General features: G+C 33.9%; 3 protein-coding genes across 3 annotated transcripts in view; 2 read left to right on the top strand and 1 right to left on the bottom strand.

The window, feature by feature from the left end:
- Window positions 1-17954: 17954 nt before the first annotated feature.
- Window positions 17955-20438, top strand: LOC128166838 (uncharacterized). Its single transcript, XM_052832246.1, has 3 exons — window positions 17955-18159; window positions 18992-19063; window positions 19288-20438. Exons 1-3 carry the CDS (start codon window positions 18027-18029, stop codon window positions 19758-19760), a joined length of 678 nt encoding a protein of 225 aa, XP_052688206.1. The 5' UTR covers window positions 17955-18026; the 3' UTR covers window positions 19761-20438.
- Window positions 20439-22256: 1818 nt separating this feature from the next.
- On the bottom strand, window positions 22257-61590 carry LOC128168367 (LLGL scribble cell polarity complex component 2-like). The gene is made up of 38 exons (XM_052834622.1): window positions 61152-61590; window positions 59787-59896; window positions 59222-59364; window positions 58324-58413; window positions 56487-56525; window positions 56263-56347; window positions 54903-55006; window positions 52766-52856; window positions 51924-51970; window positions 51621-51702; window positions 50742-50858; window positions 50023-50175; window positions 47782-47922; window positions 47222-47340; window positions 40877-40990; window positions 35692-35773; window positions 35253-35368; window positions 31228-31374; window positions 30972-31044; window positions 30683-30766; window positions 30344-30470; window positions 30077-30128; window positions 29811-29980; window positions 29288-29505; window positions 29069-29136; window positions 28790-28940; window positions 28141-28469; window positions 27959-28047; window positions 27727-27868; window positions 27466-27635; window positions 26918-27195; window positions 26498-26603; window positions 26284-26404; window positions 25942-26145; window positions 25513-25632; window positions 24905-25077; window positions 24061-24101; window positions 22257-23487 (listed from the first exon to the last, which is right to left on the bottom strand). Exons 1-38 carry the CDS (start codon window positions 61462-61464, stop codon window positions 23365-23367), a joined length of 4932 nt encoding a protein of 1643 aa, XP_052690582.1. The 5' UTR covers window positions 61465-61590; the 3' UTR covers window positions 22257-23364.
- Window positions 61591-70651: 9061 nt separating this feature from the next.
- LOC128166657 (L-sorbose 1-dehydrogenase-like) overlaps window positions 70652-72089 on the top strand; it is a 4610-nt gene continuing 3172 nt past the window's right edge. The window contains exons 1-4 of the mRNA XM_052831951.1: window positions 70652-70795; window positions 71468-71607; window positions 71750-71958; window positions 72076-72089. The exon at window positions 72076-72089 is cut by the window's right edge and continues 176 nt beyond it. Coding sequence (XP_052687911.1) covers window positions 70755-70795; window positions 71468-71607; window positions 71750-71958; window positions 72076-72089 — 404 coding nt within the window. The 5' untranslated portion in view covers window positions 70652-70754. The remainder of the gene's footprint in view (window positions 70796-71467; window positions 71608-71749; window positions 71959-72075) is intronic.

Genomic DNA, 72089 nt, shown 5'->3' with positions numbered 1-72089 from the left:
TGTAAAAGGCAAAGCAAATGTTTCTCAAGTCAGGAAAATAATTGAAAATGATGGCAGATACACGATTCATGATACTGCCAAAGCTGTTGGCATATCGCTATATAGCGGATGTATTTTATTATGAGGCGTATTTTGAAAGTACGAAAAGTGTCTCCTTGATGCAAATATTAATTGACAGATGACCAAAACGGGTACGATTACGAACCGCTGAGCAGCTAACATTCAATCATATGTGAGAAAATGTTAGTCTATAAATAAGAAAAGACTTCGAAGAGGGTTTTTAAAAATTTAATCATCCATATTTTTATCACCATGAGATGTTTGTTTGAAATTACAATGCGAGTAATAAATATTAACTCTATGCTGGCACAAACGAGGACCAGGGAAAAGAAATGGCGGCATTAGTCATAGAGGACATTAATTACGAAGGCGAACAAGACATGTAGTGACGCAAGCGTCAAGTGAACGACTGTAAACCGTTGATTTGAACATAATTATTTCACAGTTTGATGGTGAAAACAAGTAAAAAGCTGTCATTGTGAGAGCAAACCGGGTTTTCTTTTATATGAACAGTATCATCCATTTGTCAACCCTGAATTGATAAACACTACCTATCCAGAGAACTGGATTACCCTAAATGCAATATTCTGCGAGAAAATGACGAAGTTCAAAAGCTGATACTTTTATTTTTACATAAATTATCAAAAATCATAACCTAAGTAATTTGCACATCTCTGCTATAAGTACAATTGATCTGCAAAACAACAATTTACTATTTTAAAAACTGTAGGAAAAGTTATCCATACAATAGGGGTACCCATTTGGCAGCCACCCGCCCGCCATTTTCACCATTCCAATAACCGGATTTTTCCTTTGGAAGCCTGGATAACAAAAGGAATAGACACAAGTTCTGAAACCTTTGAACGCCCTTTCCTACATAAGTAGTGAGAACAGTGATGTTTAATATTTAAAACAAAAGTATCAAAGGTCAATATTCATTCACTGTATATTTCCCGATGTGTTACATAGTTAATTTTTCTGTAAACATACTTCGCCTTGTCACGGTGTGAGCATAAGTATAAACATCTTCACGCGTTTTGAATATATTTATTTTCGTAAGATCAAATGAAATGTTCACACTTACATAATCAATTTTATATGTACTTATGAAAAATAATAGTTAAATCTTATCTATTCGTTAATAAAAAAAAAAAAAGATTGTTCTCGACAAAGTTTCTAACACGATATTTGAGTCGCAAAGGCGAATTAAATAGCATGGAAAAATGGCTGTTCCATGTATGTTTCATATCCCTGACTAAGAGCGTATAAAATGGCTTTAAAGCGACGATAAACTGATATTTCAAACAAATAAACATCCAAATGAATATACATGTAAAATCTGCATTGAATGCTTATTTTTGAATGTCATCGGCAGGCTGTGCAGACAAATCATCATAACGCGCAGTATTCAATTTGTCTGCACAGCCTGGTGTGTTATAGGACCGACGACATCCAAAAATAAGTATTCAATGCTTTTAAAAATAAATACATTTATTTACACATTATAGTGGTTGCAATTACAATGTATGATAGTAATATAAACAGAGAGTGTATACAACTTTAGATAATAAAGACAATAGTTATTAGTGAGTTCAAAAACGACAGGATCTCTTTAACTTAAACATTTTTATTGAGTAATATCACTAAGGGTTAAAAACAGACTCTTTCCTCTCCTCGGGGGAATCTCTTTAACAAAAACTATAGTTTGGAAATAGATTTTTGTATTTGGCAAACCCTTTAGTTTGTTTGTAAGAAAAAAATGTCTATAATATTATACGTAGATTTGAAATGAACAAGATTGAATTTTGGCAGAAGAAATCATGCAGAGCATGTGCTGTTTTAACCAGCAGGTAATCTGTGAAGATTGAATAGTTTTTGTACTTACAATGTTGACCGTTAACAGTATTAAGTCTGCTAATTATAGTTTTACTATCATTGTGCTATTAAGAAAACAATTATTGTTCCGTGGCGTCATTTTTTGCTCTAAATAAATGTCTTTATTAAATTAATAAAATATGTAGTTATCGTATATTTGAAGACAGCCTCAAAGTATCAGGAATGGTAACCTAGACGGTGACTTTTTTTACCTCAGTTCCAATGAATTTAACTCAAATAGTATGTAATTCTTTTCAATTTACATGAATTTAATTTACTCGGCCTAATTTGACGACGACGTTTTACTGAATTTCCCATTATGATGTTAATCAGCATGTGAAAATATGGAAGAAAAATAAATGAACCATTTGATATATCTGACATTCGTCAAATTCGTCTTGGTCATAAACATAAAAGAAATCAGAAAATCGGAATTATTGTCAAGGAAACCGAGGACCATTATTCAATAAAGAAAAGTACAGACTCCATGCAGAAATTAATGGTCAATTTGAGTGCTTTATGCGAGTAATGCAAATTGACTGAGATGTTATCATGTTGCCATTTTTGCCCAAACAATTCTTTCTTTTTGTCTCTTTAGCGATTCTTTGCATGAAGAATAAATATTTCATAACTCATGTTTCACGACAATCTCGAAAATTATGCATCGGGAGGAAGGAGGTGGGGGGGAGGGGGTTAGCGATTTTGGGTTGTGTTCGGTTTTGTTTATTTGTTTTGGGGGATTAGTTTTGTTTTGCTTTTGTCTTACATCAAGGTTTGATGTTGTTTTAAACATCTAAATGATATGCCGTGACACTTTACTTTCACGAACTGTTCCCTCGTTGTCTTAACTTAAAAAAAAATGTAACCAGTTCACGACTGCACAATTGGTCATTGGAGAACGTTTCAAGAACTGATATATAGCCCCCTTGCGACAATACAAAGAATAAGACTATAAACATAATATCTCCAATGACATATATAGATACATTAATGGCCTCTCTTAAACGCTAGATTTTTGGTTTATTTTCATTTTTCACTTTATTGTAGACAACAAACCAGTGAAACGATACTTTTATGATGCCTTTGTGGCTAGCAATTAATCAGATTAAGGATACTTTAAATGGAAAGATACTTGACTTTAGGTAAAAAAAAATTGTGATTCTAAGAGAGGCGACACCAGCCAAAGTTACTTGTTTACCGCCATTTGTATTGCGGAGAATAGCTACAAAATTCATAACAAAATTTTATGATAATACAGGAGCACATTTAAATACAGAATATGGAGATTTAGTTAACCCCCCTCCCACGACCATTCATTTTATATTATCACATTTAACAGTGGCGTCAGAAGCAAATTGAAAGTAAGGGGGGGGGGGGGGCTAGACCTGACATCAGAAATCTTAACAAGCCAAAAAAAAAAACTCAGAAAAAAGGGGGATTCTGACTATAGTCAGACTCATCCTCAAAAATCTTAAAAAAGAAAAAAAAAGAGAAATAAGTCGTTCGTTTAGCAATATGAATATACTATTCCATAGATGTGCTACTGTAACATATGTACATCTTATTTGTAACTTGTAAATCAAATATATTGAACTAAAAAAAGAGAAAGCTGTATGTATAAATGTACAATCTTGAAAAGAAATCTTCGATTTCATTTTGATTAAATCACATTAGTAACAAAAAACGTCCAATGTAGCTGAACACTACAGTAACTCATAAACAGCAGTGTCCACCCATTTCTCTTTCATCGCCGCTCTTCTAGAACTACTATATACGCCGCAGACTTCTTATCAGTTCAAAGTTTTTCGCTGTAAAGGTCTCACGGACGTACATCTAACCTCTGCGAGACAGATTTTTAGAACCATTTTAACAATAGCTTGAACTTTGGGTAGTTATGTAAATAGCAATGTGATGTAGGCCTGTTTATTTCATTGCTGGCCACTCGGCCATGGCTCTTTGAAATCAACTAGATTTGTCTGGCTTTGAGCTAGGAATACGCAACCTATGCATATTTCACTCGAAACCAGCGTCATTTAAACTTGTTTTGATGCAATAGATAGATAGTTACGTCGTACCGAAGTTCAAGGTCTTGTTCAGATGGTTCTAACTGCGGTGTATACTGCAACAAGACATTTCCTAAACAGTGGTACCTTTTCATCATTACCAAATTTTTTTTGATTTTATAACTTTTTAAAAAATAGACAACAAATAATTCCGACTATACCTTTTAGTTCAGTATATGTATAGTAATGTGTACGGTATATACAAGATGTTTTCAAGACTAAACTTAATCTTCTTAATCAAATGCCAATGGTTATTGCAATGGCCGTTGTATAAGATCCTTAAACTTTGTTGTTCCGTTGCGTGCTAGTACTGTCCAATGTCTGTTGTTCGTCTGATGAACGTTTTGTATGATTCTCAGTATTTGATATTTTGTTTTATTATACTTTCATGTTATATACTGAAATCTGATTGGTTTAGACGCAGTTCATAATCCGTTCTATTACCCTCAGCGTTAACAACGCACTTAGCAACGGGTAACATTATATAAATAGTGCCTGTTTGGGAGGGTAACAGTTGAAATTGACACCCCGAGAAAACCATTGTCAACCGACGCGAAGCGGAGGTTGACAATGGTTTTCGAGGGGTGTCAATTTCAACTGTTATCCTCCCAAACAGGCACTATTTATTTTGTTATACTGAATGTCTTTTTTAAAATTTTTAAGAAAATTTTACTGCTTTTATATAGGAATAACGTGAATTCTACAGCGAACCGTACGCGCATAATTTTCGCGCATGTAACATTTTTTAATGTTACCCGTTGCCAAGTGCGTTGCTAACGCTGAGGGTAATAGTAAATATTATTAACTGCGTCTTAACCAATCAGATTTCAGTATTTAACATGAAAGTATAACAATACAAATTGTAACATGCGCGAAAATTATGCGCGTACGGTTCGCCGTAGAATTCACGTTATTTCTATGTAAAAGCAGTAAAGTTTTTTTTTAATTAAGACATTCAGTATAATAAAATAAATAGTGCCTGTTCGGTAGGATAACAGTTGAAATTGACACCCCTTGAAAACCATTGTCAACCTCCGCTGCGCGTCGGTTGACAATGGTTTTCTCGGGGTGTCAATTTCAACTGTTACCCTCCCAAACAGGCACTATTTATATAATATTCTATTATTTGCTGTCGACTAATGACCAATACGAGAAATGACGTCGTTGGATGTAAATGATGATCATTGTCTCTCTAAAGTATATTCTCTGTTGTCCCGTTGGTTGTTCTAGCGGACGGATGCACGGTACGTATTAATTATGCTGTTGCATGAGGGTTGTCTCTATAAATGATTGAAACGTTTGGTAGATTAAATTGGGCTTTAATTCAAATAACCCAAATGTAAGGTTTTACATGCAACAGAAATTTTTTCGATGCCACTTTTTTTTTCTTCTTGGCGTTATAGATTACCAGTCCGCGTAAGTCCTCGTCTACATTGACATATCTTGTTAGGGCAAGTAATTGGCTTCAAACTCTTAGACAGGCTTTTCCTGTCAGTTATTTCTTATTAATTTTTATCAACCGATGACTCTGAGACTTTAATGTACGGTTATTGTCACAATTAGTACCTATGCTGCCATTTAATAAGGTCCGAAAACGCAAAAGTCTTATTTTATCAAGACACTTGGACTCGGACTGGTGACAGCAGTTGTGTTAAATCAACGCTTTACCTCTACAAATGTCAACCGCATAACACTCTGTTCACGTCGGCTTTGTCTTCTATATGTTTCATCGTTGCCGTTGCATTTACAAATCCCCGTTTATGAGCGTATTGATTGGTAGCGAATAATACAAGTACTTTGATTGAGATCACTGTGTTGGTATTCTTTTGAAGCAAGCAAGCAGTGAGAAAGCAGTAAGGGAGAGAGCGAGTAAATGACACTTTAAAAGTCAATAAGAGAATGTTTTAACGTTCTATTTGAAGCTACGAAACAAATATCCAGACATTTCGTTAAACCGTTAAACTAAAATCCTTAAATTGCTTTAGATTTATAGGCTAAAACCCCGAATTCTAAATCAGGGGACTTTGAAATTCAAACCTGTTTGCATGCTCAAAAGTTTTTTTTTTCTATGTTCTCGATTTAACTCCAAACTTTATCGAGAATCGAACTTTTTGAATATTGGATGGCAGTAATTTCCACGTCATTATTTTGGGGTTGTGTAATTCGTTTTGTTTCAAATCATTTAATCACCATCAAGGCTTGGAAGAATTGGCAACTCCAACTTATTTAATATATCAAAGAGAAAGAGAGATATGAATATGCCTCTATTAAAATATTTTGGTAGATGTATTTTTCATTGGCTAAGCAGTTAACTGATCCTGAGTTTATATCAAAAATTCCCATAGATTGCTAGGTTGTATCAATACATACTGTTTAGTTTAGTTATGGAGGACTTGAATGAAAGTAAGATTTAACATTATCACCCTGTTCTTTCATGTCGTATGCAACGCAAGGTCCCCGTAGACTTCATTTTTAGTCATGTAGTAATATATTATCTGGTATCGTTTGAACTGCGTTCGGAGCTGGGGCCTATAATAAAGATTCCTTAAGAAAGGATGTCTGCATCCAGTCACAAGAAACACTTGAAAAGACTTAAGTTTGAAGTTATGTAAAGAAATAATTTATTCAACCAGGTCAAAGAGTCATACATTGTCCCTAAAACGTAAGAAAATGAGAAGTGAATAGCAGAAAGTTTTGTATAAGTTTGCACAGTATTTACCAATGGAGCAAAGTGATTTGTGATTTCTTCCCGGCATGGAACAAACAACGATATTAACAAGAGAACTTATGCTTGCATGTTATCAGAGGAAATTGGACACATTTCTCAATTCTCAGGATATTAATTCAAAGGATTTTGTCAGCGTTGATATGATTATTGTATCTCAAGGCTGAAGATTTCTTTTTCTTTGTCGTGATCAACAAATCGCTGGGCTTTTCGCCATTTTATTTCGATAACATTTTATAGTCTTTTGATTACAAAATATTCTGGACCCTCTCATACAAAGCCAGTCCTGCTCATATGATATACCCTAGCTTTGAGATGTTTTTCTTAACGAAAAACTAATATCAACTTGTACATGTAATGTTCCTTCTGAAAGGTCTGGAGAAAAATAAATGAGCATACCCAGGATATTTTTTAGTATAATCTCGATAACTTTTGAAATTTATTTTATAAAAAATTGACTTGGAAGTGTACGCGCCACTACTGCTTTTTATGCCGGTATATGTGTATTATTCTTTCAGTCCTTTGCTCTTTCAGCTTTTCCAGTACATTAACTCGTCAAGATTCAGAGAGTCTGTAATTTGATTTCAAGATATTGACTGTATAGAAAAATAAATGTACATAGAAAAGAATTGCTGTTGGAGTCTGACAACTAATAAATGTCTCTATCTGATTATGATTAAAAGTCGCCTTAATGATGACGGTACAAAAAAGGACACTCCTATTTCCTCGGTCAACTTTACAGCGTGCGCTGCTTCAGACAAACATACATGCAGTTTTTCTTAGGTAACATATTTAGATATTATCGGGTTTGATCTAACTTAATTAAGTGCTACCATATCCTCAACTTCTGACAACTGGTTTATTTTTCGTATTCCAGTACCACTGTGTACCAGGAATGAAGTAACAACTTCTACATACATGTGTACATCTACATCTCAAAATCGGGTAATTGTCCCGTAATTCTGCGGAAATCCGCATGCCGACAATCGCGTCCAGAGAAAAATCATTACAACTTGTCAGATAAGCGGAAAAATCAACCGAGAATACATTACGTATGCGTCTATGACATCCTTTTTTGCATGAATATTCGAATACAATGTAAAAGAACAATTTTCTTTAATTCGTTTTGAATTTGGGCTTTACTTTATTTATATATGTTACAGAATTACACAATATTTACACTTTAACTCGGTTAATATTTGAAACTGATGGGAAGCGACTTTGTGTCGCATTATTGTTAAACATTTGATGAATGTTGATAGATTCGATGTGTTTTCTGAGCTCTGGTGGATATGCACGAGAGGATACGGTTAGTCCTAATATTAGTATATATCTACCCCCTGCTAACTTAATTGTAAGTTATTCATTAGCTAACAGCAGTCATATGGAGGCCATGTATTTTCCATGCATAGTCAGTAACACTGTGCCGGATAATTATGCCAGTGCCAAGGTGGCATTTTTGCACCCGCTTAAGCTGCATATATCGAAAAATTCAAATATGCCATATGATAGACCATTGCTTAAATAGTTAACAACCACCTTTGTTATCATTGTATCTCACCTGTCAGGTGAGATATTTACCTTTCAAAAATAAATTCCTATAGGAAAATAATTTTTCCTGTAGGAAAAACAACATTCCTATAGGTAATTTGAAATTTCCTATCGGAATACAAGAGCTTCCTATAGGAATTTTAATTCCGATAGGATTTGATAAAATCCGATAGGAAAACTTAATATCCTATAGGAAAACTACATGTCTGAATGAAATTCCTACAGGAAAGACCATTCTCCTATAGGAAATATAATTCCTATAGGACTTTTAAAAAATCCTATAGGATTGTCAATATTTCCTGTATGAGGATCAATTCTCCTATGGGAATTATCATTTTCCGATGGGATATTAATTTTTAAAGGTAAATATCTCACCTGTCAGGTGAAACACACTAAAAACAAAAGTGGTTATATACTCTCTAGACAATGGTGTATCATTTGGTATATATGGATTTTTCCGAAACTGCATCTTAAGCGGGTGCAAAAATGCCACCTTGGCACTGGCATAATTATCCGGCACAGTGTTCAGTATGAATTATTAACCCCTTTGACGCCAGCTTTTATATCCCAATTAAAACTTGTAAATTTGTTATAAAACGTTAATTTTTTTTACTGTTATATTCATTTTTTACCGTTAATACAAAGTTAGTCGGTAAGATAAAATCGTTTGTAGTTGATCTGTAATATGGTCTATAATACGTGGTCGGTAAATTCTCGCCCCATATGGAATTTTCTGACCACGTATATTTTTATTAAACCATATTTGGTCAACTACAAACCATGTAGCTAATAATCTTATTAAGAATATTAATAAATTATACGCACAAGGCATTTTTTTTCAAATTGTTCATGTGATGAAATCTAACTTGATGATGCTCTCAGATTTACATTTCAGATAGTGGGTGGGTGAGTACACATGTATTTCTGGACCAGTTCGATGGAAAATCCTTCTGTAGATCAATTTTAATTGACAGACAGAATTAACAGACTCATTTTAATTCACATCAAATCATTAGCTTTATAATTACCACCCACAATTTCCTCAATACCTTTGACGTAGTACAGAATTAGCACCGAAAACAAAAAAATTAACGAATTCAAAACAACCTCATCAATCAGAAAACAGACATGGAATAGTACATTTGTAAAAAACAAATCGAAACAAAACGAAGAGAAAACTTGCATGTATTTTACTCGTCGTTGCAGTTCAAAAGGATGTCTAGGGAATTCGTCAATCTTGTTTTGTTTCTTAATTGAAAACAAAGTTGGTTTTCATACCTATAAACATGTTTTCTCAAGAGATATCGAAGCGTCTCATACTCAAATAATTGTCTATATAGTTACATTACAACGTGTTTCCTTTTTCTAAACCCAGACAGGATTTGTTTTTAAATAGAATGTCAAGCTTGTAAAATAGGATGGGGGTTCCAATTTTATAAGAAATCTTAAAGGATAATACCGAGCGCAGCGAGAGGCGGGCGAAGCCCGCCTCGCAAAGCGAGGATTAATGGTAACACATATATATAAGAAAATCAGTGAAAAATGAAAGTTGAATCAGGGGTACTAAGGCCAAAAAAAAATTTCTTCCAGCCCTTGGCGCCGCCATATTGGCAGCCATTTTGTTTTTAAAAAGTTAGTTCGGTCATTGATTGACTGGTACTTATCGATGTTTATTGCCCTTAAACTCGATTAAAATTTTCTAGTGTTTCAATAAAAGGTAATTTGAATTAAAAGAAATAAAAGAGGACACCAGATAAGTTTCAATAGTGCTTTAATCAAGAAGCACGACTAATTCTATGTATATCTTATCAAATTATCAGATGTTAAATAAAAACATTAACATCAAGGAACTGATCTTTTAGATACTGAATAAAGTATTCAATTTTATTACCGCGGCATTTATATGAATTAAATTGATAAACAATGAAAGAAGAAATAAAAAAAGTTCGGAATAACGTAACTCTCTTCGGCTATTTCCGAAGACAAAACATGTACGTTTTACGTCTGAAACATGACGTCATAATTTAGACTGAGCACGCCACGTTTAGTTAAACTTTGGCTAATGATTTGAGTACGCAACCAGGCGGATCCTACTGTGTGCGTTTCAAATAAATTTGTTCTACAAAAATCAAACTGCACTGTGTTAAATCTGCGCTCGGTCCAACGGTCACACTGGCCCCCCTCACTTTTTCTCACAGCATGAAATTTTCTAAAATTTACATATAAAAAATTGAATCATCTTGGAGTTGCCCCCCCCCCCCCCCACAATTTCTTGGGAGTATGTAAAAAATGGATATAAAAATAAGGAAATGAGTAGTGAAATTGAAGTTATATACTACGCCAGCCCCCCCCCCCCCCATACTAGCAAGGGCCATACTTTACTGTCATATCGATCCATTTTTAAGCTAATTGTGCATGCATGTACAGTAGGCAGGTAAGTATATGAGTAGGGAGGAAATAAACAATAAGACATTTTGAACTAAATAAAAAGGAATAAAGAGAAAAAATAAACAGTTAAAAATTTATGTAGATATTGCATATAGTCAAACCATTAAATTTAAAAGTGGGAAATTACACACCTACAAACAGGGACCGGGCAAACTCTCTCTCTCTCTCTCTCTCTCTCTCTCTCTCTCTCTCTCTCTCTCTCTCTCTCTCTCTCTCTCTCTCTCTCTCTCTCTCGGGAGAGGGATAGGGGGTTGCGCTGTATGTATCATAACCATTAAAATTAGTACCTTTCATTGGCATATTTATTGTAGAGCACTACTCTCTCAAAAATTCGACGCAAGGTATGTGTTATTCTTGCTGCGCTCACCAGAACGGTAGCACCGTAAAACATATTTTAGAACTCTTCTCAAGGAGATCAATAGAGTCTAAAAATTGCCACGGTCATCAAGCTCCAGGCTTTTAATACTTTCAGAAAACGTTTATAACATATTTATCATCTTGATATAGAAAGGATGTCATATAGAAGGATTTATTAATACGGATATGAGAATGTAACGATAAGTATACACAATTTGTAAAATAAATTAACCTCACGCAGCAAAGTTGCGGGGGGTATATTGTTTTTGACTGGTCCGTCAGTCTTTTTTGCAAGGACTACTCCTCTTTAACCACTTCACGGAATTTCGAGAACCTTTGTAAGTATATAGGACAAAATGTGTAGATGTGTATATTATCAGTTATTCCGATTGCTAATTTTTCTGGGAATCTCAGCTCCTTTGAACCTAGTATTGTGGCCATATATTGAATATAGTCATTCACAGTTTGTAATCGAAACTCCTCTTCAACCGCTGAATGGAATTTAGTGAAACTTTTTAGGCAAATAAAACACAATGTGTAGATGTGCATATTACCAGGAAATTCCGAGTTCCTAATTTTTCTTGGAATTTGAACTTGAATTTTGGCCCTGTTTTGAAGATAATAATGATACTTTGTAAGCGCAACTCCTCTTCAATCGCTGAATGGAATTCAGTGAAACTTTGTAAGCATATGAAAACCCAATGTTTAGATGTGTCAGGAAGTTCCGATTCCATTATTTTTCTGAAAATGTTGGCCCTTTTGAATTTATAAATTTTCAGCTCTTAAAGACAAAGGAATATATATGCCTATTTGCAGGAAGTTGTTTGCGAGTTATACCCTTTATCGAATTATTTTGTTTGTCAAGTACTGTGGATTGTGATATGGAAAAGGGTATGTATTTTTCTCTATTTATCATGGGGGAAGAAAACTCATTGACGGTAATTCTATCTGTTCTCTTTCAATTGAAAATTACACAGTTTATTATCAGACAATCATTGATCTTAACTTTTATTTCAAATGCATGGCATGGAAACTTCTGACAAAAGAGATTCCATGAAAGGAAATAGGTATCAAAGTGATGAGCATTGAATAGAATAATGGCCAACCAATAAAACTCTCGGAATCGTTATAGAACGGCATTTGATATCCAAAGGCTTTTAGTGAAAGTTGATCATTTCCGGAAACTTTCTGGAGATTAAAGAATTGAACAATTTCTATTTAAATTTATCACTTCTGCAAATTAACGTGATCTTAATACTAAGTTTTAAATCTGTTGAGGAATCACCATGACATCTCATCCTACTGAGGATTCTATTAGAATTCTTCATGCAGTGTAATGATGAAAGAAATCTCATATCCAAAAATTAGGGCATCGGATTTTCTTTTGATTCTGTTTTTTTTCTCTGATTTTAAGACTTAAATTTTAAATTAACCTTTCCCTACTAACTACAGCTAGTCGCTGTGGATTTGATGTTATATGCTAAGGTTAAAACCTCTGGGATCGATCGTTTGATTGATGAATTCGCAACATAGAATTCTCTGAAGACGTGGGAGGATGCTGGCTGTTATCTGTTGATTAGTAAATGTATTAGTATACATTAGTATGTTAATTATTTGTCGAAAACAAAACTAGAAGATTCATTCAATGAAAAAAGAAGACCCAATGACTTTTTGTAATTTTTAAACATTGTAGAAAGGGAACACTTTTGTTGTCTTACCAGAGAACGGTTTGCATTAAAATTGAGGTTACCATTAGCAGTGTATTCACAAGAAAGTTCACTTGAAAAAGGCAAAGATAAAAAGCTGAATTTCTGTAAATATGACAAAATATAATTAAATATTACAGCCTTCCAATTTACGTTTGTTATTTTACGATAGTGATGTAGAAAGAAGTGGCACCATTCCAAGATATCGAACTGTGATTATTTAAACAATAAAAGGTTTTCTTTGGTGATTCATTCGGAATATGTAGGTAGCGACATTTAAATTTTTTCTGCAATGATCGCTTCCTTCATAACCCGCATGAATCATCAAAGTAAGCATTTTATTGTTTATATTAACATCTTTCTTTAACTAATTAATAAACTGATTATGAAAAGTTAGTAAACTTCACTAAATTACTGTTAATGTACAAAAGTACGTTAGCTAAAAGAAACAGCCAAATCGTCTCCTGTGAGACTTTGAGTCTGGCATCGTCATGATTATTTCGTGCAGTCCGGGGTTTTACTAAGGTCGCTGTAGGTTCAGACCAATCGATAAACAGGGCGTGTCAATTTCAGTCCTGTCACTTTCAGCCGCTTCAGATTTCGACCAATCGATAAATAGGGCGTGTAGATTTCAGTCTGGCTGTTTCTATAGAGCTATGAATTAATTATAAGTTTCCGTAACAAATAGAGGAAGTTATGCTTGGTAGATGTAAATATAATTTTGTCAGACCCTAAAAAGAAGACTGATCAAACAAGAAATGTAAGTAAACGCTATTCGCGTATCTGCTTCTTCGTGCGTGTTCAGGAATAACAGACACGCAATTTCTATGCAAACCGTTCTCTAATAAGACAGTCAACAAGAGTGTACGTAACAAATTTTACATGTTCTTTTCTTAAGAAAATACTTTTCACTTTTGCAAAGTGTATTAATCTATAAAACTTGAAAACAGTAGCATTTTCTAGTTTTGTCACTTCACTGTCTGTCAACATCTGAATCTTGTGTAGCAACACATCAGTATCATGGGAATTATCTTATCAAAGACCACTATCATTCTCAAAACTAAAGATATACATGTAATTGGTAAACAGTGAATTTAGCACTTACTTGATTCCATGCCTCTTTGTGTTTCAGATTTCAGGAATTTAAGAGGCGTTCATTGATTACAACTAACCTATTGATAATCGAAAGCATATTACAATTATTTCTACATTTTTTAAGACTACTATAAATTACTTATATATGAAAATATCGTAATCTGAGTGTATAAATACTTGGAGAAAAAATTGAAATTTTCGGCAACAGAATGAAATCACCAAAACTGTTAACTTCTTTAATTAAATCGCCTTTATGAAACGTATATGTTTGAGTTGAGCAAAATGTTTGAAGAGGTAAATCATTTGTCATATTTTAAATTTAGAATTTACCGGGTACAACATTTACAACAAGACATAAGGAATAAGGAATCATTCTTTGAGTATTATGAGGTGATAATTTTGGTCGGGGCGTGATCAAATCCAATAAAGCCCGAAGGGCTTTATGATAGATTTGATCACGCCCTGACCGAAATTATCACCTCATAATATTCAAAGAATGATTCCTTATTACTTATATTTATATAATCTTAGGCCATCGTACGATTAAATATTTAAATATAAATAAACAAACCCCGCTGGCGCCTCGATTTGGCGTCGTTTGTATTATGAGTTATATAGTACAAAATCGATACGTAGTGTTATCACAGGCAAAGACACTGGATAATGTAAATATAACTAGTTAATAGAAACAACTTTCAGTCGGTCCATAAACTTGAACAAAAAGTCACCTTTTTCTAGTTTTTTCCCCAATTTTTCTTTTTTCTTTTATTAATTTAAGATGGTTCGATGGTCGTGGCAAATTTTAGACTGTATTGATCTCTTTGAAGAAGAATTCAATATAAAGATTTAGAAAGAAATACCCGACTTTAAAAACTGGAATACAATGTATATGAATTTTTCTTTTACTGAATAATAGTCTGTTGCTTAACAAATTATATTTAAGGTAGGTCTGACGGTTTATTTGTTCATCACCTAGCCTTCTTGATTTACATACCCTACTTAGGATAGACCCTGCTGCTCAGACGTTTTGACCTCTTTTGTGGTTATTAAAACGGTGATTTACACTACTTATAAGTATTTTTTCCTTTATTAATTATGCATTATACAGTTGAACGACAAAAAGCTGGGGCTACTGACACTTCTATCTGCGAAAACTTTAGTTTAGTTATAATCATGTTTTTTATTGTGCAACATTAGTTAATGAAAGTAAAGGTTTGGTCACGAAAACAACACAATTTTCTACTTATAAACCTCGAAATAGGGTCGTCGTGAGTGAAAGTGATAATAACCTCGGGTTTTTACCGCAAGCCTTTATCACACTCTTCGAATTCGCCCCCATTCTCTCACCAGAGTTCGTGCTACACAAGCTTCGCTTACACGAAGCGAAGCTTGTGTAGCACGACCTCTTGTGAGTGAATGTCTTCGCACCCACTCCTATCAACAACAATTCGCACTGGAGTATGCTTGTAGTAGAATAACAAATAATGCAAGATCTTCATATAAAAAAATAACTTTAATAAACTGGCTTGTTTTTCGAGTTTAAAGGACATTTGTTTTTAAGGTCGTAGAGTTTCCTAACGACAATTTTGTTTTGTAAAAGCAATAAAATTGTATAACTGAACTTTTTTCATCTCCAGTTTATCATCTGGTAGTATTTAGTTTTTGATTATTAAGTGGGTTTTTTTTTTAATTTAAAAAGGTACTATTTGGTTGTAAACTTAAAAAATAATTTGAATATAATTATATTTAATAATTCTGAACTCATGAACACATACAAAGCCGAATTTAAGCCCATAGTACAACATTCCCCGTTTGTGGAATACTTTGGGAGGGGGGGGGGGGGTCTTATTATGATGATAGATCGATATACCACTTTGATGTTCCTTTAAATATACTAAGTTTCTTCGATGAATTGCGGTACGAGAACGACATCTGTCTGAAGCTCACAAAATCGAAGGCAAAGCTTCAACAAATACATCCGTCGATGGTCTGTCCAATCTCTTGGTCCTCTTGTTTATCAAAATTTATCATTGAATGCTTTCTGAACATCCCGAAACAGGTAGCGACGTATACGATTTTACGAATTTAATTCGTAAAAATGTATATTTTACGAAAACATTCAGCAACTTAAAATATCAGCCATTCTTGCTCGCGACAATTCAGATGTTGCTATGCTGTAAAATTACTTGTTTAGGTATAAATGCTATAGGAAGGTGGAAAAATTAAGTCGAAGGATACTGAGTATTTTGCATTGCAAATGGTATGAAAGAATATGGATGATAAGGTAGCAAGGGACAGTTTCGGATATAAAGTACTTTTAAAATAATTTGGTAAAATTGAGAATTGCTGTACTTGAAGGCTTATGAGTGTTGCTAAAATTCGTGAAATGATTTTTAATGATTATCATTAGTTAGAGGGATGTCTATTGTTGAAATTAATATGCAATATGTAAGCCCCATATGTTAGGTACATGAGAATCAGAAGTAAAATGCAAAACTTGCGGCTATTACTGTTGTGTTGACTTTATACAGTGAAATTGCAAGTTACAGACGGGAGGGTAAATAACACAAAAAGTAGGTGGATGGGACATTATATAAATAGTGCCTGTTTGGGAGGGTAACAGTTGAAATTGACACCCCGAGAAAACCATTGTCAACCGACGCGAAGCGGAGGTTGACAATGGTTTTCGAGGGGTGTCAATTTCAACTGTTATCCTCCCAAACAGGCACTATTTATTTTGTTATACTGAATGTCTTTTTTAAAATTTTTAAGAAAATTTTACTGCTTTTATATAGGAATAACGTGAATTCTACAGCGAACCGTACGCGCATAATTTTCGCGCATGTAACATTTTTTAATGTTACCCGTTGCCAAGTGCGTTGCTAACGCTGAGGGTAATAGTAAATATTATTAACTGCGTCTTAACCAATCAGATTTCAGTATTTAACATGAAAGTATAACAATGTAAACTATGCACCGGTAAGTTTCTGACATGTGATGGTGCAACATGCACACGGTACGGAAGGTCAACCCTTTGCAGGTAATTGGCTGGGGGAGGTCTAAAAAGCTGAAAAATCATGAAAAATTAGCAAAATATGAAAGGGTCAAAATCTCATAAAAACCAGTATGTAGAAAATTTTACAGGTTTTGACTAGTAATTTTCTTCAGAAATTGGTGATTGGCCTTATAATGAGTGAATTAAAGCCATTTGGGCTGAATGGGAACTGAGGAAATTCTAGTTACAGAGTTCCAAAGTCACACACACACCCTGGCTACAATGAAATGTATAAAAAAAAACACTGTCCCGTACCACCTAACGTTGAAAATAGAGCAAGTTGTTCCAGGAAACTTTGGAATGGAAAAAGATGTCAGATTTTCCATTTTTAAATCTCTGTAAGAAATCTGTTTTGGTTCCTGTGAACTTATGCGAGTAAAAAGAGATGACGTGTAAGTAATTAAAATTTAAAATTTTCCTTTCACTTCCATTTTAACATACTTTTTTGACAAGTGTGTGTTTTCGTTAAAAATCGCTAATTATTAACGGAAACGGTCACTCGAGACATATGCTATAGATAAAGCAATACGGTTATAGCAACAATGGAAAAAACGGAAACACTACACGGTAGGCCGATTATCCCTATGTTTTTAAATTGACTATTCCGTCTATGTCATTTTTTTATCTTGAGGGAATATTTTAAAAGCACTTTATTCGCTTTTAAAATTGAAATGTGAAAGATGCATGATCAGAGAAATGTACTATATGAAAACCGTAAAATGCTTTTGTGTTTTATACGGGTTTTGAATGAAGCAACCACTGTCAAAAATTTAACAAAATCCACTGACGCGAATTACCGGTATGTACATGGTATGTTATTTATTTTTGAAACCAATTTCACCCGTTAATATCGTCACCATATGTTATTCAAATATCTGTGGCAATATTCAACAGAGCATCGCTTGAGAACAAAAAAAAAATCGGCATTTGAAAGCAGTAATCAAAATTCCACCAGAGAGACTTTCGAAACGGTTCAGCATATCTGACATATGTATAAGGGAAAAGTGCCGTGTTGTTGTAAACAATCTGTGTCTAGTCGTCGATCCTTACAGAGATAAGATTGTAAGCTACTTAATAGTACAAGAAATAACATGGCGACAGTATACTTGTGTGGTATGATATTTGGTGTTTGGTTGATCAGCGAGGAGTGCCAAGGGCTTCTTCTGGACGACGTAAACACAGAGCACCAACAACTCCAGCAACTCAGAAGTGCAATTGACAGAAGTACGTTCAACTTGGTTAAACAACATTTACATAGGTTTACTGTCTTCTGTAGAACGCGCATGTCTCATTGTTTTTCAAAGAATCGGTCAGATGAACTTTTAGCATTTATTTAGTTAAAATCTTTACTGGCGGAGTTAGACTCTTGAGTACATTGTATATATGTATTCGTGACGATAATGTACATAGAAAAAAATAAGATCTATTTGATAAATTTTAAAACACTCAAGTTAACGTTGAATTGGGGAGGGGCTCAAATCAAAGAAGAAACAAACTTAAAACAAAACAAAAATTGGATCGAAACTGACTAATGCTGAAGAAAGTCTTCACTGGCAGTTCATGTTTGTTTGAAGGTAGCGGCCAGTGCAAAAAAAATCTTTCATTTTTGCAATTTCATAGCTTCTTTCTTTGTCATATAAATACTCTTAATATTTACATCTCTTTTTGAATATCTCTAGTAAATTATTCGTATAAACCTAAACTTGCCAAAAAAAGGAATATTCTGTATCAAAAATCAGTAGTTTAATGCAAGAAAGAGTCAAACGTATTTTGTTAGTCCGCGCAGTACGAGCTTGCTGGGGTTTTTTTTTTGGTCTCGGATTGGCCCACAAAGGGTTAGATGTAAAACAAAGCAAAGTTAAATAAATAATGAACAGTAAGCATAGACATATTTTCAAACAGTTTGTAATAAATATCTGAATGACTTTTTATACTGTTTGTCCGTGGGTGGATCGACCTGTTGTTGTTCATGTACATGCAAACTGCAATGAAATTTTTTATAATGATCAAACTGACAATTGCTTTGACAATTAATTAAACATTTATGATTTTGCAGTTGGAAGTACATACATACGCTGGGGAAGAAGCGGATGCCCTGCAGTGAATGGCACCAGTCTTGTTTACTCGGGTATTTATCATTTGTAAAAAAAAAAAAAAAAAAAAAGTACAGTTGATATGATAACAAATCTTTACATAAAACTGTAACCTTGACCCTTGACTTGAAATTGACTATCAGTGAGATAAAAGCATTAAGATGAAAGTTTATGAAATTGATGGCGAAATCATTGGTATAGTACATGTAGATGGTTTTATTTATTGTAAACCTTGTCATTATCATGTTTTCCTTGGCAGGTCTTGCAGCAGGGGCTCATTTTAATACAGTCGGAGGTGGCGTAAATTACTTGTGTTTACCTCACGATCCTAGCTCATTTTTATCCGCGAGCGAAATCCAGCCTCAACAACCTTATCATCAAGGGTCTGTTTACGGGGCTGAGTACCAGTTCACTTACAGGAATGTCGCCCAGGATGACGATGTTCCTTGTGCCGTCTGCTACGTCCCAGCCGCCATTTTAATGATTCCCGCCAAAATTACATGTCCGCCGAGTTGGACTCTTCAATACAGCGGTTTTCTGACCACGAATAGTGACGATTTTAATTCTGCTTCAGATTACGTCTGCCTGGATGACAACCCTCAGTACATTGAAGGGTCGAGAGATAACCGCGATGGCAAGCTGTTCTATCCTGTCCACGCGAGGTGTGGTGCTCTCCCATGCCCTCCTTATGTCGACAATGCATATCTAAGATGCAGTGTCTGTTCTAGATAAACTTTGAAAATCTTTTTTTATTTCAAATCATTCATTAAAGACTGAATTTTTTCAGAACTGCTCCAAACCTAAGGTATTTTTATACCCACTAAGTAGTGTTTTTGCGTGCAATGCAATACAATACAATCAAAACACACAAAAAAAAAACCAGTTTCAGTTACTGTTTTTGTCATAATAATTCTTTTTAAGTAACTGGTCGCTGTACACAAACAATCAAAATTAAATATTCAAACAATTAGCGGGTAGTGTAATTTTTTCTACTATCAAAGTGTGCATTTTATTATTTATATTTAAATCTTACTTGTAATATTTTATTGAATTAATCATAAAGAGTAGGTAAAAATAACTTAATTATTGTTAATGTTCATCTGTACGTCAGATAAAAGAAACAGACAAGTCTTCATACAAAGGAATATGAGTCTGAAATCATCATGATAATTTCTTGCAGTCGGTGACTTTTCTTAGGTTGATGAAAGTTTCAACCAATCGATAAACTGGCTGGTTAAAACTGGATTGTGTAGATTTCAGCCCTGTCAATTTCGATATCAATGTGAACTACAATCGGGTTGCATAAGAAATGCAGGAGAAATTACTGGTACTTTAAGGTGAATGCAAAATTGAACACTTTCAAATATCATGACAACCTTTGATTATATCAGATAAATTCTTTCTCTTCTGGCTATAGTTTCTGTGTTAATTTCATTTTCCACTGTCAAATTGGGCTAAAAGGAACAATGTACCACCAGGTGTTGTTCAGATACTAGTTTGATGACACCCCACCAATTTTGGTCAACAGAACAAAGCAATCCTGTGATGAGGGAAGAGAGTTTTCAGTAAACGAAAATCAGGGGCCTAAAATTTAGCTTACCAGACATTTTGTCATTTAAGTTTATTTCCATGCATTTTTTTAAATGCATCAAATCCAATCCATAAATTGCAATATTATAAATGTCCATGCATGGATATATATAGTAATTTTAATTTTTTTTTACTTCATAAACCAGGCTGTGGTGTCATTAAAGAAGTATTGTTTTATATTGGATTTTTAGGATTTTATACGCTTTTAATTGTAGATTTATAATTTATTACGGAAAGTTGTATTATTAATTATATATCGTACGGGGTTTACTAGGGTTGTTATTAATATTAATGTACATGTACACAGTCAGAAGACCCACAATTAAATCCCAGCAAAAGTACTATCTGTCTTTCTTGCATCTTCGCTAGCCAAAGGTATACGATCCGCTCCGCTCCAACCTGTTACTAATTCCGCAAAGAAGAGGGGCGGATCGTAAACCCTAATAGTATAACGAAGATTTCTCTGGCGGGTTAGAAGAATTCTTCAGATCTTTGCCCCAAAGGTACTGGGAGTAAAGAGCAAAAGATATATATAACAGTACATGTATATGTATTAGTGTAATGGTATACTAGTATATTATACGTCCCAGGGTTGGCACAAAAGCGGAAAATATTCATATATCCCAGAACGATAGGAAATACTGGTATTTCCCGGAAAATACTGGAAAATATAAATTACAACTACATACTTCATACTTTTTTTCTTATCTGTTTGGGTTGTAGACAGAAGTACACCTTGTTAGCTGTGACATTTTATCTAGTGTTTGATTTAAACAAGTTTCGGCTACTCAGGAATGAAATTTGTATCTAATTGTATTATTCATTCAGAAAACCAGCCCATCAGTTCACAATAATTCACCTATTATAATATAATATCTACTTATGGTATTTACTATGGTATCTATCTATGGTACCAAATGTCTTTGTTACAGTTCGGATATTCAAAACAAATGAAAATTAAAAAATGTTCAAAGGTATATTTCCAAAAAAAATCCAAATTTAAAACCCAGAATTTTTTTCATCGATATACGTATCCGAGAAGCCACGAATGAAATTTCAACAGAAATATCTCCTTTACTTCATTTCGATGGGTGGGGTCATATATTAAGTCACTTCCATTGACACTTTTAGTCTTCCTCTTTGAACCTGGAACCCTACGAGTCCTTTTTGTTATTAGTTTTAACAATATAGGGAATATTGTCGCACCTTAAACTTCATCAAAAAACTATCAATTTTCATTAACAAATCATAGTCTGATAATTCACGTCAACATTCTGATTTTCCTTTCTCCTTGCAAGTCTAAAATATCATTCTACGCCTTTCCCAGATCTGTGGACCTCTATGTATTTACTTTGGGTTGTCCGACCTTGTCCAGGGATGTGTATTTCAGTTAAAACAGCGCAAATTTCATACAATAGAGCAGGCCTTTAAAAAAAAATGTCGGTTTTTATATCTGTCTAAAAATAATAAGTAGCTTCTTATAACGAATCATAAAGACTGTTCTTAATATTTGACAGTCTGTTTTGATGGGCAAACTAAATGGCTAAATCCCACCGAAAGTTCATGCTCTTGTTACAATGCTCTAATATATATTCAAAAAATTCTTAAAGAGCTCGATTCAGCAACAACAAAACACACTTTATTCAGACATTAATTTATTGCAACTTAGGCACATTGAAAACAAAATTTGAAAGGCAAGTCCATATCACGGAAGCTTTGATAATGATAAATGTCTGAAATTGCACAACCTAATTCAAGCAGAAATGTGTGTGTCCCGCGGACAGTGGAATTCCTGACAAGACCTGGACACTGGAGAAGAAGAAGAAGAACAGTGATTGGATGATTCTCTACTGACATCAACAGGCCTCTACGTCACTACAGCAATAACACATACAGCAGACTCCTAAGTGATACAATGACCCAGTAAATTCAGGTGACAATGGATAAAGTTCTATTTATTTCTACATTAACTTCCTTCTATTTTCCCAACACAGACACAAATCATCTACACCACAACCCAAAGGTATATAAAAAAAATTCAATTAAAAAAATATCCCCTAAAAGTTAAAGCTATTGGTTTTCAAAAAACACAATTTAAAAATGTTCTAGATGCCAGTCTTACAAGCATAATATTTACAGTTCTGTAATTATGGTTCGTCTTCTACTATCAGGAATGCTTCATTTTGGAGTTATCTTTCTTCAATTGTTCTCTTTCTATCGTTTATTATAATGCATAGGCATATTATCTTGTTGAAAATCAGTTCAAGAATTAGAATCATTAATTCATCTGCACAGCATATATAAATATATAATTAGATACTACTACAATTTAATACTTTTTTGGTATGAAAATTACACTAGAATATAAATTCAGAAATCTATGTGGATTAAGTCATTACAAACTTTTTTAAAATTTCATTAAACTCAGTTGTACATGATATAAATAAACTGTAAATTGTAAGGATGTTACATGATAGAACCACATTAGTCGTACACATACATGTATATAAAACACAGCCTACTAGGACAATAATTATGCTAATACAAGACTCGGGGTTAGTCTCTTAGAGTACTCCTGTTCCCACTGACCAATGAACTGATTGCCATACAGCATTGCACAACCCTTATACACAACATGGCTACACACACTAAATGACATCAAAAACCAGTTCTGGAGGGGCAGGGATCTGGGGTTACTACCCCCTAGAGTCCCCCCTCCCCCGGACTGACTCCAGCTGTCTGTGCTTTAGCTGGCCGTCACGGTTGCTTGGATTTCTGCTGTAGTCTCCAGTCCTCGTTTCTTGTTCAATGCCTCATCTTCATCGGAAATCTTCAGCTTTGTCAACTCTTCCTCTGTCTTCTCAATTATCTGCAAAAAATGGACAAATATCTGGGTCAGTAATCACCTTCCCTCTCAACAACCTAAAGTACCATTCACTCTTTCATACCGGGGTAGATCATTCAACTTGCATGATATTCAAGAATAATTTTTTTTAAAGATATAGAAACAAAAAAACCATGGACAATAATGCACAAGATATATATATATTAAAGTTTCATTTATGAAGCAAGTTAATAATTCCATATGATATATTGATGAGCAGCCATCAAATTACAGAGAGAGAGAGAAAAGAGCATGCACAGTGAAAGATAGTGTGAGAGAAAACTGAGTCTGTATCAGCTCTCTTATGACACCTTTCTCTGTGCAGAAAGGCAATTCTTATCACAACACAATAACAACTAACATCGATTAAGAACAAAAACAATCAATCATAAAACAGGGGGTCTTTTTTTTAATTTAACCAGAAAGGATGGTAATAGTTAGCCTTTCACCGTGTTAATGGAGGTAATTAGGGCACACATCTATCTAGTTTTTACCTACCACACACCCAGTACAAACTGGATTGTCATAAGAGAGTGTTCAGAATCACTTTAATCTCACCTGTGTCTCAGGGGTTGGGACTTTGCTTTCCTCATTATTGCCTAGAAAAAGGGAAATTAAGTGGCATTAGGAAGCCGTGGCGGTGAGGACACGATACTCCATTATATCAACAAATCTGATTAAATACTTATATACTGTAAACATGCATAAATTTGTGTAAATCTTGGTAAAATTAACAGCTACTAAAATTAAGTAATTTGCAATGCACTGTGAATGACATAATGTGTGATGTCCTGATTTGATTAAAAACATCATTAGTGATATGCAGACACTTTGCTGGATTTTACCCCACAAAAAATATACATGTTTACAACATTTAATATCCAAGAAAGATAAATCACAAAGACGTTGAAAGAAAGACAACTCACAGCCATACAATTCCTAGAAATCATGTCTAATATTCACCAATATGCTTGTATCTCAGTGCCCATTGTCATGTGCTTTACCTTATTTATTGAATTTTTTTAAATTAATCCATTGAATTTTTAAAATCCAAATCGATTATTGTCAGTTTCTTTTTATTTTGGAGACCTTCACAAAAATTTCATTGCTGTTAAATGTTTAAGCACAGGATAAAGCCATTAATCGTTAAATGTTTGCCAAGGTAAATTTAAAATGAATTTCAATCACATATAGGTACAGGCACACAAGAAGTGACTGTTCAATTGGCAACTAAAAAAGTAAATGCACATATAAAAAAGAACAGAGATTTACATGCAAATCCAGGCTATACTTGTTAAATATTTGTTGAGATTAATCATTGTCTAGTTTCTGAAGCCAGTCTTTTCTTTGAGATATAGGTATACAGAGATAACAATCAGCATACAACTACCTGAAAACTTACCAGTGATGGGGGCGTCCCCACTAGAGGTCACCTGCTGCGATGACTCGGTGACCGTTGTTGTCACCGTTGAGTTTTCCAGGTTGTCTCCTGAAATCACTGTGGTTGTCGTCTCCTGCACTGAGGCTGTCCTGGTTGTCTCGGTGGACGTCGATACTTCCTCTGTATGCTGCATGCTACAACACAACACAGAACGTTGCCATCAACTGTGCACATGACAAGTTTCTATAAATTTGATTTTTGTCATACAAATAGACCCCTTCATGGTAACTGCGGTACTGCTTTCTTGCAGGGCAAGTTAATATACTTTGCCAAAGTTTTAGAAGTTAGATAATTAAATGACGTAATTGAAACAATTTACATTACATCATATTTAGCTAAATTATGTCACTTTGCCCTGTAAAAGAGCAGTACCGCAGTAACCATGAAAGGGTCTATTATTAATCTAATAAAATAATAGCTACAAAAAATTTTCATGTGCAATTTGCTGAAAAAATATACAGTTGACTACTTATGTATAAGTAATAAATAATGTGCGTAGCATGCAATGGTATTAAAAATTCTCTGTGCATTTTGTCATTAGTAGCATGGACTAGCAGTAACAAACTAACATTTGTACACTATCTTGAGTAATCTCCCCTTCCATGGTGGTGTTGGCCTGGGAGTCATTGAGAACAGAATCGTTCAAACCCTCCGCATTGTCCCCACCGCTAGTCTGGGCCGCCTCGGTCCTGTAAACACAAACACAGGTCACGCCAACGCCCAACAATGGCCTACTTCCACACTTAAAGACTTGATAACTGAGTCTCGTTTACAGAAATATACTTATTCTGATTAATAACATCTTTTTATGCTTTTTTACAGCTGTACATAATTGATTCCAAAACAGCTATGTCTCTTCTTTCATTTTAAAAGAATGAAGTGACAAATATTAGTCAATTACACTGGCAATGTCTGATTAAAGCTGGGGTACAAATTATTTAGGATGAATAAACAAGTTAGTGACGTTAGCGGATACTGAGTGCACTGTAACAACATACTCAGTGTTGCCTTCCGTTTGAGCAGCTTCCTGAGTTTCTGGCTCGGGCTCGTCTTCCACCACAACTCGCATTCCTTCTTTGAGTTCCAGGCTACATGTTGGTTCAGTGGCGCATCTTGCTGATAGAGTCACTCTAGCATACTCAGAAGCAGATTGTAGGTAAAACCCTTGTCCATTCTTGGAAAATGTGAATGATGAAATGCCACTGAAATATATCAAAATAATTGATTACACCCAAGTTGACATTTATGAAATGACATGCCATGTTTCTGATCTGTTCCTTTGTTTCTTTTTTTAATTTAAATCACATGTACAGAGATATTCTGGATTTTTAATTACTCACTTGATATCTTCTCTCCTTAAGCAGGAAGCTTCTAACTGTTGTCTAAGTGTGGACACAGAATAAACACTAAGTTCACCTTGGTTATTTAAGCAGGCTATGTTACACTCACTGTAATTGTCATCTGCAAAACAAAAATCATTTCAAAAGTCTTCATTTGATAAGCAATAACAAAAGGAAACAATGATCATGATATAATTCACTTTTCTTCACTCACCACTTCTACTCCTAAAATTGATAAAAGCTACTTTTCTAATTCTAGATCCGTTCACAGCAGTGATCTTGTACTTCCACTTGGCCTTCAGATGTGGCAATGTGAAGATCTAAAAAAACCAAAAACAAACGTATTTCAGCATTGTGGCACATAGAAACACAAAATGTAATTATTTCTAATTTCTTTCAATATGATCACCCTTTCATGCAAAGTTCCACAATGAATATATCTATACAGGGTTATCTCTAGGACCTGGGGGCGGGGAATTCCCCTGCCTATAATGCCTTACTTACTTGGCTATTATAGCATTTCAAACACAATCTAGCTATAAGCTAGACCCCCAGACCCCCCTTTTACTTGTTTATTTTTCCCTTCTACTTCAATTTTTAAAGACAACCCTGTCTATATGTAGGAGTTGTGTACCTTGAGCTGCTCTTCTGAGCAAATGACAACAGAGTGGTTATTGCCCTGAGGCTCCTTGGCTCTGGCATGCTGCACTTCCAGTGGATCAGGCAGAATCTTGGTCCTACCGTCCACCACAGCAATAGACATGACAGGGGCTTTGTGTCTCAGCTTGATTTCCTTGGCCAGAACGGCTGCTACCTCGTTCTCTGACCGCTTCTCTTGGGGAACGGTGACTGTGTAGATGTACACATGGCCACCATTGGTTCCAACCCACAAGGAGGAAGTTGTGTTTGAAACTGAAAAATGAAACGAGTCATCTAGATGAATCTTGAGGATGCTTTAATTGTGTCTATTAACTATTCTTGAAAAGGTAAAATCCTAAACAACAAGTATATCAGTAATTACACTACAAAATTATAGCTGTAATGTAAACTCTTGCTACAAATGAGAAGTACAGGTAATCACCATGTTCATGATTAACTTTCACTAATGCTCTAAAGATGTTTAAGTCCATAGTGTAATTATTCATTTTTTAATTATGGGAATAAGAAAATAAAGTGCCTTACCATCTGAGATATAGGTAGTAGCAAAGTACAGGCATCTGACCATGGAACTGATGGAATCCTCGGGATTGCGGGCCTCTACCTGTCGCTCTACTGGGCGGGACTCAGGGGAAGCAGGAGGGGAGGTCTTGATGGGAGAAGCTTTCTCCTCTATGCCTTCAGATTTGTCATCACTGTCAAACGAAAAACATTGTTTAAATAACATGAACCAAAGCAAGCAAGTAATAAAGAGTTAATCGTTAGAGTGTTACAGTTTACACATACCCTTTTTTCTGTTCCTTAGTTTTTTCTTCGGCTGCTTTCCTTCTCTCTGAACGCCTCCTACGTAAACGTCTAAAAGATTCCCTAAGTGACTTCTTAAAACTTTTTCTTCTAGAAATAGGGGTGTCTGATGTTCCCGTCAAGTCTACAGTGCAAGAAAATGGACTTTCACATCAGTATGATGAAATGCAGAATCTGAAACACTTCAAAGTTGTTAAGTTCAATGCTAACTTACCATCAGGATTCAGAGTACATCTTGAAGTCACCTCTTTCTTCTGAGCATAATCAAACAGGCCAAATCCATGTGCTGTACCAGCTGCCACTCTGTCAACAAAAGATTAAACCATTATCAATGAAACAAACCCATTCTCCCAAACTCAAAAAGTGCCAAGTTATTAGGCGATTATTTCTACTTACAGTTGCCATTCTGAGTGGAAAGCCAGTGCTGTACAGGCTGCTGGGGGACTGATCTGCATGACTGCGACTGGCTGGAATCCTGCAGGAAAAGTCACCTCTCCCTCTCTCTTACCCAAAGCTTCGTGACCTTTCCAGACGAACCCGTCACGGTCACTGACTACACTGACAGTGGTGGAGCTGACCTCTAGCTCCCGGTCGTCACGCTCTGCTCGCATCACCACCACCTGACCAGCGGTACCAGCCACCACCAGGGTCTCGCTCAGGGGGCACAGGGCAATCTTCTGAATTCCAAGGCGAGGGTCATCACTGTAAGGGTCGTAGTTACCCACCTAAGAAAAAGATCAACACAGCCTTAAATACAATTCTCCCTTCAACAACTTTATATATATATATAAACACAATAAAGTCAATGAATAACAAATTTTTGGTGCTTGTCTGTGAAATTAAGACAAAAAAAAATAAAACTCTGTTTCCCCTCCTCATTTAAACAAACTATTTATAACAAGGTGTTAGTTTTAAAGGATGCAATTTACAAGTGCGATATAATAAAAACTTAATTAAAGCTTGAAACAGTAAAAGTAATGGTATGTGCCATGCAAGGTGCTGTGGTTCTGATCCTCCATGGCACCATTACCATTCCTCTGTGTACCTTTCTGAAAGGTGGCCATTCCTCCTCCACTTCTCCACTGTTGTGATCACCATGAATTTCAACATTAAAGAGACTAGCAGTGGACAGTTTGTACAGAAGTGACATAGAGGTGCTGGAGGCATCCCAGAAACGAACCGTGCCATCCTCATGCCTAGAAACAGGAGATAATTTACAGAGATGAATAAAAAAAAACACAAAAAAAACCACAGCCAAGATATCATATCATTCAAAGAACAGAGTGAAAACAAAATTTAAGAGACAAATTTCATAGCAACATACCCAGTTAGCAACAAGTCTTTTGTCAAAGATTCGGCTCCTGCTATTTTCCCACCATTAATAGGCCATTCCTAAACAAAGACAAATCCACTGATATGTTTCAAAATATACATACACACAAATTTAAATGATTTATGGTAATCATTGATAAAATATCAGTGATAATAATCTCTTCAACTTCTCCTTGCTAGAAAACATAAGAGAGGAACAACCAAGCCTTACCCTAGATGACAAGTTCTTGTTCTGTGCCTGTCCAGCGTCGGCGATTTTCTGCCACAGGTTGTCGGGGACGTTGCTGACGTGCTGTGAGCAGGTGATTGGCGAGCAGTGAAGACTGTTCAGGTAGGGGAGGGCGTAGGCGGGCCAGCCCTGGGTCTCCAGGTCAATCAACACCAGCTCCTCTTCTGCTAGAACCACCAAGGTGTGGGGCTCATCCATCTCTGTTAAAACAGTCAAATATGTAAAGATTTCAGTTGTTAATCCATATTAAATCTCTCACATTAAGTAAGATTACTGCAATAACCATGCCTTGCTCATCATGTTTATTTAATAAACAAAAAATGTTTAAGAGTTTAGTGTATTTTTCATGCATATCATTTTTTTTTATAAATACAGGTGGAAATTATATGATTGAAAACATTTATACTTCTACTGTAATGGTTGTTATAACAATTGACTTAGCTGAAAGCAACAGCAAGTTAAAATAATATAATTGTGCCTGTCTACAGTCATTCCCTTCACTTACCCATTTCATCCTCTGCCTCATCAGCCCTGGAGATGGTGATAAAATCCACCACTTTAGAGGTGAAGTCCAGAACAGTGTGAATATTGTTGGCGCCCTGCATGATAGTAACTGTGTGTCTGTCTCCGTAGCTAGCCCTGGGCATTCCCCCAGCAAAGATGATGAAAGGGTCCCTGCAGAGTACAGTAATTCAATTTCATTTTCTTATTTCTTCATCTCCAATTCAATTTTCTATTGTATTGTAAAACAGAATGTGCACCAATACTCACAGTTTTGCTGTTTTCCAGTCAATTTTGCTGATGGCCTTGCAAGGGAATGGACCTTGAATAGATATAATATAGATACCATACAAAATTTGTTTTGATTTTTCAAACAAGTTTCAATCACCATGATGCTATAAAATAAACATTTCTAAAATTGTTAACCATATTTATTTCATTCCACTTAATTTTTCCAAAAAGTGAAGAATTTGGTTCCATTAATTCATCCCCTTAAACTTAATCTCATGTCCAGCTGATTTCCTTTTTATTCCTTACCATAAGGAGTGAGTGCGGGATCCTTGGGCTCAGCCGAGTTTGTACTGCTCCATATAATGTAGCTGCCATCATTGTGCGCGCTCATGAACTCAGTACCATTCCTGTGCCAAGATAAGGACTCCAGTTGCTGTAAGAAACATGTGCATCATGTAAATCACAAAATTCAAAGCTTTCATCTTTTTTTTTTCATTACAGATTCTCACACACTGTGGTGAATTATTCACTTGTGTATCTTTAGGCAAAATCTCTGGATTCAACTCATAACATATTGGTTTGTACTCTTTAACGAAACACGCTTGATAATGCGGGGTTTTTGGTTGGTTGTAAATCAACGCTTACCTGTGTAGAGTTATAGGTCTGGTCGGCATTGCTTGCTTCATTGTCCCATAATACAATCAATCCTCTGTTGTATCCAATTAAAAACTGTAACACAAAAACCATCAACATTCACAAAACACCTAATTACAGCTTAACTACAGCTATTGACTCGGACTTTAAGGTACATTAATGTACCTACATCTTGATATACATTCACATCTTTTCAATTATCAGGTGTTTAGAGCCCATAAATTTGAAACATTCATTCACTTTAATATACATGTATTGGCAAGAAAATTGTCCACATTACCTTGTCTGGATCTGTTGGATGCACTGCCAAGGCCTCGACTGCACCTGGATTAACTTTAAAATCGTCCGGAACACTACAAAACAAGTACTCTGTGCATAAGAACAATAACATAGTTATTCTATACAATATAACTCAAAGATTTAAAATCCAGTAAAGTCATATAAAACAATGAATACACAAATATATTTTTATAAGCATATGGAATTCTCATATCATTTTATTGTTTATTTAAAAGAAAGAGAGAGACTATACTGACTTCTGCATGACCACATCCTGGTAGATGATTTGGTCGAGGAGTTTGAAGCTGTTCAGGTCGAGGATGTAGATGTTTCCTATCTCTGTCCCTATCAGCAGCTGTTCACAGTTGTTGGTCAGACAGCACACTGAGATGCCCTTCATACGACTGTAAACACAAACAAACTTATATGACTGCCACAGTTCATACGACTGTAAACACAAACAAACTTATATGACTGCCACAGTTCATACGACTGTAAACACAAACAAACTTAAATGACTGCCACAGTAACAGAGGCAATTAACTCATAAGTCTGCCACTGTAATCGATTCATTTCATAAAACTGTCATTTTAATAGAGGCAACTCATATTAACATGATAATAACAAGAAATAATATGGACATCACTGGAGTACGTATCTCAAATAACAAATATCATCAACATCACAGAAATTTTTCAAAGTAGAATTATTGTGTATATACTAATCACAGATGAAGGATTGGACATTTGGTCGTCATTCAAAATTTGTTCATGTTTTCTCATGTGAACAATTTATGTTTAATGATAAAACAGAGAAAACTCTGACTTCCACAAATATATTTAGAAAATGTGGATGCTACAAGTATTCTATTTCTGTTTTATCTTTAATGATTATTTGCATTAGTTAAAATGATTTTTACCATTCCTTCCCAATCAAAATATCTGATCCCTGACAATAGTAATGTCAGTTGAAAAAAACAAGTACAAACTATTTTTTTTTTATTGATGTACAGGTGTTATCTCTCATTGAATTTGTTTTCTGGAATTTTCTCTCTACACTTAACTAAGTTGTTGGCATCCCCAAGACTAAAATTCAAACATAACTGTCTTTTCACTTGGTTATTATCAATATTTACATTAAATATTTTTTTTATGTCAATATTATTTCAAGGTTGATTTGAAACACGCTCGAGATAAAAGCCTTTTTAGTCACCTCTGGAAGACAAGCCTGCTTTGTCCCCCGGACAGGATTCCCACAGGAAAAGGATAAGTACAGGAAAATGACAGCAATGAAACTGCTCCTAATCACAACCCACCACTTTTAAATGGCAATTAAAATCTTATCAAAATACATTATTCACCAGGCCACAATATATAGAAATGTCAATTATCTAAAATCAACCCAGATTTTCCAACAGATGGTATTTTGACCTCCCTGTCATATTTTTCCTGACCCAATTATCTCAACAGATTGCAAATGATTATCTCTAAAAGTGGAAAAATTAAGGGCTCTGATTTCTATAATTAAGCTGAGTTGGGCAAATAATTGAAAATGATTATAAACAGGAAGTTTGGCCTTAAACAAGGGATAAATTACAACAGAATCAATGACTTTTTGGGTCCCCTTTCATACAATAGCTGCATTATGACTTTTATAGTCAGCCACAAATGGTTAATCTAATTGCTAGAGGTACTCAGATTTCAATGGACTGGGTTAAATAAGAAAATCAAACAAATGGAGTGGAGTGCTAAATACTGAATGACTTGCACAAAATCTGCCAGTCTCTTCAGCTTATAAAACAAAAGAACCAGATCGTCTAGACAAATTCAATAACGTTCATCAGGTCATAGTCTAATCATCAGAGAGGCCTAGGCTATAACTAATCAATATTCTCATTTAGCTCCGATTTCTGTATAGCACTACCTCATAGGCAAGTCCATCGATATGACTAAGAACTGTGAAGATAAGCAGTGAATTATGTAAGGAGAAGATTTAAAGTCATTTTTCTCCCCTTTTCTCTGATGACAGGTGCACTGTGAATTTTACAGGTGTGTTTCCCAGCTACCTAAGTTGTCCATTAAATTTCAATAACAGGGGTGCGGACAGGTATGAGTCAAATTTTGCCAGTCGTGCACTTCCATCCAAGTAAAATTAATTCATAACATCATCTGATTTATCAGGGTTTAGAGGTAACAAACTCTCTCCAATAAACAGAGACTCAGACACTGAACTCTCGAGGGTGAAATATTTTACAACCTGTAACCCTACCCCCACAAATAGCAAGACCTACAAGCTTTGAAAATTGGTGGTGAAATATGCATATATTTTAAATGGTAAGTAAGGACAGTGAATAAATAAGTATACGATTAAAATGGAATTCACCAATCCCAAAACACAAAGGGTTTTATCGGGTTCTTTGAAGGAAAATATTTGGATAATTTTACAATCATATCTGGCTGGGTGCACATCAGTGTCAGCCTAGTCAGCTCAATATAAGGCAAGGGTGTGGGGTTTAAGTAGGTCAACAACTCCACATTCCAGCGAGATAAATTAGTGAATGATTACACACTCCAACAGAACAACAAAACCTCTGGCCTCCGAGCTAAAACAATGATCATACTTGTCTCATCCGTCTCTATGTAATTAGAAATAGGTGTAAACACTGTATGTACTGCCTGTGACAAGTACAACTCTGTGTATGCCTTTTGTTTATATTTAGAAGTACATGATATAACAGAGTTCTACTTTTGAATACTTGTATTATTTACTAAGTACCAATTCTGCTTAACTGAAGATGCACAGCTTGCTACACAAAAGAGTTTGATTTTGTTCTTTTCTTGCATTTCATCAACAATGCAGAACTTTTAAATTCCAACAGTTACACTTTCATTTTCAATACATGTTTTTAAAGGTGTAACATATAAAGTGCCAGAAAAAAAAGCCCTCTCCTGGGATTTAGATACAAATGAATATCTGGGAAGACTTGAAAACTTCTCATACAGCAAGAGATTGTGTTCAATCTCAGGCTACCAAGTTTAAAGCCGATTTTAATCTTTTATTCGTTGATGAGGACAACCGCTTCTCTATCAACATCTCCGTTTTCAAACATAGCTTGCCCAGAGCAGTAAACAGTCGGAGCATTTTTATGGATCATTTCTGACACTGCTTCAAACATTCTGCTGCATGATTTTTTACTAAGGGCTTCCACAATCAATATCAGCTCTTGTAAAACTGCAGTGCTCTGCAAGATTACACCCAAGATCTCTACTACCTTGAATTTCTCTGGCACTTGAGCTATGCTATTTTCCATAATATTTACAAGATTGATGGTACATCTATATGCAAGATTTCACAACCAACTGTGCAGTTTCTCATACTTCTTAATGCCATCACCCTGCCCAAGAAAGTATCTACAAGTGCATACTTTTGTGATAGAAGGAATTCTCTTAAAATACGAGAATACAATTTCAGAGATGTGGGAACAGAATCTAGGATCTACATTAACTTTTTTTCTACATATGTACATTCAGATAAGTGACCATGAAATAGTTCGAAAATCAAATTCAATAGCGTGAAAATTTGAAAACAAAGCTCTAAAATTGTCAACTATTCAAAAACTTCAATATTGCAAAATACAGTCTATTATATAATGGAATTGTGATTTTAATGATAAATATAGCAAAATTGTATAACAGAATTCTATCTTCCTGTCCTGGTGTAAGTGGAATTGGTAATTTTAGAAATATAACAACATTAAGGTTCAAATAGCAAAACTGCCAACATCAAACATCCTTAAGATCCATACCTATTGCAAATTTAAACCGAAAATAGTACTCAAAGAACTTCATTCCTAATCAAATGTGACTCAATTACAAAATTTTACGATTTATACCACGATCAAAATTCATTTTCCATGCACTACCTTTGTCTATTAACAACCAATAAACTTTTCAACAGACGCTCATTCGATCATCTGGAGACCTCTTGAAAGACAAAACAGGACCTGAATCAATCAGATATTCAATTTTCCATATTTTTTAAAAATGCCTTAACATTGAAACCTATGCATAAGTAACATACACCTTCTCTGTATCTTTCATACATTGGCAGGGAACACAATGAAAACAAATCAAACTATCCCTTTTCAACAGCAGCATTTCCTAAGTCTTACACGCTTCGCCCTGCAACAATGGCCCATGACGAATTTTGGATAAGATTGGATAATTTTGGACAAGTACCTTTCTTCCACACTGAAGGTGTATTGATAATTTTGGACAAGTACCTTTCATCCACACTGAAGGTGTATTCCCTCTTCTGCTCCAGCACCGACTTCTCGCCTTTTTGGTTGATTTCCCATAAGTACACAGTGTTGTCACTGCACAGGGACAACAAGCGACCCTACAACGATTATTCTTATATATTAAAAAGAAAATCATAAGTTCATATGATTTGGTCAAAGTCTCTGCGCCTTTGACTAATAGAAAGAAAATGATGTATCTATATAGTCCAAGATGCAAGCCTTTTTGATATGAAATGTGAGATACAAACTAATCAGTTCTAAACATGTGTGAACTGTGTTTGTTAATAAACATTTAAATGCACGTAAAAAATGATCAACTTGATATGATTATGAACAGCTTGCAGCAGTGGCAGTAGCTGTTTTCATGTGTTAATTAAATAACTTTATTTGGAGATGAATTTCCTTGAACGCAGAGATTTACCTGTTCTGGTAGAAAGAAGAGCTGGTTGACGGAAACGTCCGATCTCAATTCCACGGACCATTCCACACCTGGAGCACCGAGTCTTTTACTAGGTCAAGGAACTACATGTAATTTAAGAATTGATGACTTTGTCGGTACATTGTAAAGCATGACCTTCTAATCTAAATTGCAAGGTCTGAACAATATTCTGTGGAGCTGTGAAACACTCTCTCAAATTAACAATTGAAAGCCTTTCATTAGGTCATGCTGTTACAATCCAGTTTGTGAGTTTTAATTGAATTTTGTTTTGAACAGTGAAAAATAAATCAGCCTCCACAGATTCTGTTGGTTTAATAACAAGACGTCAGCCCAGAAAAACCAGTTTTGCAACATAAAAATACTGGCACCAAATTATGTGTGTGTGTGTGTGCAAATGACTTAATCAATACAGGTTGATGTATGACTGTACCTAATGAGAGGAATTGATTTCTGATTCACCTGTATTTTCCAGTGTCTTATTAGTTTACCTATGACTAACCCTAACTCTGCTGCCCAACCCCATAATGGGAGAGATGACTCAAACCGTGGTCAGTCTTATTCTTCATCACTTTATAACAGTTACCATTTTTCTTCCCTGGCAAGATGACCTGCATTACTTATCAACATCATAAACGAGCATGTCTACGAGAAAACCATGCAAATATGGAAAAAAGCTGCGGCAGCAAGTCTCAAGAATGAACAAAATTTTATCATAGATTTAAAGGATACCCATCTAGAGTCAGATATATGATGTTTGTTTTTGCACTGGATGTTTCTATTTATAGTAACGGCCAGTATTGCATTCTGGTTAATTAGCCTCTAAAATCCAGAAAAGTTAAGAGAAAAATTGTCAAATTCAGTTATTAATTACAAAATGTATAAACAATGTTTGAAAAAAATAAGACTATATTTTTAAAGAGGAAGTTCAAACCTGTAATCGTTGCATTTTTTTTTTCATATTTCTATTCACACCATGAAGTCCCAAGGGTTTAAATGTTGGCAGGATGCCAAGAAATGATAATTATACATTTTTGTCAATTTTTCAGAAAGAATTTCTCAAAAAATGGCGCATTATTTTTTGAAATTTTGTGTTAATAAGAAACTGTTTGATGTATTGTTACAAATATATAAAATCCATCTTTGGACTCTCAAGGACTTAAAAGTAATAAATTAACAAAAACATCCCATTTTCAATTAAAATAAAAATTTGATGGTTTTTGAATTTTATTTTACAAGCGATTTTAATCCACTGAAGTCAATATTTGTAATTAAACATGAAAAAACATCCTATTTTGCTTTTAATGAAAAAAAAACTAGTTGTTATCATTGTTTCTCAAAGAATTCTTATTCATTACATTTGCATTTCATTACTACTGTTAGAATTGTCTCCCCTGTTGCGCTCTTCTGTAGAGAAGGTAAACTAGTCAGAATGTTGACAAAGCTTATACAAGTTCAAGTTCAGGCTAAGTATTGAGAAATGCCGTGAGTGTTGTTAATATATGTAATGATATTGAATGATTATAATTGCACAAAAATTGTCCCATCTTGATAGTGTTATTCACTATATCACATATTGAAGTTTGATGGAGACTTGTATATTGTCTATTAACTGCTATATTCTGTCTCGATATAATTAAGCAGCACATTTGGACGAATTTTAATCAAAATATACAAACTTGTGATAGAAGGGCTATTAAAATAGATGAAGGGGAAGTTTATCTCATTCACAGATTGGGGAAGGGGAAGATGAAGGGGAAGATAATCTCATTCACAGATTATCATACTTTACTCGAAAAAATCCACAAAAACGAGGACTGATTTCTTACAAAGATTTATAATTTATAATGGGGTATGTTGAAAATGACAGATGTCCTACAGACCCGGTTTGACCTGAGCGTAGCCTGGTCATGCTAAGATTATTCTTTCTATGTTGAAATAATTCAGAATTCACTAGGAATGCCTCGTGCAATTTTTCATCGTTATCATCGGAGTCTGTTGCAATAGACATCACATTTCTATACGTGTACATTTCACTGGCTTTCTAAAAATACCCTTCAGATGTTAAGGTTAGACTTCGTGGAATCTTGAAATGACGGGGAGGGGGCCAGGGTTTTTTAAGTTCTTGAAAATGTAAAACAGTAAGTACATCTGAAATTAATAAAGAGCTCGACTCCCTACCTCTCTATTAGCAGTTTATCTCCTCTTGGAAAAAATTAAAGTTTGTACCTTTTCTTAAAATTAAAATATAGTTGTAAAGGAAAAAATGAAGTGTTAGGTTACCCTTCCCCCCGGGGATCTCAACCTGCGAAAACCGCATATAAATATAAATATAAACTACCGGTATAAAAAAGTTATCCCAAATATTAATATAGACATCATAACTTGTTTTTGTGGGATTGTTTTTGGGACGTTATTTAATTATAACCCATCATAAGAAGACCTGGTCCCAGAGTTATGAAGCAGTCTAATGAAAAAATCAACATTTTTACACTCTCTTATTGTCTTGTTATTAAAAAATTTGAAAAAATGAAATGCTAATAAAATGTGTCTCTATATTATATTACGCTGATATTCTGCTGATATTTACAAATTTTGAGCGTAATTTATGATGTATCATATTTTTTATTAACATTTTTAGGCTTGATATCGGGTCCCTCTACCCCTCAAACAATAAAAGTTCAATCCTTTATATTGTCGGACAAAAATAATTACCAAATCTACCTTATTCTATGATCATTTAATGTGATGGACATTCATTGGCAATTGGTTCCACACCACTTCCACATTTTAAAAAATCGTCAGTAAATTCAACAAAGATATGTTTAATCATTTTTATTTTCATGGAGGTGATCCTTTTGTTTTTGTTTGTTTGCTTGGTTTGAGGGTTTTTTTTGTTTGGTTTTGGGGTTTTTTTGGGGGGAGGGGGAGCTTTGAAATTTGGTCCTACTTCTAATTACACCTAATTAAAAGATCACCAGTTCAAGTATAAAAAAATGAAAAGATCAATACATAATACATGTATCACTATGTTTATCGAATTAGCAGAGAGAGAGAGAGAGAGAGAGAGAGAGAGAGAGAGAGAGAGAGGGGGGGGGAGGAGAGATTGTCAATCTGTAGTAAACAATATGTAAAATAACACACCAAAAGAGCCCGGCTTTAATTACTTCAGTACTTTGAATTTTGTAATTTTGCCCCTGTAATTATTCATTCGTGTATCTAATGGGCACTCTGCTTGTCTTAATGTGTAGCACTGGCAAATAAGTCGACTTCAGCTTACATGTATATTCAAATTCCCATTTCCCCACGATTTCTCGTGTTTTAATGGCATTGATTTTTAAAAAAAAAAACCTGAAATATGTTGAAGCAACCCTTTAGTTTAGTAAAATATTGTTTGGCTCGCGAATATGTCAGGTTTTTTCCCCATAATATACATGTAACAATGTAAAGCTCACGCCAAACTACAGATTCTGGAGAGTTTTAAAAGTAGAAAAATGTCCAACTTTAAGACAATATATTTGCAATAGTTTTGAGAGTCCAAAGACAGATTTTTGATATATTGTAAAGATAAATGTCCTTTTATAACTAGAAACAGATTTAGTGAATTCAAAGTGCCATTTTTTTAACTTTTAAGCATTTAAAAAATGTATATTTTTACAATTTTACAAAAAGTTGGAAACATGCCAGATTCGTGACCTATCTGCACTTAACAGAAAGAATATATGGGAATTCTCACAAAATAAATTACACAAGTGTATTTTGTTAGTGTTAACTCTAAATGACTTTTTGAATTCATATTTAAACTAAACTCAGAATTCTTAACAATAATTTGGTGAATTATACAAAATTTTATTCTTAAAAGGGTCAAAATGCTATTTTTAGTAACAGTGCTTCAGAACCAAGTTTAGACTGACCACATCAAAAAAATTTTTGTGGCAAATTGATTCATATAGATGCACACTGTTACACACAAAATATGAAGTTGATCAGAGAACCTTGCTCCCACCACCTTTTGCATGGTTTTCTCGTAGACATGCTCTTAATATTATCGAAACATCTAAGTTTGGCATCATTTAAATGTATTAAAGAGAGCACTAAAATTATGAAACATAGAGACTTGAGCAAGTCTATACAGCATAATTCCATTGCTTCTTTTTTCATCGCTATTTTTATTCATGAACTTGTGTTTTTTTTGTAATTTCTATCAAGTTAAACTTTATGCATTACACATACGTATCAGATAGTTCAACATGTGTTTATATCATTGCAAGCAAATCTTGATTGCAAGTAAAATATCCACTACCTATATACTTCATCAAGAATCAAGAACAAACTCTTCTACAGAGAGCAATCTAACCCTATACAAAATATCTCATTTGAATAATTTCATAAATTGTAACCACCCCTTAAACAACTTTAAAAATCTAATCATTTTAAAGAATTTTTGCCACAAAATACTTGAAGTTATGAATCAAATGCATGACCTATTTCAGCTCAGTTCTTTTTTTATTTTACATTTTTATTTCAAATAAACGTTGCAAAAGAGTCCCAACAATACATTATTCTCCACCAAAAAGATCCAAATCTGAGTAAGTGGGACACAAAAGATTGTGATCAATAAGTTAGGAGGAGTTACAAGGTTAGGTGATTTAAATCTAGTCTTGTCTGAGCTTCACCAGTCCTTTGTGGCACTGGATTAAACTCTGTAATTAAGAGGATTATAACAAGCCACAGGTCCGCTGCTACCACTCAGGGACAATAACTCTGCTCAAAGAGTAACAGGCAGATTGGTCTCCCTTATGCAAATATAGTTAATAATCTTTTTTCACTTTACTGCACATGTACACAAACTAACAATTCCAGAAACAACACCTGCTGGTGTGTGTCCACTGTCCAGTGAGAATGTTCAGTGATTCATAAAGCAATCGTACACAACAGCTCACCAAGGAGCCACACACCAGTCCCTAACAAATACTCTTACACAACAGTAACCCTTGTGTCAACAAAAATACAACCAAATCAACAATTCTGTAATACACCCCATTCAAAAATACATATAATCTTATACACCCTTTTCAAATAAAAAATAACCTTATAAGAAAATCCTACACAAAAAAAATTCTTTTAAATCACATTATTGTTTGTATTTCTCTTTTAATGTAAAGGATACATCTTGATTCTGCCTGTTTTCGTCCCAATGGCTAGCAATTTCAGCTTTGGGTCGTAAGCCATACATGATGGCTTGCTTGGAAACCCATGGTCAAGACACTGAAACAAAATACAACTGTATCAATTTTCAATTATAAAACAAAAGTATCAAAACTTATAACTTCTTATACGAAATACTACTTGTTTCATATCTGAGTGATGTACATTTCCCCCTACAACTAAATAAAAGCTTACATGTACACTTAACTGACACATCTATTGATCTACATTCACACTGAGACTAACTTTCATACACAATGTCCTTTTCAATACATACTAATATCTACTCAGTTCTCTTAATGCATGCATGGCAAATCTTACATGTACATATATAGCAAAACAGGATTCCAAATGTTACACCGGTAAAACCTTTATTAATACTAAGTATTGTGCGATACAATGACCTGTTACAAATCACATCTACACGTAACACCTGTTTCCTTCCTCAGCTGAAATTGATTTTTTTAACAAAGTGATTTTTTATTGACAATTATCATACAGACCTAGTTTTCAACACATGCTGTTTTTAAACAGAATAATTAACATTAGTTCTGTCATTTATCAGACTACCTTTTAACTTGTTTTAAGTCTGTACAGTCTATGGAAATCTACAATTCTACAACCTTAATAAGTGCTTTTCCATGGACCATTCAGTTTAAAATACAACACTACTTGAACATTCATTGATAGGGCATCAGCAAAAACACATCATTTGTTTCAAACAATATACACATTATATCATGAACATCATTTTTTTTTTTAAATTTTAGCCAACTTTGAAGGAATGTAACTTTGCAAAATAAATCCTATAGGGTGTCATCTTCTACAGATGTCTAAAGGATATAGATATCGTAATATTGTTGATAAAGGTGTGTATTTCTTTTCAATATTCATTCTATGTTCAGTTCATTAGATCTGTATGAAATTGGAGTCAACGCACACTTTGTTTCAAAATAGAGAGACAATAATGTCAGATTCTATGTCTTGACTTTATCAATGAGTTCATTCTAAGAATACAATGACAAAAAACTTGTCAAGCAAAGAGGGGTAGGGCAATTACCCTTGTTTTCATGGATGAATTATTAATGATGTCAAGAAAAAAATTAAGAACAGATGTCACTGCTTTTAAAGCTGTGGAATGTTAATCTTGTTTATGAGATGTGTTGATTAGTAAAGGACTACTGAAAAAAATATTCAAGATCTAACAATAATAATATATACAAAAATATGTGATTGAAATTGAATCGCCTTAACCATATTATTGTACCATACCAAAACTCTTGATAACGTGGGCTAGGCCTTAAGCACAGTTTCTGGACATTTAAAACAGAACTGCGCCTAATAATGTTAGAGATAAAAACAATTCTCTTTAAATTTCAAAAAAGGTTTGTAGTTCTACAAGTACTATCAAGCTGGGTTTTTATTCAATTATTTAAATTTATCTTTCAAGTGAATTTATCATTGTAGCAGGTGCCCTCAAAGTGTCAAAGTTCACAAGCAACGTGACATAAAAAATGTTATACAGAAACTGTTGACTTATATAGTTCAAAATTATCTAAACAACTAAATGAACCTTATAATTAAAAACATAATATGATGCTGGAAAATCTTCACGGTCGAGTGAATATGAGTCATCTTACAGTCATTCAATATGTGTGCAACATGGCAGCTTACAGTGACACCAAAGCACTCACCCGCCGGTATCCAAATAATTCTTTCTTAAGTTGACCTCTCTCCTCACTGTCTTTAGGAGGATGTTTCCTAAGAAATTTAAACATCGCTGGTCTTTCTTATTTTGATCTACCACTTCCTGTCCTGTAAAACGAAACAAACACACCGATGATGCTACGCCACACAAAGGTCCAAAAATCGATACGCGATTGTCGCAATACACGTACAACTTTCGATACTCGATTACGATTTATAAGGTTATGAGAAATAAAAATAAATTACCTTTTTAAGTTTTTTATAAACAATTCCAGAAAGCACTAACACCCTGCGTACTATGCGGTTAACTCCCGCGCTGTTTTTTTTTTTTACAACAAAACTTTAAATTTCTTGCCCTCTTGACCTCGTTTTGAATAAATCCCTCCGCTTGTCCTTCTCAGATATTACTTCAATTTTTATAAGAAAACAAATATATATGTTTATTTCAAAATAATGTTTATAGCACACTACACTTCCATTTTTATATCATTATCAAAAGGCTTAAGAAAAGCTGTTCAATATCATCTGAACTATTTTTATCGCGTAAGCCATTCTTTGATAAGTGAGTAGGTCCGACGCGTCTGCGAAGATTACGTAAACGTAGTTAGCGTGCAGACCACATGTTGGGGCGTGGGGTGTCAAAATTGACAAATATACAACTGAAATTACTATAGGTACTGGCAGGGACGTATATACTAACATTAGTATATATTTCCCTAGTACTTGATTATGTGAATTGATTGTTTTTATTCCAATTTATACACAATAGCTATCTTGGCAAAATCTCTCTCTCACTCTCTTTCTCTCTCTCTCTAAAGCTTGCTTTGAAGCTAAATATAAAATGATTTGATATCGACCAGTTTTTAAAAACTATCTCTTGGAAAATTTACCTTTATTTTGTGAGGTACATAACTTTAGAGATTATGTAGGGGAAAAAATCATTCAGTATTGGGTTTTTTTTCTTAATGATTATTTAAAGTCTTGCATCGTCATACAGCAGCAACCCCCCCCCCCCCCCCCCCCGGTTTAATTCATTCGTGTCATTTGTCTCTTGTTTGGAACCACAAGCACTTCTAATCAATAAAATTCAGTCTAACAGTATATAATTATTTAACACTATAGGGTGCACTTTTATTATCGAAACAATATAAACGCCTAAGTTGGACACACACACACACGCACACACAACCAAAAAAAAACAAAAAAAAACAAGCTATAAATGGAAAGTAGAGCTTATTCAGCTGGGGCTACACTTCAGCCAAAAGCGCATTCATTTTGCAGATCATTCACTAAGGCTTAGTTTCGCTTAAACTGGTGTCTATTTTTCAGGGAAAATTAGGCTGGTTTTTTTTTAAAGTAAATTTGACCACATTTCCTTTGGTCACATTTTTACACATGTATGAAATAGTATAAAGCAGTAAGAGTTTATACTCGCTTCACTGTGGGAAAAAGTCGTCTATATACTATACGGCGAAATTTCGGGAAGTTCCGAAAACACAAGAATAATATATTGCATGTGTATTAGGGGAATCAATTCCAGTGGTCATGTATTATTGACGTTTTACTTCAGTTTGCATTATAACGTACATGGTTTACATTTACATTATATTTATACTTGAATGAAATAAACTGTAGAATCAAGGACAAAGTGTACGAGATCTCACCCAGGACCTTACGCTGCTGAAGTTGATGACATGTTTTAAGACCAAATAAAGGTTTTAAGAAAACTTGAGTGCATGTACACAGTGGCAACAATCTAAAATTAGAATTTCATCCGCTCCCCAGTTTTCGACACGTCGCTTTCACGTACGAAAACCGGGGAGCGGATGGAAGTTCTAATTTTAATTAGATTGACCGTGACAATAACACGGAATGGCAGTCACGACGGAAGACATTTCCTTAGAACTTACGTCGCCAGTTTATTAATAATTATCGTTGGTCAGTATGAGCTGTTTAAAGTTTCCCAAATTCTTAAAAATTCTTGTCTTGACACTTTAACGAATGGCAATTTTTTATATTAAAGAAGTAGACATACATATAGCATTCATGAAGAAAATAATTGGAAGAACTTTTTTCAAAATGTGCATGAAATCGTTATTCCTCCAAAAAAATATAAAATCTGCCGTTATTGACATTGTGACCTCCTTGATAATCTAGCACTGACGTGGCATCAGAGGACAGAGGGACCCATCCATTCCGAAAACCGTCTTTAAAATTAAATTAGTGGTCTGGGATTTTTGGGTTTTAAGTTCGAAAGTTACAAAATGTTACATGGGATTCTTATACAAATCACAACGGAAGTGTTTCCCCTGATTTTGTCTACTATTCAGCATATGTACTTGTGGACTGGACTGTATCCCCCCCCCCAACCTCAAAAAATAATTTTTAACCAAAATCAATTTCTCTGCACCTTGCTTTGGAAAAAGCACAAGTAGTTTGACTCCGTTGCAAATTCTATTGGATCATAATATTTCTCCAAAATGAAAAAGGGAAGCGGTGGGGTGAGGCAAAGACACGGTACGTGTGTCCCATGTGAACTCCAATAAAGAATGGTAACTCTTACTATAAAAAATAAAAAAACGTGTGTATTTTTTCATTACGATTTATTTGAAACAAATTATTTCTTGCGTGAAGTATTTCTAACAAGCTCTGAATTTTGTATACTACCATGAAAATACACATGTCTAAAAATTCATAACAATTTCAAATATCACGTGTGAAATGACAATCCATAGCAAAAATTTACCTACATATGCACAGATGGTAATTAATGCAAATTAATTAAGCAATATCATATGGAACAATGAACTGTATAGTCATGAAAACCAGATGACAAAATAAATATGACTAGATCATATACACAAAATAAAAAATGCAAAAAATTTACAGCATTGATATTTTAAATGAGAATTTTTCAGAAATTTGGTTCAAATATCAAGTTATAAAGGAGTCCTGATTTTTTTTCTCAGATTTCTGATTTTCTAAATTATGAACAGAGGGAAAACCATTATGATTAATAAAGTTTCTTTTCCTTAGGTTTTTGCTTTAATAATATCAGTGGAAGCAACGAATGTCATCATATTGATGGAAAGCAATTTTTTTGTTATGAGACTACTCTAAAAACAATGAAAACTCTAAAATCTCTATGAGAATTTCTACTTATTCAGAGCAAGCAATGCAAAGATAAATTGCCAGATGGTCGCGCCAACATTTTTTTTTCACATCATTCCTAGTGTATAAAAATATAGCAAAGTATTAAAATTGTGTGACAAACTTCTATCTTGATAAAAAAAATATTTAAAAGCTGAAAAAAACTGTAGAAATTTGAAAAATTGTTACAATGCAGTAAATTAAGTTCACCTAACAGACTCACATTCTAGTTACCAAATATACTTCTCTTATTTCAAGACTCTTACAAAACTTAGCTTTTAAAGTGAAAAGATTTTTTTTAAAAAACTTTTGCACAACAAAAATTACTGGTTACTAGCTGGTGTTTGTAAGCAAAGGAGATAAAAAATGCAACAAAGAGATGACTTAGATGAGTAAACCAACACATAATGGATGACCCGAAATCCAGGAGTAAATTAACGATTTCTTTTTTTTTCACGCAAGTGACATGGATCCAAACACCAACTGCAAGGAAATTTTTTCCCTAAATGCATGACTTCAACATCATATACCATTCTGATAAAAATATATCTGTAAAAATAAAATATTTTGACATATTTTTAACAAATGTATAATGAAAATATAAAAGATGTTTTGTTTTATAGTTGGAATATATAGAGTTCATGAAATGAATTGTGAAAAAAAAAACTCATGACGGAAAAAGAATTAATGCATAGTTTCTTTGAAGCTTTCTTCTTTCTTCCATTTTCTCTCATGATATGTTTTAACATGCTTATAATTAGTAAAAAAAATATTCACAACACAGAAAAATCAAGTTGTGTGTCTTGTCAAATTCTAACACTACACAAAAAAGAAACTGAAAACATCAAAAATTTCATCTTTGTAAGAGTTCTTTCAGTCTTGTCTTGTTCAGTCTAATAAGACATACGATACTTTAAAAAACATTAATTAATTCAAAGTTGAGTAAAATCTTCCTTTTTTCAAATCAATTCCAAGCACTGAAAGAATCAAAATGGCTGGTTTCCGTGGGTACCCGCTAGTCCATTTTAGTTCAGACTGTAAGTTCTAATGAACGTCCATTCTAATGTTAACAACGATCACATCCATAACTTAACCTTATGCACAAGCTCTACATATACTGACAAATAAACAATATAACATATAGCACTGGACAGAAGAGCACAATAAATAAACATTAATTTTACTTCTGCTCATTTAGACGAAAAATGTCAACAATCACAAAATGAATATTCATGAGATCAGGAATGCCATCCTTCCATGGCCTTCTTGTATTTCTTGGATTCCATGGAATTCATTGGTTTCCTCCAGGTTGTTAAATATTCATGAGATAAGTCCAGCTTACCACACCTCCTTCATTCATAAGACAATATCATCAATGCTACCCTCTGGATATCACAGAAAAAACCCCTCACTTTCTACCCTTTTCAATTGCCGGGATTAGTACCAGTACTATCGATTTGTAATCTCCAATATGGAGGGATTTTTCTCCAGAATGGTGAGAATAATTTTGTCTACATAAGATTTCAAATTAATGTTCACACACTCAACTTCTTGAAGTTTTGCCATAAGCTGAAAAGAAAAAAAAAAGAAAAACAAATGAGATTTAAAAATTTCATACACTTTCAACATCCTCAAAAGTTTTTAAATCTACATTTACATGCTGTCATGAATTTTAAAATATTGTGTGCTATGAAAACTATCATAAAAAGATACATGTACAAAAATGACAAAAAAGTTAATTTAATACTGTAAACGTACTACATTTAGCTGTGTATTCTATTTAGCGCTTTTGGCGGAATGCGGCTAGCACTAAATCAAGTACATCGCTAAATGCCATGCATAAATGCATATGAAGAGTCACGTTCCAGAATACGCTAATTCAAATCCACGCCAACTTGTTCAAAAACTAATTTCTGCCAAATATCGTATACGCCAAATATAATACGTTTACAGTATTTGAGTTCACTATACAAAATTTCTGTAAAATGGTAGACAGTAAAGACCAGCTACCTCTTCTTTAGTTAAGTGTTCCAGCTCCGTGGCAAGAGACTTTGCTTTGGTGTCGTTGACCAAGGTCTTCCCCTCGTTGATGCACCGGGTCAACAACTGAGCGTTCAGGTCTTCGTTCATGTCCTGAAGTTGTTTGTTTTCCTGGAATCAAATATATCAAATAATGTTAAGAAAGTCTACAGACTTTTCTCCTACCTGTCCGATGACAGCCTGAACGTGAAAAAAAATGAAGAGTAAAGAATCACTCTAGAATTTTTACTACAGTGTAATGTTTTCATGAAACGGTTGAAATACTACATTGTATTATCATGTTATAGATCTGTGAAGAAATTTTCAAACACATTGGAGGTGAAAATCATGCATAGCTGGTGCTGTTCTCATGACAAGTACCTATCTAGGAATATTAAGTAGCACTATAATGATGTACTGGTATATAGTTCTGGTAATTCTGATAGCCCTATAGTACTGGCCAGGACCTGTGTCTTGATCCAGAGAATGTCTGGAGTCAATTACCATTTATTATATTTATTGGAAAGATTCCACGGACATTTTTGCCATTTTCTTTCATATGGCTGTCCAAAGTTAATTCTATATGTTTAATGTAATCCTCGGCATAGGTTTAGTAGAAATTGTGTTTTAAAAAACCCAAAAACCAAACCCCAATTTTGATTTGAGTTTTTCCAGTTTGATTTTACTACCATCTGTAGAAATTTGAAATGTTTAGAGCACATTATGGACTACATATATTAGATACTCAATTGGATTTTCAGGAAAGATCATTAATAAAGAGGTAGCCTACATGTAGCTTGAGTGCTCAGTTTTTTTTCACTAATGTTAATGATTAAAAATCATTTGTATGGAAATCTTGTTAGTTTCAATTTTATCACCCTTCCTCATAGGTTTGGTATTTTAAAGTGACGTTAAACATAGAATTAACTTTTGGCAGCCTATTGGAATAAAGGATAATTATCTCCCTTTTCATAGATTTCCTTTTCCCAGTTATTTTAACACAATATTGTGGATCCAAATAAATTAACAAATCAAATTAAATCCAGTCAAACAAGATGGTAAGAAAACTAATCCAACTTTAACCAGATAAATTACAAAAGCAAGAGTTTAAATCAAGGAATTTAAACATTCAACTGCAAAGCAAAATAATGAAAGAGCATTCCATGAAACATCAGAAAGAAAGAAATCTACAAAATAAAGCAATATATGAATCATTTTGTTGATCAACACAATATATGTTCAGACTAAATAAAATCATTCCACTCTCATGCAAACACAACTATGATGTGAATAAGTATTGATATGAATCAGCAAGAAAGGGATAAAAAAAAAATAGGCTGCTGAAAGATGCTCAAATTTAGTACAATGCATCTTATTATTGTTAAATTTCTGAAGGGAAGAATTGGTTAGATAATAGAATGTTTATCTACAATAGTACTGAATTAGAGGACTTCAGACTCCTTCTTAGGAGCAGCAAGGAGTAGGCGTAGGATGTGATGAATTTGGAAAAAGAGAGTAATTGGGTTTGGGGATAAAGTGGGGGGTGGGGTGGGTTATCTTATTCACCACTACTTGTATTAGTCTCAATATATTGTGTGGACCAACAAAGGACACAAGCACCCAAAATGCACAACAGCAATGTCGCTAGTCATCTAGACAGTCAAACCAACCTGAGAGAGGTTCCTCCATTCATACGAAAGGGCCTTTCAAGTTAACAAGAAACAAGTCAGAACATTGTGATGAAAAGTGCTCTCATGTTAAAAACAAATAAAAAGCTGTCAGAATTGTGCTCTTGATGATGGAACTTATAATCAAAGACAACTGGCTTACTACGTACACACACACAGACATCTACATGTACTGGTATAAAGGCTTGGGATATACCACCACTGGATCTATACACCAGCTTTTTGTTATACATAGTACCGGTACAGTGAATCTGCCCTGTTCAATGTTCATATACTTGTAATTATCTTATATAAAGGCCATCCTGCAAATTATCTCAAATTTGAAATTTTTTTTTTTTAATCTGCACCATATGCACTCTCAAACAAAAGCTAAACTGGATAGATATCACTGTATATATACTATAAAATCAGAAATTAAATATAACTTCTACCACTGTTCAGTGAACCTTTCTTTGATAAAAAAAGTAAGTCAAAAATGGTATTCAGTCTCTACATTTCAAAACACTTTGTAAAGTTGATCAGTATCAACTCTACAAATACTTACTTCCTTTAACCTATTGACCTCTGAGTTGAGAGCCTGGTATCGACCAGGTAAGTCGGCCATGCTGTTATTCCTGGGTCGTGGGGACTGATTCAGCTCATGATCAATCTTGTATTTCCGTAATTCTTCCAACTCTTTTCCTAACTCATCTAGAAGCTGAAAATAGATTGTTGAAAATAATTTAAATAGTACATGTACATGTATTACTTTTGACTTTGTTAACTGGTTTGCCTTAAACATGAATCACATTTTTAAATATATTTTGCAATACATTGACTTGAGATCCTAAAATCAGAAATTTAAGATGAGGGTTATATAGATATGCAAATTCTACAATTATGACTTAATCTCTTATTTTTCCTAGAGAAAATAATATAACAAATGTACTCCTTGTAAGTGGTCAATTTATAGATATGTTGACTTCACAGAAAAGCTTATTGACCTCACATCTAATGAAAGCAATGTACAATGTAATTGTATATCATATAACCATACTCAAAATACTTAATTTTGACAAAAATAGGAGTTAAAATCTATCAACTCTTGTTTATTCTCTCCTCCTCTTTTTCCTCCTTCTTTCTCTTATCTCTTTCTATTTATATATACATGCAGATGACTGTTTTCACAGTAACAATTCATCAACAAGGATTAACTATTACACAACAGTGTTTGAGATTTAACCCATATAATTTCTAAAATTCCTTTAAAAAAAAAAGGCTTACTGTTCCGGTGCACTGTCTTTCTTTCTCAAACTTTTGTTTAAGTTCCTCATGTTCGCTGTATACAGCGTTATACTCGGCCTGTACGTCCGTCAGTTTATCCTGCAAGTCTAACTTCTCCTGAAAAACAAGTACCATTCATTCTGATTAATACACAATTAAAAGTATCATATTCATGAAAATCCACATAATCTCAGAAAGTAGGCACATAATGTAACTTATTTTTCAACTTTTAAAGCTCTGGGCTGCATTTTACAAATTTTAAAGAACTTATGACAAAGTCGTAAATATTTACAGTCTCATAAAATGATCTTTAAAGAACAAAATTGACATAAAACCATTTGTTAACAAATATTTCAATTCCCATAATTATATTTTCCAGCCATAAGAATAAATCATTGATTAGGTAATGATTAATTAGCATTCATTATTTTGGTCTTAAGTCATAAGTTCTTTTGTAAAACGCAGCCAAGTACTGTAAATTCCTAATTAAATACGAGAAATTGATATCCGCATAAAATCGCAAAAAGCTCGTTTCACGAATTTTAAAATCTCGCTTTTTATTTTTAGCTATATTTAAACTACATGAAACTGATAAAATTTTGGCATTCGTGATTTTATGTTCTCCCGATTTGTTGGAAAACTGTTGAAACGCGGAATTAAGTACTCACGTAAAATAAGGAATCTACAGTATCTCTTTTTTCAAACCAAAACTTCATAATGTATTATGATGAAGATATATGTCATAATTTTTCAATATATGCACTATATTTCAGATATTCAATAACTAGAATAATGCATCTACATGTAATGTTTTGTTTTCAGCCAGTATGATTATCATGATGATTGTTTTCTTCCAGATGAAAGGAACATACAACTTACCACTCTTAATTTGTCTATTTCTAGCCTGAGTCTGGGATTTTCTATTTTTAGCACCTCATATTCTTTTTCTATACTCTGCAATCTGAAAGGAAACACAAAAATTAACTGTTCATCAAGATTCAAGGGAATGGATGATGTTTCACCAATTGGTAAGTACAGCGGTACCAAAAATAAGCCTTTCATTTGACCTATTTACACTGCCATACTGATCACATCTTATTTTTTAGAATTTGAAATTCATTTTTTTTTTTACGATTCCATCATTGAAACATTTGCGTCAGAAGAAGTCTTTGAAATTCCTACCTTTGAGCTATGTACATCTGTTCAGCTTTCTCTGTTTCTGCCCGTGACTGAAACGAATGAAAACGGATACAAAATCAATACGAGTATATGTATAGAAAACTACACACACAGAAATCAATGGGTAAAGCTGTCTTAGGGCAGGTAATGTAAGCATTATATACATATTACAGGTGTAACAAGAATCTCCTAGAGCCATGCAGCTTTAGAATAATGGGATAAATAATACGAAATTGATATTGAATATATATGAATATGACTGCTCCAGATTAAATCATTCCATAAAGTTCTTCAGCAACAAAATTTTACTTCAAACATTTCTTACATTCCTGTAACACATGTATTACATGTACTAAAAAGATATGGTACATTTAATCCTTGCGTAGGAAAGCATAGACGTGTTAACATGATTTCCATATAAATATCAGTGACAACTTAAATGTCAGGTTTTTACTTTAATTGATTTGTTGTCCTTGCCACCTCCTCCTCTAACCACCCCCCCTTAAAAAAATCCTCAACAAGGCAATGAGGTTGAGTCTAAATATCAAATGCAAGGTATGAAGGTGTCTTTTGCTCTATTTTAGAACAGAATCTTTTAGTGCTTTTTATTTCTGACTGTCACTATTTACACACTCAAGTAGAACCAATATTATCCAAATCAATTTTGCCAGCCTGACAGCGAAATTTACATTTACAGTGAGATAGAAAAATGTTTTCAAAATACAGTTTATTTGATTTGCAGGTTGTCTAAAGTATATGTAAATGATGTAAAATTATTTAAAAACAAGAGCTAAAAGCCTCAAATCATTGTAAATATTGGAAAAAGAAGATAATTTAACACTAACCAGCATTTGTTTAAATTTTTTCTGTTCCTCGGCAAGTGTCTCCTTCGATTTCACCTCAACATCTTTTAACTGTTCCTCTAATGAATGAATTCTGTAAAAATAAGACTTCGAGGTTGAATACAACAACAGGTAAAAATATATGACTCATTACAGAACTATGTAATTGAATTAGCCCAAAGAACAGCTTGTATATTATTTCTGAAACACTTAATATCACTCAAGGCTAATATATGCACCATGACAATTGATAAAAGAATTAAAGCTTTTGATTCTAAATGAAACAGAGAGTGCAAATCAAGAATGAAAGTTGACATTAAATTATCCTTCAATTTTAAAGACAAACAGGACATAAATCACATAAAACATATAGCATCATCAGCATATTAAGTCATTAGCCAAGGTTAAACAAGCTGAAAAGCTCACAAATTTATTACAGGTATTACAAATACATTCATTGTATTTAAAAACAGTCAGAAAAAGGAAGAACAAGAACATAAATTTACAGAAAATTTTTGAAAAGAAAGTATGCACAGGATATTGTTTGTAGAAATGCAAAGCACTGTTGAAGTCTTTAAAAATTTTAAGTCCCACTACACACATACACGTGTTATTTAAGACAAAAAGTTATTGTGTATAGGAGTGATCATCAAAGAACTAATTCCTTAATTTAATTGATGCACCATCACAAATCAAGAAGAGATAACTGTATGAGCATTTAACAAAGCATTTGTTACGAAAGAAAAAGCTAGAAGACAAAAGAAATATCAAAATTGACAATATGTTTCCTCTGCAATCAAATGTTCCCAGTTTCTGAGAGTCCCAAGCAAATATTAACAAACATGCTAGCTACCACCACATTACTCAGTCTAGATTTCTTTAAATAATGTCCAAAACAGTACATGTATCAATTAACTGCCATTTTAATACGCCAACAATTAAATACTAAATGTAAGCAAACTATCAATGAGTATATATACATGTATATACACCACAGAACCAAGCAGACACCACTCGTTGATGTATTGACTGGTGCAGGTCCTCTGATTGATGAGGGCACCAGTTTTAACATTCCATGACATTAGTTTTTATTGCCGTCAGACAAGAGTTCCCAGTTAATTTTGTAAAACATAATTTTCATATAAGGCTGCCTCAAATTAATTCTAAATTGAACGTCACCTAAAATTCAAACCCTACAAGGGATGAAAAATCTCATGTAGGCCAATTGTTGAATGATATATATTCTATCAATTGTACACTTCACAGATATACACCGTAAAGAGCCAAAAATGTTTCATTTTTTAATTGAATGAAGTTTTCAGCGGTCAAAAGTAAAAACAAAATGAAAGATAAAAAAAAAAATTTCTGAAACAAAAATTCGCTGATTTTCAAGGTAAGCAGGTGACAGCTAACATTAAATCAACTTTGAACAGCCTAGAAGGATCAGAAATTGAAAGTTTGTTTTCAATGACTTGCAACAAATGACATTTTCTGTCTAAAAAATTATTGTCTTGAAATACTTCCTTATCAGTTCAAACTATCCTAATTTAGATTGTTTGGGAATAAAAACTTAGTCTAATGTCATGAAAAATTAATAACAATAACACCATATTTACACTAGTATCTATATACCACACTACATCTACATGGAGGTCACTTACCTGTCCACAATGCTAGAGGAAAATATGGATCATTTCATTTTTATACACATACTTTAACTTTTATTTCGAGTATCCATTTGAACAATTTTGAATACCTTTATCATAAAAATTCATACAATCTTTATGGTATATCCAACATTAAAAAAAATGTAAAGTCTCTATCAAACTGTAATAAAATGGAGTTACATTGTTCAACAATTTCCTTGAAGACTAACACAAGTTCATTACTACTAGGAAAAAATTCCATTAATTTTGTTTTTCCCTGTAAAACATGCCTCCACAAGAGCTGACTTCTTTGAGCAGAAAGAAAAACAAATGTTTGACACCACCCCCTAAGGCTAATTTACCTTCCTCAATACAACTTAGGCCATACCTGGTATATCACATTATCTAATCATGTAATCTGTGACAAAGTGGGGTCAGTCGTCTTCTCAGTGGGTGAAAAAAAGTAGTCCCTTTATATCGGGGTGCAAACCTACCTTTCCATGAGGTGACTGTTTTCATCTTTGAGTTTTGAATGACTAGTGTTGACTGACGACTTCTCTTCAGATATTTGGACCAACTTTTTCTCTAAAAATTGCACCTGTAGAATTTAAAAACAATAATCCATTAATTAATTCTCATCTATAATTTCACATCATTTATTAATTTTGATTGGAAAGTTGCTGTTAAAAGTGCTAAATAAGTAGTATTTTATTACAGACACAAATAAACCTTCAAAACTCCATGATACATGTATATCATAATACGCTTCACCTTTTTACCAACCAAGATCACAAACCTATACCGTGGCTTTATTTGAAGAATCTGGACAACTTATTACAAATTGGTACACCGTACTATGCATATATCTAAAGTCCAAATTAACTTTAATGCCCACCCATTTCTTATACACTATAACAGTCCTTAAGATTTAATAAATACCATTCAACTTCTCATGTCAGACTGAGCCGATCTAAAATATTCTATTCATTAAGTATCATCAACACAAAAATCAGCAAACAGAACACATCTGTCACTGACCGCTGACAAATGAAATTAAACATTCACCTGAACTCAATAAAGACACCTGTAACAATAGACTGGTCACTGGCGACAGGTGGGGAACCAGACAATTTACCCAAACTTCTTACAGCTGTCATATTTCTTCCTAATTTCTTGTTAAGAATACACATTTCCTTGTATAAAATACATGTAGCGGTATACCGGTACATGAAACAAAATATTCTTCCGCTAAATAGACACCATTTCATATCTGATCTATTTCTGGTTTAGTATTTAAAATGCATGATTATCGTAACATTTGTTGATTTAAATCCAAATGTAAATGACTATTGGAATCGGATTCAAAAAAAAAAACAAGGAAATCTTTAGATCTAGTTTGACACATATCCAAATCACTTTGTGTCTGTATTTCCTTATAAATGAATACCAAGTAAAATATCTATTAACTAACTATTTTAATTGTTAGCTTGCCAAGGTTTTTATTATTGAAAGAAATGACTGTTTTGTTTGTGTTTATGATAACGATTACAAGTACCATAAATGTTTTGCTAAAAAGACTATCGGTACTTAAACATTTACCGTAAAATAAATACATGTTTAAGAGTTGTGTTGTACATGTAAGTCTACACGTATGCAGGTGTAAGAGTAACGTTATAAAGTGACTCGTACTTAGTCTTTAAAATATTTTTCACATGAAAAGATCTCAATCTACTAACAACAAATTCTCTGATCAGCAACACAACCAAACTGTTCATAGCTATTTCCTCGACAGTAAATCATGTTTAAAGACAGTGAAATCTGCTTCCGTTGACCAGGCACAGTTAATGTACATACCCTGTCGTTGAGGGTCTGGAAATTCCCGTCGATATCGTCCAATATCTCATCACCTGGTTCCGTCCGTGATTTATTTTGAAGTTGGCTGAAAAAAAAAAATTCCCAAAGTTAAGAATATACTTTGGTTTATGGGAGGAGCAATATCCCAAAAGCTAAACTGCAATATAATGATATATTATAAAACATAAATTAGTTTAAGAAAAATCGTATCATAGAAGTCTCACCTTGCGTACGCAGCAGACGTCGTCACTCTGGACCTTTGACTACAATGTTTAAAACACATTTAATCACATAATGCAGACCCATATGGATGCTAAAAGCAAGTCTATACAAGTGGGAGCCTGAATCAGCTTTGATATATGTCTTTGTCTCAATTCAATTAGATAATTACATTTGTTAATGGAAACATACATACATACATATTAATGATAATCATATGTCATTATAGAGAGAAAGGATGCATGAAAAAATAAAATATTTTGTACAAAAAGGCTTATACATCTCAAATACATTCATACAAACACCGAAATTCTGAATAAGAATCTTGCAAACAAAAATACTAGTTCGTTAGAATGCTACTATCTACAGCTAACAATAAAGTATATACAGTATATGAAACACGATCTGTTTACATGACTTATTCTAATAAGCAAAGACATCAAAACATCAAAGTGAATAGTACATCTACAATGTGACCCATTAAGTTGTCAGAGAGTGGGTGAATAAAATGACCCATTTAGCAGATGACCTTAATGCATATCTCGTAATTACAACCACTCTTTTTGTACTTATGTCAAGTGTAGTTTAATCCAAAATATTGACAGCAAATCAATATTCCTGTATGGTTTTGTTAAAAGCAAGTGGTAATTAAGAAAACAAGGGCATAAAAACTCTCTGAGAAGAAACTGCTACATAATAAAGAGGAAGTTTCCGATCTGGGCTAGAAATCAATTCATGGAACAAGTTGCATTTCTTCTGATAAATATATTGGTAAAGTTACAGCAACTTCTGAGAATTAATACATCCTCACCTCCTCGTCCTTATTTTGACAATTCTAGGATCCATGAATCATATTACACATGTATTTAGCTCCTGTTTTGAATGAAATTCCAACATTTAGCTATAGTAGATACGTGTCTATATAGATCCTGTACACAAATATAGGCACATGTATAGCAATATATACAGTAAACAGGTATACAAGTACACCACGTCCTGCACGATTTGATGTTTACTTTTGACTTGTGCGTTTTTGTGACATTTATGTATGGGTCTATCTTCTGTTTCCTTCTTAAATGACATATAAAGGTAAAAAAAAAAATTGTTCCTTGTGTGGCAAGCTTATAACAAGCCCTGACACCAATATCTCGATCATGATCTAATGTTTCTGTAATCATAACTTATCACCATTACCAAATGAGCAACCATCATAAAACTGGTCAACATGGAAACAAACTAGAGACAGAGCAAAAGGGTCATACAATTAACAAATTCAACTAAATGATAACTGGGTTCAAATCTATAATGAATTTTATTGATAACTATGATTTCTATTAAGATAACAATCTTCATAAGCAAAAGATTTGCGAAAGTATGAGAATCAAGCTTAGTTGAAAATGCTGACAGTTCAGTTTTAGTACAATCCTAATGATACAAGCAGTTAATCATGCACAGGCCACTAGAGACAGTTAGTATTCAACCACCACACACATGCACAAGATCAAGAGTTATCTACCCAAAGCTTTTACGGTGGTGTTTATCTCCCCTTCTGGTTCTAACTTTGTGAATACTATCGCGACTTCTGCAAAATAAGGTTTCAAACGTCCTCTGTGAAAAATGCTTAAAATGCGATTCTAAACTTCTCAATTAGATTTGCCATAATTAGACTCAGAACATCCATTGGCAAAAAAGGTTTTGGGGGGGAAATTGGCAAAACATGCTTTGATGTAATCTACACTTATTTTCGGTTTGTAAAATAACAATAGAGTTATGTTGACTTAGCTGTTACTGGGTGTTTGCACTGAATTACAAAAGTTCTGTCCGTCTTTTTGGTACACTGACCTGTTCTGTGATGGATCAGACATGTCTGACTCAATGTCATCAACCTCACCAAAGTCCTCATAATTCTCCTCATCTGTGAAGTCTAATCTTCTGTGTAGGGAGACAGAAAAAGACATGCAACTTAATGACAGCTTCACCTTAATCAACTAAAAATTATCCATCAAACACTGCAACTTTTGCAAGGAATCTTGAAATGTGAGGTATGTCCCAATGAATTAACCATAACTGTGGGATTTAGGTAGTACATGTACATTGTACATTCAAACTTGTTAACAGAAGAAATTTGTATACATGATCATACATACTACAATGCTATACATGCAAGGAAAATGCACAATACATGCTTAAAATAATAAGGTTTTGCATCACAGTTACTGTAATACAATGATGGTTTACAAAAAAGAGAGAAGTACCAATTTTTGTCTATAATGAAAATAACTATGATAAATTTGGTGAGCTCAACATGTTGGTAGTGTTTTAAAAGAGAATACAAGAGTGACACAAAGACATAAATTACCTAATTGATTAAACACATAAATTACCCATTAGGTGTAGATTATAAATTACCCATTGGGTGTAGGGTGTAGATTTATCACATAAATTACCCATTAGGTGTAGATTATAAAGTACAAGTACCCATTAGGTGTAGGGTGTAGATTTAACACATAAATTACCCATCAGGTGTAGGGTGTAGATTTAACACATAAATTACCCATTACGTGTAGGGTGTAGAATTATTACATAAATTACCAATTAGGTGTAGGGTGTAGATTTAACACATAAATTACCCATTAGGAGTAGGGTGTAAATTTAACACATAAATTACCCATTAGGTGTAGGGTGTAAATTTAATAAATTACCCATTAGGAGTAGGGTGTAAATTTAACACATAAATTACCCATTAGGTGTAGGATGTAGATTTCGGCGGACGGGCTCTGGTGTGGACAAATCTATAAGTATTCCCTGTCCGTGTCCATCTTCATCTGTGTTGGTATCATATTCATTGTAAGTGTATGCACTCGCTTCAGATGTTTCAGGACACTGCCAATTAAAAAAAAAAATCTAAACATCTGTAGAAAAATCTTTACGATCTTGTCCAATACAAATCTGAGTCTAGAACAAATCTAGCTTAATCCACAGTTTTCAAAATTTGGGGATGAGATGCTAAGTAATCGATCACAGATTTATCATTATCATCCAGATGCATTACAAAAAGATTGACTTGAAGTTCAAGTACCCGTATTGAAAATTCCTAATTAATATTGTGAGGAATTAATGCATGTATTAACATAGATTGCAGGACTCATCCCTCATGGATTAAAATCTCGCTTTTTTTTCTTTACAGTAATCAGTTATAAGATATGATGACAAATGTTCATTGCTCAGAATCTTTTACTTCCTTACAATTTAATAAAAAATAAGAAATCTACAGAAATGCACAGTTTGTTGTTAGATATACACACCTCGGTGGAGGACACGTCTCCTGCGATGAAGTCATCAAAGCCGTTCAGGAGGAGGTTGTTGTTACTGGAGGAAATATTGGGGATCTGGAAGGGGCTGTTGACAGGGGAGACTGTAAAAAGAGAAAGAACAGGAATCAGATCATTGATTGTAACTAGGATCTGGAAGAGGCTGTGCGTACAGACAGGCGATACTGTAAAGAGATATTAATTGTAACAGAGATATACAGTTTTAATGCTGGTACATTTACCAGCCTACCAGCCTACCAGCACTTAAGATTTTTTGAATCTTCATTGATCAGGGAAATGATAGGTTTTCAATAGGGATTTTTAATTGGATTACAGTATACCAGTATATGTACATTTGTCCCCTCATTGTCCTGATGACAATCAATGATGTGTTTGGGATCAGGCAGTGTCATCAGTCACCACCAGACAAATCTCATAGGTCTTGATTACCAACAGCAGGACTTACAACAATTGTACTAGTTCATATCCATGTACCAGTCATTTCCAAAATCATTATAGTCTAGCAAATTCTCAATTTTCAAAGTATAGGAATATAACCTGTTTCAATCACAAAGTACATTCTTTTTAATTTGTAACAGTATGATCAAGTTTTCATTCTGCCCTCCACCCTTTTCATTTCAACATTAAATTAATATTAGTTACAGAGATTCAAAAGTTCAGTGTTTTAAAATGGATTTCTATTTCACATCTACAGTATGTGTTACCAGTACCCATACATAACATTTGCATGCTTGAACATGATCAATAGACCAAAACCTCACAGGAGTAATCAGACAGAGAAACAGACTTGCATTTTCATTAAAAAAGAAACTACCATATGCTTATCAATCTCAAAGCAAAAGAGAAATTCATTGACTTTCATTAGCTCTTATTTAACTCTTATCAGCTGTTCAAACAAAATGGTCACCTAAGCAAATGAAAAGAAATAAACCCAAACAAGCCAGCCAAATTCCCACAATGGAACCCGAGTTTGTTCCCAAACTGCAACAACAAGATCAGCATGACTGTCCTAGCTTTATCTTGTATTGGTGTAAACTGTATACAGTTTGTTACTAAAGGGGTGAAAACTTTTCCATTATGTCAATGAAGGACCACAAGGATACCAACACTTACCGATATTCAGATTACCGTATGTTTCTCTCAAGATTGCTCCAAGAATGAGTCAACTGCTCAAACTTGAGGAACTCAGATTCTTTAGTATCAGTTCAAAGAAAATTTTAGAGACCATTGTTCTCAAAAGAATTCATAATGTTTCAGCCCCTTTAAAAACTTTTCAATTTAACTACCGGTATGTCTTCAAAAACGGAACCTCATTTTTTCATTACTTGTACACTATACCTCTCCTTCTGGCCCTTTTCCTCCTGTGCCTGTGGTTAACATAATGAGCAGGGACACAACTCCTGTCACAAAATGTCTGTATCACTTTGTCCCTCCCACAACATGGGAGATGAAGATTATCACAAAACCCCACCCTTAGGTTCTCCCTCCCCGAGACCTTCAACTGGGGAGGACTCATTGTCTGGGTGCACTTCTCTGCCAAGATTCGTGTCCTTTGCTTTGACTTTCCAAATCCAAACAACTTCTTCCAGAATTTGATGCATTTGTCAAGCAAACATTTGAAGCATCCGAACACACATCCAAAACAGGACATGTTCAACAAAAAAGGTCTATTTACATCAGCACTGTACAATTATACATAGGAATATTTACAATGGGAACAAAAAAAAAGAAGAAAATATATAAATCAAAGCACTATATAACATCGGGGAAAAAAAACCCTTCAAATCCAAGCAGTCAATGGAGAGAGAATGATCTGAATACAGCTCACGTTGCCTTTTTTGTAAAATGAGTCCATGAGTGATTTTGGAAGTGATGAATTCTACTCATATTAAGGAACAGACATTTTATTCTCATAACTATCATCACATATACAGAGGTCTGATAAAGGATTAAAATACTGACCCATGCAAACAACTCATCCCTCAACGACATCAACTCAATTACCAATTCAACATGAGTAGCTGATTTCATGTAATCTACAGTAAGGGACCAATTCAGGATAAATAATGGTTCATATAATTTTCATTCAATCATCCTCAGAAAAGACAGTGAGTGTCCTTAAAGTCAGAACTATGAACAGTGGGGCATGAGAACTACACTGTCAGAAACTTATGTGCAGGACTCATTTTTGTGAGTCTTTCCATGTGTATATCGAAACAAGGACAATGCAAATGTTGAACTTTTTTTCATTATTACAAGAGAATTAAATGCAAATACATGTACATGAACTAACTATTACCATGTAAATTACAGATGTGGTTTGCAATTTATGTAAAGTTTTGGTAATAGAGTTAAAAAAAAAAGCTTTACAGGCAGTGGTTTACAATGAAATAATCATGACGAAGCAGTACTTGGTAAAGTTTTCTAAACAGATCTAGAAGAGTTTGTTTCAAGACAAACCATACCCACCTCCTATGTTTTGTAACAAAATAAGAGATACAGTGAAGGTAGAAATTTTGACGGGGATAAAATTTATTCAATGTCTGATTCAAAAGGTTTGTGGAGATTTGATTTTCTTGTTTCCAAAATAATAAATACTCAACAGATTTAACAATTTTATTTTCAGTTATAATTTTGTTTTTTCATGTTATATCAACAAATTTATTAAAATAAAGAAAATTTAAATCCCCATCAACTATAATTCTGATCTTACAGTAGTTGTCTTGGTTGAAAAGTTTCTAAAATATTGAATTTAAATTCCCTTTAGTTGAATAGTTAGCTTCATCAAGGGCCATTATAGCTGTTAATTCATTACAAGGATGTTTATATTCATTGGGTGTACTTGGTACATGTAGTGCTTTTTCAATTTGATAACAATGAGTTATCATGTAATTCGAGTTGTCACTTTTAAAGATAAAAAAAATATACACAAAAAAACCCCACCCAACCCAACTTTTTAACGCATGCACATTGTTCTGACAAAGACGGCATACTCTAAAACCTGGCCTGGCCTGGCTTGGCCCCATTGGCCTGGCCTGGCCTCAAAGTTGGCCTGGCCTCACTTTTGGCCTCAAAATTGGCCTGGCCCCAAATTTTGGCCTGGCCTCAAAAATTGGCCTGGCCTCAAATTTGGCCTCTACAAAAATTTTTGGCCTCAAATTTATTTTTATATTTTCTTTACATATTTGACGTTTTTATTGATGTTTTATTGATTTATTTTCAATGCACATTAAACATCACTTTTGGTGCCTATAGTGTCTTAAAGTGATAATGTATCAAAAATAATAGTTACAATTGAAAATATAGTACTAACAATGTATATCTATGACTAAAAGTATGCTGAGTAATCAATTCTAACAGATTTTTATTCAGTATGATTTAAATTCTTAAGAACTTAAGAATGTGATTTTGCCCTGCAATTGTATAACGATGGCATGTTTTTGCAATGTATTTAGATCAAACTGCTCTCAGGATTAGACACTATCTATGCAACTCTTCTTTTACCAACGACTTGTTTGAGAAAAAAGTAATGGAAGAGGCCAATATTTGTTTATTCTATCAAAAATCACAAAATGTTCTGCTTTGTTCAAATTCCGATGATGACAATTCTCCATAGGAGAACAATTATTTCCTAAGTATACAAGCAACACATACAGGAAACTCTACTCTATAATCAGGAGGTGATGAATTAATGAACAACCGGGTCAAGCTATCGAGGGATGCAATGTTGCAGTCGTTCACAAATGCCATTAATTAAATTAGACATGTGAAATGTTAAACGGCAGGATAGGCAATGAATCTGACCCAAATGTAATAGATTAAGGACAGAAAAAGTTGATATTAAATTTCTGCTGGGGAGGGAAATTTGGGCTTGATTGGTGTTGACAGGTAATATAAACAAACAGCAGATTTTAAAGTGCATTACACAGTGATAACAATTTAATGCTATGTACCAGTTTACAAATGTTTTGGATATCAATCAGGTCAGTCTCTTAAAATGATGTTTAAATTTTAAATGGGAGATGGGAATGACAACTTAATCGCTTTAGTATTGGGAAAATCTATTTCTTATAGTAGGAGCAGTGCTGTGCATGCATGTTATAGGTATTTTTTGTGTGATTAGACATGGATTAAAGTAATTCAACTTGAAAAATCGGTCATCTTGTCATATATATTTTTTCATATGATTATTCCTTAAGAATATTCAATTCTGAAAGAAATCAATAAAAATTCAATTTTAATCTAAGAAAATGAGAAAAAAAGAAATTTTAAAATTTGAGGCCAAAAATTTTTGAAGAGGCCAATTTAGAGGCCAGGCCAATTTTTGAGGCCAGGCCAGAATTTGGGGCCAGGCCAATTTTGAGGCCAAAAATGAGGCCAGGCCAACTTTGAGGCCAGGCCAGGCCAATAGGGCCAAGCCAGGCCAGGCCAGGTTTTAGAGTATGCCTGACAAAGACATCATTACCAAGGTGTAATGCATCATGCCATATAAACTATCAACACTGCTTATCCTTGGGCTCCATAATAATCGCCAATCTTCATTTGCATAAATGCCCTGAATACCCCTGCATGCCTTAAAGCTTGTGTGGATGATGAAAATGCAGTATACTGCAGTGTGACTTGTATCTAGTTCACAAAACTGACTTACAGCATATTCAGATGTATACTTCAAACAACGGTCCATTCGACATTGCATTGCAACTTGAGGCAATTTAGCAAACGCTCCAATGTTGGCTATGGACTGACATATACATTTTAAAACATTTTCATGCTTTTAGGCATATATATATATTGACTGCTTACTAGAGATATAAACATTATAAATATAACAGTTAAATGAAGAAAGAAAATGATGGCCCCTAGAGATAATGAGCGGATGGTCTTCTTCAGTCAACAAAGGGTCAAATCTCTAACGGACACCAGTGTTTTTAGATGGATGACTGGTCAACCAGAAGCCTTGATATCTGGAGGGGGACAATACACACACGAGTACTCCAATACAAACTCATCCTATCATATACAGACTTGCACTAGTAAGCAATAATAGATTAGTATCAGTGATTTATCAGTATAAACCACAATCTAGACCACTATGTCAACAGACTGAACTGATTAGTCCCCGCAATCACTTGACTGTTAAAGTCCTTTCAGCTTAGATTGAAGAAGTAAACACTTTAAAACCTTGAGCTTGATACCTCAATACACCTCTTTACGGCTTAAATAATTCAAAGTCAAATCTTTATCCTTATAATGTGTACTTATTTTTTTTCCCTCTTTTATCTTTTTTTTTGTTGGCCTTCTGTCATCAGACATATAATGACATTTGATTATCATGCGCAAGTTGAATCTACGTAAAACATGACCTTGCTTGCCAAAATTACTGAGTTATGTGTTGTTACCCATACAATCATTTGACAAACCTTATGCATTCAATGTATCAACATGATATTATGTTATAACATACAAAATAAGAGATGGTCTTGTGCTTGGCTGGATTAATACATTCATATTTTTTTTCATTCACAAATGGTGCACTGAGAAGTAAATCTGTAATGTTGATCAAATTTCTACAAGCAAGTACACTCTAATATCTAATTATTATCTAATTTCTCTTTAGAAAATGAATTGGTTTGCAATGATGAAAATCCCTATTTAAGCAGAATATCCTAACAAATATCACAGATATATATCAGAAACAAACAATTCCAAGTTTATATTTTATTACCTTGTCATTCATATAAAAGTATGTCATTAAATGAAGTGTCAAGAGAGCAAGGGGGAGTAAGAGAGTCACAAGAGGTCTTCCGCTTGTAGGTTATCAGAATTTTTGAGATGCCAGACATGATAGTCTTATTTTTTAATACATATATAGCATAAAATCTACGTTTTTAAGTGACATCATCAAACAATTACCAGAGGCAATATTTTAGTGCATACACCAGGAACTGTTTTCCTTGTAGATTAACTGAAAATTACAAAAAAAACATAGTTTCTAGTGTGACATAATAATCCTAAAATTTACAGACAGAATACTTGTACACGTACTTATTTAAACAACATGGCTGCAGGGAAAATATTTGAATCATTCACTTTTGATTTCAACCACTGGACACTTTCAAAGTAAACATACATGCATTGAGTCTAAAATGTAGGCATCTCTGACAGAAGCATATTTGAGATAATAATCAATATCTATATGTCTGATAGATACTAATCATGCGACAAATCTAATTTGAAATGTCCATTATATTTAGATTTATTGATTTCACTGTAGTCACATACATTGACGATTTCAACATAATGATTGACCAGGGAATCATTTATACCTGATCCCCCCCCTTTAACTTACTTGGTGAAAGTGGCACCTGCAATTCATTGATCTGCTGAACCCCTTCACAAAAATCTTCGAAATTTATTTTTCCTTTGCCCTCTGGATCAAGAATTTGTATAATTCCAACAATTTTCTAAAATAAAGATAAATCTGAATCATATACCTTTAATAGTGACACCAATGGTTACAGCTAATTACTTTTTATGCATCAACATTTGCTTACAAATTGAACACTAATGTGACAGAGTCAATTATAAATATTGGAATAATTGTGAGAGGGGAACTTCACAATAGAGGTTGGAAAGTGAATCAGCCATGTAAAAATACTAGTACCGGTAAGTTGAATTTTAATCTTGTTTCACAGATTAACATCCCCTAATATCTATACCCTTTATAAATTGACACAAAATTCTCAAATCAATATGAAATAACTTCATGTCTGCAAATGTGGACAGCAAACGATATTGAAAGAGAAATTAACAAGTAATTGCACTTGTTTACTCTGTGTTTCATAGGTAATCAATTTTAAAAAAAATAAAAAAATTCTTGTGTTTTTCACTTTGCATGTACACAGTATGGAGGTGACATGTTTTAAGTACTGTTGACTCATAAGTAGTAAATCAATAGTAAATGAACATTTAAAGACTGTTCAATGATCAAATGACTAATCTTGCAAATTCATAAAATTTTATTGTAGCAGAAGGAAGTATCATTTTCCAACAACCACTGATTTCTAAGATAAAATTTATCTTGGACATTTTTAAATGTAGACCTATGGGAGTATATTACCCTTAATTAATAGTACGAAACATTAAGTTTCATGAGATTCGTGATACCAGGTTTTCATACTAATTCCAATATGTGTTCTTAAATTTGATATATTTTTAAGAATTCTTGACAATGGGAAAACATACAACACACTAGGCAAATCGTCTCACCTCATCATCTCCAAACTGTCCAAAATGTTCCTTTGCTAAATCTTTAAAATGTTCGACAGAAATGTAGCCTTCGTTACGTTCATCACAGACATTAAACACAGTCCTTAACTTTTCTAATACATCTTCCTCCATGTTTATACCTGAATCATACACCCACCGATTACAACACAGGTAAATATCGCATAATTAAGTCAACACCTGTACCGGAAACGAATGCGCGTTAGCCAATTCGTAAGATATTTGACTTTCGAACCACAATGATATTTAAGCTGACACTAGATGTATATATATAGACATTTCACAATATTTGTAAAAATGAAACCGGGAAGGAAGACATATATTGGACTATTATTCCTTTATTGACGCGTATGAATAAAACAAGCTACTTCCGGTTTGTTGATTTAGGGAACATTTCAAAGGGTGTTGGAGACATGCTGTGCTACGTCTATTTACCCAATGGTTGGTTTTCTGATAGCATTTAAATTTGCAATGATTGTTCATTTGTATGGCAGTAAGTGTAATATGTAATGCATGTATTAAGGGGATAAAATCCAAGGAGTTTGAACTTGTATCACATTCTTTTGACATATTTACTTAGTCATAATAAAGTGGTTACTGTCGTTTCGCCCCAAATCCAAAGCGTCCCATGCACGAGCGGCCCAATTATTTTTTTTTGGAGCGTCCAAATACATTTCACGAGCGCCCCGAATAAATTCACGAGCGCCCCAAAGTAAAATTATCAGTACACCTTACGTCTTGGACCATTTGCATGAGTGCCCCAAAATTGGATTGTCCACTAAAATCAACGTTTTCACGAGCGCACCAAAATGGTTTTCCTGATTATGTCTTAAAATCTTCGATGGAATCTCAATGAACACATACTTAGATCATTTTCCCGAGCGCCCAAAATATGCTACCTCGATTTTGCTTAAAATCTTGTTGGGTTATTTTCACGAGCGCCCAAAGTTGCCTAGGATTTGTAAAAACTACATTTGGATATCATTTCCACGATAAATCCAAAATAAGTTTACTTAAGTTTGCACGATTCTATGTTGCTATAAAGTTATCTGACTACATGTGCTATAATTATTTCAAAACCTGATTTTGCTTTTAAAATGTATGTTGGAGAATCTCACCTTTACGTAAAATATGCCTCATTTACACGAACGCCCAAAATTAGATTGTTCGATTTTGAACTAAAATCAACGTTGGTGTATTTTCCCCAAGTTTGGATTAATTTCACGAGCGCCCCAAAATGGTTTTACTTATTAGTCTTAATTAATCTTCAATGGAATCTCATGAAACCTACACCTTAGCGCCCCAAATAATTGCCATATTGTTTGATGAATATCAATTTCGGTGCTCCTGCTTTCATCTTTGTATATAAAAAAATAAGCGTTTCCTGAAATATTTGTCAGCGTTTTATATCAGCGTTCGTAATTTTTGTTTAAATAAGTGGCGCCCATGATATTCAAAATATTGTATAGCGAAAATTGTTTTTTGGCTAAAAAAATCTATTCATTAAAAGCTTATAACTCGAAAAAAAATTACTTTTAAAATAAAATATAGCGAAAACAATTTTGGGGCGCTCGTGAAAAAAACAAGCATGAATAGCAGTTTGTGTAGCAATTAAAAAAATAAAATTGCAATTTACATCCATAATGTTATAATTTTAACGAAACTTATTTTGGGGCGCTCATAAAAAAAATAATCATGATTAACCATTCGAAGCATTCGGAAAATTTTGTTCATATCATTCAAATTAATATACTGTAAGCGAAAGCGATTTTGGGGCGCTCATACATTAAAACAAATTTAATCATTAAAAAACCAATATTTGGGGCGCACCAAGAAAAATTTGGGGCGCTTAGGCTTTGGGGCGAAGTGACCAGCACCCCTTGAGGCGCACCAACAAAAATATGGGGCGCTCGTGCACGGGGCGCTTAGGCTTTGGGGCGAAGTGACCAGCACATAAATATGTTCAATTCAATTCAAATTCACCAAAACTAATACTATAATCACTATAAAAAGAAAGTGATATTCTCTAGTAATTATAAATTATTTATTTAAAATTCAAAAATGTTTGATTTTAATCCATATTGGGAACGATATTGCTTCCACACATGGGCCAAAAGTTGTTTCTTTTGTATTATTTTTCGAATTTGCGACGATGTTTCTCGGTCAGTGCGATATGTCGATGTCAAACAATGTATAAGTCGCTCGTTAGTTTGATTAAATTGGGAAAAAAATTAAATATAAGTTTGCACCGTTCGAATTTTTTATTTGTAAATTTTCCTTATATAAAGACACAGTCTAATTAAATTTAGTTGGGTTTTTTTCATTCATGAATATGAAAGCATTAAGGGTTTTGTGGGGGTGGTCAGTGGTGGCAGGATAATTTTTCTTCTACACAACTCTACACGTTGAAGAATTATTTAAATACATTCCCTATACATTCTTTTACGATTCTCTAAACTGAATATGATATGATAGATTATTCTAATATTAAAATCGCTATATCCTGAATTCGATTCCATTTCCCCACACTTTTCAATAAATCAAAGTCTACTGCAGTATTTTAACAACATTTTAATAAAATACATGTAATATTTACATCAACCAAGTATGATGCCTTCTATTTCTTGCGGAAACTTATAGTTAAATCAAGACTCTGTAGAAACAGCCAGACTGAAATCTACACTCCCCGTTTGTCGATTGTTCGAAACTTGCATCGACAGATATCTTAGAAAAATCACGGACTGCACGAAATAATCATGATGATGTCAGACTCTAATACCTATAAGAGACGATTTATCTGTTTCTTTTAGCTATAACGTACTGATGTACATAAACAGAAATTAAGTGAATTTTATTTACTTTATACAATCAGTCTATTAATTCGTTAAAAGAAAGATGTAAATATAAACAATAAAATGCTTTTTCTGATGTTTCATGCGGGTTATGAAGGTAGTGATCATTGCAGAAAAAATTACATAACCCGCTAACGCAGGTTATGTATTTTCTTCTGCAATGTCGCCACTTTCATATCCCGCATGAATCATCAAAGAATGTATTTTATTGTTTAGGTATCTACAAATGTAGACAATTTAAGTTAAAAAGTTAGGTACACCTAGACACATTTAGGTGCCACGAAAAATCAAGACGATTTGCACATGTATAACAATAAACAAGTGATAGAATATACAATTATTGCTGTTTTTAGGTCAATACGACGATTAAGCTACCCGAGAAGTACAATATTCACCGCCCCATGTATACGTCATTTGAATTTATTGGACTGCATGTGTGGTACAAAATCAATCTTAGTGTTATCACAGGCAAAGACACTGAAGAATGTAAATATATGCATATACATGTTTATATATTTAACCACACAAATTACTTGGAACTAAAAATAAGGTAAGAAGAGCAAAAAAAAAAAAAAAAACATCAATAGGTTTGATATTCTTTTTGACCATATGACACTTTTTCCACGTTTATGATTTGAAAATAAATGCCTATTTATCCAGACGGAGGTTAACTTGAATAGCAAATTGCCCTCCAATCCAAGAGCATTCGCGTGTCCCCGAAACTCCGATAAGAAATGAGCTGACACAGAATAATTATGGCTTAACACAGTGTGGAGGAATAGGTGACACAAACGGAAAAAATATGAAGAAAAACTCCAAGCCACCTAAAAACGAGAAACCGAGGTAAATGTAATTCATGTTTAAACTCTCTATACCGCTTGCATGTTGTATGTTGCTGTATACCGTTATGCTTTATAATATGGGGCAAAAAATTATGCATTTTAAAACGAAGTACCTGTTTCTGAGAAACATCAATTAAGACACAATTAGATTCAACATTGTTCTTAAGTTACTTTTCTTTGGGTGAAGTTTAATTGGCGCTTTTCACCTAAGGTGTTCCTTCCCCCTTTGCATTACGAAAGGAGAAAGACTTTAAACATTTCATAGATACATTTATAGGTAATCCTTGAATGACCACTGAAAACTTATCAGTAGTCATAATTTACGAGTTTATGTATTAATTGATATATGTGTAGTCTCTCTCTCAGAGAGAGAGAGAGAGAGAGAGAGAGAGAGAGAGAGAGAGTTTACGTGCGTTTTATACAGCACACAGTAAGGTCACTAGGTTTTATGTTAAGAAGTCAGTAGAATTGTCACTGAAAAATTTTCGGTACGTTTTTATTTCTTTGCTCAATGATTTATACCTCTTTTTTTTTTCTTTACACCATTTTGATTTGAGATAGAGACAGAAAAAAAATTAATAATGCAGATAATACAGTATCATTTTGATTTGAGATAGAGACAGAAAAAAATTTAATAATGCAGATAATACAGTATATATCTTTCTATACAAAGGTCACAACCTTGGAACAATGCGTGGAAGGCCGTGCCCATCTTGATACTCGCTTTGTCTGTGATTTTACACTATTACCTTCTAAAAGAAGACAACATTCACATTACAACTCAACTAAACGAAACTTATGATTTCGTTATAGGTATGCATTTAAATATAATAAACATATAAACATTCTAATGATAAGTAACTTCGATATAAGAATAAATATATCAAGTTTATTTCTAAACTTTAAATTACTGCATTTGTGACAATACAGCACTATCTGATTTTTTCCCATTTAGTGGGAGCTGGATCCGCCGGTTGCGTACTTGCTAACCGGCTGACAGAAAATGGCCAGTTTTCCGTGTTACTGTTGGAGGCCGGAGGGAATGATATGGGGAACTACATCTACGACATTCCCGGTTACACCGACAAAGCCGTTCGAACACATGCAGACTGGGGCTATCACACCGAGCCACAAAAACACGCATACAAGGCGTATAAAAAAGAGGTAAAAGGTATAAAAGGCGTAGAAAGTGGCGTTTATAAATATATGTGTATGTCTAATTTACACTTTCAAAAACTGAATTATGACAGTGAATATGTTCTTCAAATTTTGATTTCATAGATAAGTTTTTGGCC

Source organism: Crassostrea angulata, chromosome 10 (genome assembly GCF_025612915.1).
Source record: "Crassostrea angulata isolate pt1a10 chromosome 10, ASM2561291v2, whole genome shotgun sequence".
NCBI lineage: Eukaryota > Metazoa > Mollusca > Bivalvia > Ostreida > Ostreidae > Magallana > Magallana angulata.
The sequence above is the reverse complement of the archived record's forward strand: the minus strand, read 5'-3'. Positions and strand labels throughout refer to the sequence as shown.

Coding starts and splice junctions, on each gene's coding strand:
- LOC128166838 (XM_052832246.1), top strand. CDS start 18,027: ATGGCGACAGTATACTTGTGTGGTATGATATTTGGTGTTTGGTTGATC. Junction 18,160..18,991: donor CAGAAGTGCAATTGACAGAA/GTACGTTCAACT, acceptor ATGATTTTGCAG/TTGGAAGTACATACATACGC. Junction 19,064..19,287: donor CACCAGTCTTGTTTACTCGG/GTATTTATCATT, acceptor TTTCCTTGGCAG/GTCTTGCAGCAGGGGCTCAT.
- LOC128168367 (XM_052834622.1), bottom strand. CDS start 61,464: ATGTCCTGTTTTGGATGTGTGTTCGGATGCTTCAAATGTTTGCTTGAC. Junction 30,129..30,343: donor TCCCGCACTCACTCCTTATG/GTAAGGAATAAA, acceptor TATCTATTCAAG/GTCCATTCCCTTGCAAGGCC. Junction 26,405..26,497: donor CAATTTTAGGAGTAGAAGTG/GTGAGTGAAGAA, acceptor TTTGTTTTGCAG/ATGACAATTACAGTGAGTGT.